The sequence below is a fragment of the Eptatretus burgeri genome, chromosome 1, assembly GCF_056783735.1.
Source record: "Eptatretus burgeri isolate ZD-2024b chromosome 1, Ebu_testis_v1, whole genome shotgun sequence".
Lineage (NCBI taxonomy): Eukaryota > Metazoa > Chordata > Myxini > Myxiniformes > Myxinidae > Eptatretus > Eptatretus burgeri.
In genome coordinates this window covers 82,748,582-82,820,670 of record NC_140961.1, presented here as the reverse complement: position 1 = coordinate 82,820,670, position 72,089 = coordinate 82,748,582, and the positions used below count along the sequence as shown (strand labels likewise).

Sequence of the window (72,089 nt, the reverse complement as noted above, 5' to 3'; positions counted from 1 at the left end):
GAGAGAGAAGAGAGAGAGAGAGAAGAGAGAAGAGAGAAGAGAGAAGAGAGAAGAGAGAAGAGAGAAGAGAGAAGAGAGAAGAGAGAAGAGAGAAGAGAGAAGAGAGAAGAGAGAAGAGAGGAGAGAGGAGAGAGAAGAAGAGAGAGAAGAAGAGAGAGAAGAAGAGAGAGAGAGAAGAGAGAAGAGAAGAGAGAAGAGAGAAGAGAGAAGAGAGAGAAGAAGAGAGAGAGAGAAGAGAGAAGAGAGAAGAGAGAAGAGAGAAGAGAGAAGAGAGAAGAGAGAAGAGAGAGAGAGAGAAGAGAGAGAGAGAGAAGAGAGAGAGAGAGAAGAGAGAAGAGAGAAGAGAGAGAGAGAGAAGAGAGAAGAAGAGAGAGAGAAGAAGAGAGAGAGAGAAGAGAGAAGAAGAGAGAGAGAGAAGAGAGAGAAGAAGAGAGAGAGAGAAGAGAGAGAAGAAGAGAGAGAAGAAGAGAGAAGAAGAGAGAGAGAAGAGAGAGAGAGAGAGAGAGAGAGAGAGAGAGAGAGAGAGAGAGAGAGAGAGAGAGAGAGAGAGAGAAACACCAAAAAAAAAAAACCGAATAAATGTATAGAAACCAGTGAGATTAAAAAAAGATTGGAGGTATTACATAAATAAATCTATTTCGATGCACTGAGCAGGACAACAAAGAAGTAACAAGTCTTTTTAAAATATGTGTGTCAAGAATATTAACATCAATTTCAGGGAGTAGATTTAAATGAGAAAGTGGACATAAATAACAGGAAGATGGAAAAGATTATATTCTTCATGATATTGGTGTTATTGACTTTGATTAAATTTCTACATTTTTTTCATCAATAAATGGAGGAGAGAGTGAAGGCTTTTCTCAAGATTGTTTATGTTTTAAAAATTAAGATTCAAATGTATGTGTTGGAAACTAAAAAGGTTTTCACACTCTGTCTGAATTTTTCTCATAAGTAAATACAATGACAATAATTGATTGTCTCAAATGTAACAATAACACCAATACAAAACATATCTCATATATTAAAAGTAAAAATAATAGGGTGATACAAACAGGGATATGTTCTGTGTGTGGTTCAATAAAGAGTTAATTTATCTCGAAGCATAAAAGTGGGGGAGATATACAAAATATTTTATCAGGAAGTAAATTTACAACAACTGAAATACCAGGGGAATTACATCTACAGGCGTATTCTTTCTGTAGTCCAGGCACAAACTTGGATAAAAGATTAGATGACGCTAACAATCCCAAACCTTGGTCTAAATCGGGTTGATTAAGTGTGTATGAAGGAGAATAGTGATTATGGAAATAGCACGATGTTAGAAGAAAAAAAGAAAACCGAGAGAGAAATGTTGTATAATTTGTCTTTAATACGAAATCCAACATTGAAAGAAAAAGTTGATTGGTTCATCATGAAGAAGATGGATAAGTGCTAAATTAAGACTTGGACTTGGAAATTCAAAAAAGTTATATGCTTTAATGATGTTAAGACTGAAGAGCTTTGAGCTGATGAATTGCATAAACCAATAATCACAAAGTTTAAAAGAAGGAAGGTTTATTCCAAAGGAGTTGATTACATCTGGTCGCTGACTAAATTGACCTTAATAAAGATAAATCAAAATAAAAACCAATTATTGCGCTGTACTCCCAATAAGAAATCCAGACATAACAACACACACACGCACACACGCACACGCACACACACATAAACACACAAACACGGTTATATTATGTACTGGTAATTCACGTTTGTGCTTGGTAATTCTGACAAATGGTTGCTTGTTTGCCATTTGTCCAGAACCACAGACATGGCCTCATAAGCAAGGAATAACTGCGGGTTGTGCGGATTGTCACAGTAACAGTGTGCAAATAGGTCAGGGTGGATTTGGGGCGGGGGGAGTCTGTGTCGCCGAGACAGGCCGCCTATATAAAGAGTGAGAGGTCTGTTCTTGGGGGCGGCATGCATGCGCAGGTCAGTCGACAACGAGTGAGTTGCAGGTCAATTGATGAGTCAGTTCGTGAGTCAGTTGGCAATAGCTGGTTGCGCTTTTGACAGCTTCGTCTATGCGAGGTCAGATGGACGCTTTGTCAGTCCAGTCAGACGGTTGCTTCGTCAGTCCCAGTCAGACTGCTGCTTCATCGGTTCCAGTCAGACGGATGCTTCATCGGTTCCAGTCAGATGGTTGCTTCGTTTTTTTCCACTCAGATGGCTGCTTTGTCGGTTCCAGTCAGACGGTCGCTTCATCAGTTCCAGTCAGACGGATGCTTCATCGGTTCCAGCCAGACAATTGTTTCGTCAGTTCCAGTCAGATGGCCGCTCTATCATTCCAGTCAGAGGGTCGCTTCATCATTCCAGTCAGATGGCTGCTTCATCCTTCCAGTCAGACGGTCACTTCATCGTTCCAGTCAGATGGTTGCTTCGTCGGTTCCAGTCAGATGGTTGCTCTTGGTGTACCTGTTTCTTGAGGGTGACGTCGACTGGCGTTCAACCCTGTTTGCGAGTGGGTACATGGCAAGGCTGGGTGCTGGCAACAGACAAGGTATGCTCACACATTTCAGGACGTTTTGTTTGAAGGACGACTTCTCTTTGGTGAGCAAGAAGGTTTCTTCCCCCCACTCCGAATGATCTGCTGGGTTCCGTTGTCTGTGTTTAGTTGTTAAGTAAGTCAATCCCTGATAAGCATCTGCTCTTTGTTTCTTTTCCTATCACTTTGATTGATTTGACTGATTAATTATTTATTTACTTGCGATCATTTTGATTGATTTGGAATTTATTTATTTTTACCTCACGTAAATAAAAAGTTATTTTATATATTTATTTTCTTAATAATAAATTATTTGTTGACGTTCCAACTCAACTTAAAAATAAGTTGAATGGACGTTGACTGTCTGTGCTTGTCCTTTCCTTACATTGATCCAGCATTGTCTGAACATAGATTGACTGGGCGATAATTACCACATGACTTGACCAATCATAGTCAGGATGCACCAGCGGTTAAAAGCTCGGCCACCCTAAATAAGATCTAATGAAGATAAGAGTGGTGCTTTTCTGAGGGCACGCTCCCCATTCAGGTAACCACGTGACCTCAAGTTAAACGGCATAAATAGACGGTGGACACTGGAACTCGTCGATAACTGGGTGGCGTTCATGGTTTTAAAGCAACCCACCATACCACAAAGTTAATTGTGAGCGATGGCCCCAGGTCCGGCTCTTCCGATGACAAACAGGGATTAAACCCCCTGATTAACAAACTGGTGTCTCAGTACCCATGGCCATAACAATATATATATATATATATATATATATATATAGGTATATCTATATGTATGTATATATATATATATATATATATGTATATATATATATATATAGGTATATATGTATGTATATATATATATATATATATATATATATATATATATATATATATATATATATATATATATATATATATATATATATATATATATAAATATAAGGGTGGTCCGAAAACAGCAAAAAAAATATAAAAATTCAGATGTTGTCTCCACAAGCCTTAAATTATTCCACTATGATTCATTAACGTGCATAAAAAAATGTAAGTTGACCGGAGGTAATTTAGAGGTCGCTCCAGATGACGAGTTTAGTTTCATGAGTTGGTTAAATTAGGGTATGGTCAGGTACGATTACGGATACTTCTGGATGTCCGAGGTGGAAATGGAGTGCATTTTCGAACTCTATGGGGTCGATTTACTCCAAGAAATGACTGCAGCAACATTGAATTCACTACCATTTCGAAAGTATGACTAAAAACATTTTTTTTATTACTGGAGTTAAGTAACTAATCATACTGACGATATTATTAAACCTATCGTGAATTACTTGTCGGTCTAAACATTTCTTAGAGTAAATCAACCCCACCGAGTTCGAAAATGCAGTCCTATTTCACCGAGAAAGTACAGAAGTACACGTAATCGTATCTCACCATACCCTAATTTTTCAATCAATGGAATTACAAACTATTAGAATATTTCGTCTCATTTTCCAAATACCACTATCATCTCCGTCTCTATTGCTGTCTCCACTCCCGCCTGAACTTATTTCTCACCGGCCCAACATCCAGCGTTTTAGATTCAATGATTCACGAAAAATATGTTAGTTATTTATTTAGTTATTATTATATTAAATTAAGGTATGGTGAGATGCGAATCCGTACACTTCTGTACTTCCTAGGTGAAAATTGACTGCATTTTCGAACTCAGTGGGGTCGATTTACTCGAAGAAATGTTTCAACGGACAACAAATTAATTATAGATTAGAAAATATCGAAATGAGTAGGATAAGTTACTCAACTCCAGTAATGATAAATCTTGTTTAGGTCATATTTTCGAAATGGTAGTGAATTCAATGTCAGTGCAGTCATTTATTAGAGTAAATCGACCCCATAGAGTTCGAAAATGCACTCCATTTCCACCTCGGACATCCAGAAGTAAACGTAATCGTACCTGACCTTCCCCTAATTTATTCAAGTCTTGAGACTAAAAGTCGTCATTTGGAGCAACCTCTAAATCACCTCTGATCAAGCTAAAAAAAAAATTAGGCACGTTAGTGGATCATATTAGAATAATTTTAAGCTTGTGGAGCAACATTCTATTTTTTTCGACTTTTTTGGACCAACCAAATATATATATATATATATATATATATATATATATATATATATATATATATATATATATATATATATATATATATATATATATATATATATATATATATATATATATATATATATATATATATATATATATATATATATATATATATATATATATATATATATATATATATATATATATATATATATATATATATATATATATAAAACCTGGTGTTGGCATAGTGGTTATGGTAGCGGCTTGGGATACAAAAGGGTCTGAGTTCAAGCCCCGTTGGCCGCTTGAATTAATACACACCAGGAGGTTGACTCAGCCTGTCATCCTTCCAAGGTCGGCAAAGTGAGTACCAGTGTACTGGGATCGGTGTATGCCCCAAATACAATAGGTGTACCATATCCCTGTGTGTCGTAAGAGGTGACCAGGGTTGCGTCAGGAAGGGCATCCGGCGTAAAACCTGTGCCAAATCATTTTGTGGATCATAACGGATGATCCGCTGTGGCGACCGCCTGACGGGAGCAGCCGAACGAAGAAGAATATATATATATATATATATATATATATATATATATATATATATATATATATATATATATATATATATATATATATATATATATATATATATATATATATATATATATATATATATATATATATATATATATATATATATATATATATCGCCTGGTGTTGGCTTAATGGTTAGGGTGGTGGGCTTAGGAACCGAGTATCCTGAGTTCAAATCCCACTCGGCTGTTGAATTAATACCAGGTGGGGTTGACTCTGCCTGTCATCCTTCCGAGGTCGGCAAAATGAGTGCCAGCATGCTGGTATCCTGTGTCGGAGTGGCGACCCGTCCAGGATTGTGCCCAATAGCCAAGGAGACTGCTTCGGCAGCACCAACGCTCTGCACAGAGTATGGTCCCAGTGGATGGATGGATATATATATATATATATATATATATATATATATATATATATATATATATATATATATATATATATACTTAATCAATCAGATTAAATAAAGAACTCAAGTGCTCTAATCTTAGCCTTCCAACAGATATTTAATAAAAGAAAAATAAAACCTTATAAATTGTGGAGTGATGAGGGCAGAGAGTTCCAAAACAAAACATTTTTGAAATTTCTTAAAGATAATGGTGTTATATTATAAAGCAGCTTTAATGAAGGAAAGGCAGTTGTTATTGAGTGCTTTCATCTCACTTTGAAAGACAGACAAAATAAAAAACAATTGCAGAACTCAGACAACAGAAATGGGTATTGTTAATTCAGGACATTATAGATAATTCAAACAATACTCAACAAAATCAAAACCATCAGAATCATTTACAAAATGAGCATATGAAAAGGAGATTATTCTGAGAAAACCAAAGTTTAAGGTTCACGATATTTTTCGAATTTATCGGTGGAAAATCATTTTGAAAAGGGTTATTCAAAGAGATGGACAAATGAACTTTTAAAAATCATTGATGTAATGGATACAGTCCCATGGATTTACAAATGATATGATATAAATGGAGAATTAATATTTGGTTAATTTTATTCACAAGAATTACAAAAGACAAAACTAAGCAAATAATATCCTTGAAAGCAATTGCTTAGCATTTCACAATCCTTCACTTAAACAACTTTGTGGAGGAAATCAGAGGGCATCTGCTGAGGTACTAAAATAATAAATAAACAATACTCTGCATAATGTGTATAACTGTGGATGCCCTTAGATCTCTGAACCCAAAACACAGAATCCTCAAATAAATAGTTAGTCAAGGCTTAACTTTTGTTGGTGTGTGTGTGAGTGTGTGATAATATAACAGGGAGCATAATCAACCGTAACCCTTACATAAATCCAAAACCCTAACACTCACATGCAAAATCCAAACCCTAACCCAACCCCTACCCATCCCAAAGCCACACATTTAAAATCCCAACCCAAAACCCATCCCTAACCCACACATTTTAAATCCCAGCCCTATCCCATCCCTAACCGTCACATTCAAAATCCCAATCCAAACCCAAGCCAATATTTTATTTTATCTTTTAAATTCTTATTTCAACAATATATATTTTAAAATAAGTTTCTTTTTCCTCTTCTTCCAATTCTGTCTTTCAATGGTTTCAAGTTTGAAGAAGTATAAATGGGGATGAAGAATTGCCCAGCACTTTCTCCCCAGAACTTTCTTGATATTGCTGAAAAATAAATAAAATAAATATATTACTTCTCTAACATTGAATTAAATAATATATAATTTAATTTATTTCTAATTAACTGAACTTACCTCTCATCAAGCATCATCCAACAAAGAACCACATCGATAAGTTGAGAACCCCAGGAGTCTTCTTGGAAGAAACCACATTTAAAGTCTCCAAAATATAACGAACTTTCAAAGTCTCCAAGGTATAACCACATTCCTGTTGAGTTTCCAAGAAAAGTATCATATTCTAAGTTAGCAAACCAAAACCCACATATAAATTGTTCAAAATAAACAAGTTTTTCAAGTCTCCAAGTATAACTCAGTTGCTGATTATTTTCAAAATTTGTGAGGTCTCTGAGGTAGGTTTCATATTTAAAACCACCATGGGGAAGGACTGAACTGGAAATGATGTAATTGTGGGTGGAGCATATAAAAATAAGCATGGCTTCGACAAAGTGTGTGGGGCTTATGGAAATTGGGCGTGGTTTAGATAAGATTGGGTGTGGCTTATGAGACAAATGATATATGGCTCAGGCAGTGCTCAGCCAAGAGCATTAAGAGAGGTTTGACAAAGATACTTAAACGAAGAACCAAGTTCCAACTTATTATTTGTTAATATACTCAATGGTGATGAGTGTTGTGAGAAAATTGAATTATTCCCTAAAATAGAACATGAACAAATATTTGTGGTTCGCTGGTTTGAGTATGGTGAGAAATATGATGATTTTTGGTGAAAAATGAGGGTGGTTAAAAGTTGGGTTTTTGGCGAAAATATCATGAAAAAGGGAGGAAGATTTTAGGAAACTTTGTGGAAGAAAAGTCTTAAAAGTGGGGTCAAAAGGAAGTAAAACAAGGAAAATTGGGAGGATTTGATGTCAATCAATAAATTTCCATAATTTTTCCCATTCACGTTCATGTAATGTCCCAGAAGCCCCATAATCCTACTACTTATGGTGAACCTGATATATAGCACTATATCACAAAAAGATGTAGACGATTCGTATGAAACTTGGTGGACAAATTGGGTGTGTAACCTCAACAAATTCCGTCACTTTTGGTGGAGATTCGATCCGGATCCGACTACTGGAATTTTTAATGTGATTCTTCACCATTGAGAGATGGGGTCAAAATTATATATGGCATGACATTTCAAAAAGGTATCATAAAAAAAATAACTGACCTGAAAGCTGAATACGCACCTGAAATCAAAAAAAAAAATTTAATATAAAAATGCATCATTTTGACCTTGAGTTGACTTTGACCTTAAAAATAGTTGCCATCCCAATTCAGTGATGGACGATGCAATTAGTCTTTAAACTTCAAGTTAATCGGATGAAAATTGATGATTTTTCACATAATAATTGATGATTTTGGAAGTTTTACCTTTGAGTTGACCTTTGATCTTTTGATCTCAAATGTGGTTGGCTTCCCAAATCAGTAATGTACTATGCAATTGCTGTTTAATTTTCAAATCAATCGGATGAAAATTGACGATTTATCAGATAAAAATTGATGATTTTAGAAGTTTGACCTTGAGTTGACCTTTTACCTTTTAACCTCAAAAATAGTTGTTTTCCCAATACATTGATGCAAGATGCAAATCTTCTTCACATTTCAAGTCAATCGGATGAAAAATGTCAATTTTAGAAATAAGACCTCAAGATGAGCTTTGACCTCAAAATCAATATGCTTCTCAGTTGATGAAACTATCTCTACGACTTGGTAAAGTTTCATGACGATTGGTTAGGGATTGTGATCTGTAGGCGATAGACAGACAGACAAACAGACAGACAGAATAACAAAATGACTGACCAATAAACTTGAAAAATCTTCGATTTTGCAAGGAACAAACAGACAAACAAACAGACAGACAGAATGAAAAACGACTCATTCAGTGACAACTTAGTAAAATGGAATGGCACGCGGTGGAGCACATACCTCCGCTAGGTTGAATAGTTCACATTTTGTCGGCCACTGATAGGTCGGATCTGAATCCGGACCTTAACAAAAATGAAACGGCTTGTACTTGTAACCTAACCAACTCTTCCACTTAGTTTTTTCATCTCATCCACAACTTTTTGAGATATCATGCTGGACATAATTGTTGGCCCCATCTCTCAATGGTGAAAAATCACCGAAAAATTATTTTATCCGGATCTGGATTCGGATCTTCACTAAAATTGATTCATTTCGTCTTGTCACAAACCCATCCTGTCCATCAAGTTTCGTCCGAATCCATGCAGAACCTTTTGAGATATTGTGCTAAATATCATTTTTGCCATGTCCCTCAATGGTGAAGAATCACGTAAAAATTATTAGATCCGAATCCACATTCGGATCTTCACCAGAATTTATATGATTCGTCCTTGTCACGAACCCATCCTGTCCACCAAGTTTTGGCTGAATTCATCAATAACCTTTTGAGATATTGTGCTATCTAACATTTTTGCCCAATCTTTAATGTGAAGAATCACTTAAAAAATTCTCAGATCCAGATCCAGATCTAGATTCGGATTTTCACGCAAAATTATGCATTGCTGTCGTTGGCCGCTTTCGGATCTTCACCACCATTTGCAACCTGTCCACCAAGTTTTACTGTGCTTGGATCAATAATTTGGATCTTTTGGTGAAGATCCAAATTCTCAGCTCCGGATCCGGAATCGGATCTTCACAAAAATCGAAATAATTAGTTTATGTCATACACCCAACACATCTTCCAGGTTTCCTCCGAATTCATCCAAAACTTTTTGAGATATCTTGTAATATCGTTGTTAACCACATCTCTCAATGGTGACAAATCACCTTTAAAAATTCTCAGATCCAGATCCGGATTCAGATTTTCAACAAAATTATGCATTGCTGTCCTTGGCCAGTCAACTACACACACACACACACACACACACACACACACACACACACACACACACACACACACACACACACACACACACACACACACACACACACACACACACACACACACACACACACACACACACACACACACACACACACACACACACACACACACACTTCAGAATGATTGCTTGAAAACTGAGGTCAAAAATCGTGTGACAGACATACACACAAACAGATGAAACACCACTCAGTGACACTTGTAAAAATGGGACGACACTCTGTCGGTATCTTAAGGGAGATACTATTCGAAAGGGTTTACGGGGTCTTCATGTGTAAAGGGGTTTATGGGGTTCTACAGAGCCACAATGGGTTTAATGGGACCAAAGAGTTGAAGGGGTATTTCTCAATCCGATTCATCCTTATTACACACCCAACCTGCCCACCAAGTTTCATTCGAATCCATCCACAAAACAACTTTTCGGGAATCCTTCAAAAACTTCCAGATCTGGATTCAGATCTTCACCAAATTGAATTAGTTCTTCCTGGTGGCATTCTCAACCTGTGCACCAAGTTTAATCAGAATCCATCCATCAACTTTTCAGATACTCTCCGATACATGTATAGTTTTGGCCCTTTCTCAAAATAGTGAAGAATCACTTGAAAAATTTTCAGATACGACCAAAATCGAAGCAACTAGTCCTTGCCACACACACAACATGTCCACGAAGTTTCATCCAAATCTGTCCAACATGTTTTGAGATATCATGTAATATCGTTTTTAGCCCCATCTCTCAGTGGTGAAGAATCAGTAAAAAAAATAATTAATTATCGTATCCAGATCGAGATTTGGATCTTCACCAAAATTGAATTGCTTCGTCGTTGTCACATATCCAACATGTCCACCAAGATATGTGTGAATTCATCCATAACCTTTTGAGATATTGAGCTATACATCGTTTCTGGCCCCATCTCTCAATGGTGAAGAATCACTTTTAGAATTCTCAGATCCAGATCCAGACTCGGATTTTTAGCAAAATTAAGCATTGCTGTCCTTGGTGGGTCACCAACATACACAATAAAGTTTCAGAATGATTGCTTGAAAACTGCAGCCAAAAATCGTGTGACATAAACAGACAGACAGACAAATGCAACAGATCAACATTCTTGGCAAAAACAAATTTTTCGCCAAGTAACAAACAGATAGATACAGGAAAAAAAAAACAACCTCCTCCCAGTTTTGGTGGTGGATGTAATGAATGTCCATTTCACATATTTATTCAAAACTCGAAAGAATAGAAGCAGTTTTAACCAAAGCAATGGCTCTTGAAATATAGATTTCCATTTCCTCCCTGCCAAGGATTAAAATCATTAATGCTTGCACAAGATGCATTGATAAACGGGCCATGGCCGGGACCATATTTATTCAAAACTTGAAAGAACAGAAGCAGTTTTAACCAAAGCAATGGCTCTTGAAATACAGATTTTCATTTCCTACCTGCCAAGGATTAAAATCATTCATTCTTGCACAAGATGAATTTATAAACGGGCCGTGGCCGGGAACACAAGCTTGCATGTCTTTCAGTCCATGAGCAACAGCATAAACAGCCAAATATGAATTGTATGAATATCGAAGCTGTGACATGTCTGTGAGAGGGGTTTTAACATTCTCCAGTCGTTCATATCCTGAACATGGCTTTAAGGAATTCACATTTGGATTCAAAGAGCAATTAAAAGTTTTCTCCCAAAATTCATTGACAAAAGGGTTTGACAGTTTTTTAGTCATGAATGTGATTGGAGAAACATTTTCATTTCTTTGTCTGGTCTCATCAGACAATGTTTCACTCGAACGTGCATTCAAACCAATGCCAGTGGAAAAGACTGTTTCACGACATCTGGAATGAGTGCTATTTTGAACAGACTTCAGATTACGAAGTGGATTTAATTGTTTTGGTAATGTGGATTTTGTTAACTGAGTTTTATCAATAGTTTGACACATTGTGTTGTCATCTTCACATTTGTTATTAATTTTTTGCTTTTGTATTTTTGTGAATGTCCCTTGAATACCGTTGATTTGTTTATGTTCTTCTGTCAGCATACTTTTGAAGAGTTCATCATAAATATGTGTATTACCAACAAAGCTGAAAAGAAAATCTTGCAGACCTGGAATATGACCACTTCTTACCCCAAATCCAAGAGAACCATCATATATGTGTGCATATTTTAGAGTTCTCAACAAAGGAGATCCAATGAACACATCACCTGAAAGCAATATTTTTCCAGTAATATTGTGCCTTAAAAAGCTTTCAGAAATAGGGAAAAAATCTTTGTCGTGTAGATATAAGATAAATGTTTTAGAGCTTGTACTTGAAAAAGCATTTCCTTCATAAAAAAACAACGAAACAGAGTTCATTAAGAGTTGAACATATATTCAGACACTTTTCACCGAAATGCACAGATCCCGAAAAAGGCCATCTTTCTCCAATCGCTTATATGAATGTGTTCGATCAGCTTTTTTTTCTCAAATTAAAAAAAAAAATAAAAATAGGTGTAAACCAATTTTGAATCTTTTTTCCAAATCTCGACTGATGGCAGAGCAAAGTGAGCGAATATAAGAGAGTTTCATTTTGTCTGGAGGAGTGGAACACCAACTGAACACAAAACAAGCAGGTGGATGAAAGAATGGGAAAAGAGACCGATTTTCTTTGTGTATATATGTATATATACATATATCATCAGACCAATTGAAAGCCTTTGTCCCTGAGAAGGGGTCAGCTTTTTGCAGGCTCCAATCATGGTACCCTTTCTTTTGGCAATGTTTTTATGGCTGAATGCTCTTCCGGTCGCCGACCTTCGGAAGGATGACAGACTGAGTCAACCAACCTGATGCAAACTCAGCAGCCAGCGGGGCTCGAACCTAGGACCCTGAGGATCCCAAGCCACCGCCTTAACCACTAAGCCACACCAGGCTCATATACTTATATGTACCTGAAAGCAAGGAGTTGAATATGGGGATGGTAAACAAAAGAAGATAAAAGATCATGATGAAATTCAATCCTGAGAAATCTCATACACTGTCTCTCGAAAAGGACCATTTGTAAAACCCTGCTATCCACTTTCTCAGCAATGCTCTTGCAGAATTTCAGTCATTCTAAAATTTTGGCTTCAATTTCAGCGATGATTCTTATTCGTCAAACCTCACCTCTAATTTGGCCTCCAAAGGCCATCACTGACTGGACATCCTTCGTCGTATGAAGTCCTTTCTTGGTACAGCTGAATTGCTATCCACTTACAAAGGCTTCATCCATGGCTTTATCGAGTACTGGGCTGGCTCCCCTGTTTCAGGTATTGCTCAGCTTGAAACCATGGAAATGAAGGGCTATAATATCATTGAAATATTCTGTGATTAAGCTGTCTTTGAGGCTATTATTTTACTATCACAAACAGGTTGGTGTTATCTCTGTCTTCTCCCACCTCCTCTCTGGTCTTGCCCCCTCTGCTATTTCCACGCTCTGCTCACTGTCCCAATTCACCACAGAGTTTGATATCAAAACTGTGATGCAGGCAGATGAAATCTCCCACTTATAATTAAGAGCTGGGTGGAAGTCTTTGATGAAGTTGATGAATCGTTCAATTAAGAATCTGTTACCGGAGGTTAATCCAATCCAATCATCGATGTCGCGTCCAAAGAAATCTGGTTTCGGCTCATCACATTGAGAAAAATATCTGCACTTCAATGAACTCGACAAAGAGATTTGCGAAATTTGAAGCAATTTTTGTACCCATAGCCACTGAGTAAGCTAAGCTTAGTGGCTGCTGAATTCTCTGTAAAGTGAATGGCAAGCTAGTGTCACTTGGGTGAGCTTTACTCAGGTAGTAGAACTCAATTTCAAGAATTTGGCACAGAAGTCAGTTTCGCTTCAACACCGTTTTGGTGCAGATTGATGATTTCTAATCTGGCAGCATTGCATCATCCCTTCTGCAGGGCAAGGTTGCAAAGCAACATGATGATACAACCAACATTGAGATTAAGGTGGTGAGGTTGCATCCCAGATGGTTTGAGTGAATTGTTGAATTCCATAGGATTGATGAATTCTCTGCTTCCTCAGAATTGCCACACTTAAATGAATCTGCACTGAGGCAAGTGACTTTTTCACCTGGCAACATCTGCATAACTTCTTCATTCATGGCCAGACAGTTGTCGGTTTTAGGAGACAGGATAACACAAGTTCTTCTGTCCTTGCTGGTTGTATGAACGAAAATGGTACTTGCTGCACAATAAATGCAGTAGGTACTTCCATAACATCTCTTACAGGTGGCTGGAGATCAGCTGCAAGGATTCCACTGCCAAGATGAAGCAGCCATCTTGAAAAGTTTTCCTGGTCTCGAAGATTGCGCAAGTTTCGAGTGAGCACCAAATAATGAAAATGAACGTTTGACGCATCTGTCAATAATGACGGCTGAGAGGGATCGTGATTCAATTGGTAGGACTTGTCTGAAATCCCTGCCAAACAGAATGGCTTTGTCTCCAAAAGGCTGTTTGAGTGTCATAACATCTTGCAAACATCTGTATTTGGCATAAAGTGCATGGGTGGGTATCATGGACACTTCATCAATGATGAAGAGCATCTGGATATGCAGGATGTCAGCCAGATGTGAAGTGGAAGAAATGTTGCAAGAACTGCTTTCTACTACCGACACTGGAAGCTTGAACAAACTGTGCCCTGTTTTCCTCCTGGTCAAGCACACAGCTGCAATTCAGTCCAGGCTGCAGCTGAAACCTGATGGCCATTGTGATGGTGGTGTCTCATCAGCATGTTGAGGAGGAATGTCTTCCCTGCACCTCCAGGCGCAACAACATAAAACCATCGAGCTTGTGGTGGGTCTACTCTGACAATACTGTGTACGATGCCAAGTACAGAATCCGCCAACTGTCGTCATCTGTTATTCATTTGAACAAAGTCAGCAGGCTCTTCTTGAGATACTTCTGTAATGACTAAGTCTTGTTATTGGGGCTGTGGAAGACCAAATATTACATAGCTTGTTCCATTTTCCATGTCATGTAAAATATGACTCCAAGTCCTCAGCTCTCCCCACTCCAGGTCCCTCGAAAACCCCAAGGCCTCAATCTCGTCCACTCAACTCCAAATCCTCCCCTTCCCCTTCTCAACCCCATGTCCTCAACCTCACCCTCTCGCTCCAAATCCTGAGGCATCAATCCACTCCCCACTCCAAGTCTTTAAACCCCTTCCCATCCATCATAATCACCTGTCTAACTCACAATCCCTCGAGATATGCAGAAAATATATGTGAAAATATCTGACCTGAAAGTCTGTTCTTCCTTATGCACATACATATATACACATTGTTAAAAATAAAAAAACTTTCATGAAGACGTGGGCTTAAGCCCTGCTGAAGAGGATGCCAATCCCTTCCACACTTCAAGCCTTCTTCAGATTCTTTGAAAATGACACCAAGGAAAACAATCTCACCAACAAAACTCTACTCCTTGTAGACAATGTCCCTGCCCATCTTACACAGATGCAAGACTGGTGCAATAATCCAATACATTTTGACACCGCTCAAACCACCCTCCATGCAGAAAATAATCTCGTCGTCCTGGCACACAGACACAGTCATCCAAGCCTGAGGATATGACCTGCATATGACAGGAAGCTGTGGCTTGAGGTATCTCTTTAGTGCTCGTGGGTTTTCCGAGTCATACAGTCGGAGCTTCATTTGTTGAAAACTTTTAGCAATCGAATGCACAGCAGATGCAGCGATTCCATGTATATTTGCAAATTGCGTTGTTCTTTCACCACGCGAATGGCTTTTAAACATGTCTAACCGCACCGCCAAAGTTATACTCCTTCACTGCTTCTTGATATGAGCTGTGCTTGGTGGAGTACTCGCCGCGGGTCTCTTCGCACTCGTTATGCACAATGTGGGGTTTAACAGCTAGACCTCTCAGCTCGGTTTATAAAGAAATAAACGATGCAAATTGCATACGTACCCTTTACACAATGCCCACTATCGTTCGTGGACTGATCATCCTCCACCAAGAGACCCGTCACCCATGGTGTGTTGCAGAGGGATACTGCACATGTGCAGTTGAGTGAAAACCATCTCTGTTACTTAGCCATAAGTAACTTGTGCACGCGGTTTCAACATTTTTCTTCTGATAGCATTTTGCAAAAATCTAATATTCTTAATTGAGAATCTAAAAAAGTAAAAAGTGACTTCAGACAAATTTCTTATGACACAGGTTTGATCTCTGTTGAGAGAATACCACATTCATATTTGATCACTGCAGAACTTATCAGACAGCTATCTTTATTCCTGAAGCTCATTTTCATAAGGCCTGTGACACCGATGCTCAAAATACTTTAACTATGGCTTTGCTAATTTTAAAATGAAGGGAAAATGCAGGGTTTATTCTAACGTGCAGTTGTAAATCCAGATTTGTGCAGTTGTCAATTTGTTCTTTGTTTGAATTTGCATGGCTCGGGTGTCATAAACTAGGAAGGAACCACAATAGACGTCACTGATAGTCTGTTAGCTGACCAAAACTTTTTTTTTAATTAACCTTACAATATAATGCAATCATACATATTACATAAATCATAATATATGACATAGACTACCAAATTTCACATTACAAATTATATCTTAAACAGTGAGGATTATCAAACGTATTTACAGTAGATGTGAAACCACATGTGGTTGCTCATAGTCACACAAAGAACAAAATCATAAACCTGAGCCTGAGGTTGACTATGACTAATATTAGAACCAAGTTTCAGGTAAGTCCAACTCGCTAGCTGTCTTTGGCATGAGTAAGATTAAACAAAATCTGTAGAACTTAACGAAAATGAACATTTGAACCTGTCCAAGTCAGCAAAACTGAAAGAAGTTAGAATTTCTTGACCTTCTTCTTAGGTGGTTCCTCCACCTCGTCAGGCTCGTCATCCTCTACTTTGTGTTCTGCTTCTGTGAAAACTCCCTTGAAGTGGACTTGAAACTTTGCTTTGTCATGGCTTTTGTTTCTGCGTGCCTTTGATGACAGCCAAATCATAACCGCCTCCCTTGCATCAAATGCTTCTTATGGTGGCATGTTGTAATGTATGTACAAATACAGATTTTCCGTCTCCACTAACATTCTTGATCTTTCACATGTTTTCAGAGCATTGCTGCTACTTATAAGACACTCAACATCTGCTGAATGAGGCTTGGCAGCCACAACTCTGCTTAATGCCTTCACCAGATTTGGAAAAAGTTCTTTAGACACCAGATACTTGACCAGCTTGTTGAGTGTAATTAATTAATGTGTGTGTAATTAATTAGATATCGTTTTCTTGCAAAATAGCCATATATGGCAGATTGACAGATGGCCTCACGCCCCTTATATCCATCTCACACCCCCCAGTTTGGGAACCACTGGTTTAGGTCGTTCGGGCCTCGCATCAGGGGCGTATTTAACGTAGGTGCAGTCGGTGCAAACACCGACGGGCCCCTCAACATGCGGGCCCCCAATAATGAGCTAAGGCAAAAAATCTATAGGTAATAAATTACCAATTTTCATCCCAGAATTAGGCCATGAAACTGGTCAAGACACCCCTCAGAATGCACCACAGAGCATCTAGAAATCAAAAATTTTCTGGGGGAGACCCCCCAGAGCCACCCAGTGGGAGGGAATACCCCTCCCACACCCTCCCACGCTCCGCGCGCCTTGCCCCTCCGGCCCTCGGCGCTGCTACGCACCACGATGGCTGAGCCTTCATGCTCGGCTGCTTCGCAGCCTCCATTTTTTCCCGCCCCTGCTTCGCATCAGAGTTTGTGCAGTTGTAAATTTTCCTTAGAATAAATCCTGGGAAAATGTATAAGGAGTGCATTGCGATTGTCAATATGACAGTTCTGAAGCGTTTTTGGCTTCTCAGAGCAGTGAGAATCATAATAGAGCTTTAAGATTTTTCATCAGAATGAAATTGTGGGTCGATGGAGTCAAGCCAGGTATCCAACCAAACGGTGGGGAAGGATTGTTACAGAAACACACACACACACAAACACACACAAACAAGCGTATCATTATACAAGATACCACATATGATGTGACAAAAACAACTTCTGTGTCACAAAACTTTACAATACAGTCCAGCAAGGTAAAAGATCGCCCCGTGGGGGACTGATGGTTATTTCTCCAACAGGGAACATGAAGACTTGGTATAAGGGGGAAGGGGCAATGACCCCCCCCTTCCTAAAGTGGTACGGTGATGGGGAGTACAACTTTAGCGAACAGCATGGTCCTTTTGTATCATGAAGAGTTTGGTCTGAATGTGGCTGTCGGTTTCTGAGAATATTTGAAAAGAAATTACCTGAATTTGTGGTTGAACCCCCCTTTTCATCCTCTTCGAGGGGGCGGATCGAGATGGGGAGCACAACCCCATGAGACCTCACTGTTATGATGTCTTGGACCAAATTCGGTCCATATCGGTCCTGCAGTTGTGGAGAATAAGATGTTTTAGTGAGGATGATGGATTCAGGGAGGGGGCCTGTCCTCCCCTTTGCAGGAAAGATTCGCCATGGGGAGCACAACTTAAAGTTACGGCATGGTCATGATACCGCTTGGCCAGTTTGGTCTGGATCAAGTTGTTGGTTTCTGAGAAGAAGATTTTTGAATGAAATACAGAACTTTGGGGCAAAACTCCACATTTACCCCCTTAAAATGGGTGGATCCGGATTGGGAGCAAAACCCCATGAGTCCTGAGTGTCCTGATGCATTCAACTAAAATTGGTCCATATCACTCATGTAGTTGTGGAGAAGATGTTTTAGTCTAAATGGGGGATTCAAGGAGGGGTGAGTGGCCCCATTTCTGGGGAGATACAGCCATGAGGAGTAGAAATTAATCTTCGGGCACAGCCCCGACGCCTCAATGCAGGTTCGGTGTGGATCTATCTTGCAGTTTCTGAAAAGAACATTTTTTTTAAAAAAAACATATTTGGGACAAAACCCCGTTCTCCCCCTTTATAGGGGACGAATCGGGATGGGAAGCACAACCCCATGACACTTTGCTGTCCAGATGCATCGGCCCCAATTTGGTCCATATCGATGGAGTAATTTGTGAGGAGAAGATGTTTTAGTGAACTGTTAACAGAGGTATGTACCATTCGAGTTTTGTGAGATGCCAAACAGTTTGCAGGAAGCATCATGAAATACGTATTTCTGTACATATGTTCAGATCGCCGGACAGCGGAACCCACTCTCTGAGCTTAATTCAGAGAAATAACCGAAAATGGCTGCAGTATCTTAAAAATAATTTTCAGGTTTGCATTGTGCCCCAGAAAACATATCACTTTGTGGAAATATCAGCATTTTATATCGCTCACCTCAGGTGGTCTGAGATGGGCACTCACATGCTAAGGATAGGAGTGTCAATGCGAGTTCCTTATGATGAACCTGTTGTATAGCATATGATCTTTACCACAAATCGACTTCATGATACTTCCTGCTTTCGAGATTATTCCATTATCTGAATGAAGTTGATCATTTTGGAGTGCAGTTTAATGATTCCAAACCCTTACGTTTTAGGGAACTGAGGAAATTCAAAGAACAAGTTGCAATATTTTTCTTACAAATGCATGATAGAATCATACAAATAACTTTAAAAAAATGTTACTTCATCGAATTGGCTTATCCGTTAGAGGAAATTAAAAATATCCTGTGATACATTTGAACATTTTGGCTCACCGATTTCATCAAGCCGATCTTCAGTGTAATGTTTCTCCAAAATCTCCCGGAAAGCAAAGCAAACACCAGCTTGCTCAGACAAGACTTGAAACTGTGCTTCTGCACTCCGACCAAATTCATCATCTATGGCAAGTGTACCGACATATTCCCAACCAAAATAGCCCACTACACGCGCCATGGCAGTGACTTGATGAAGATCACTTGGCATTGTGCGAATGAGGAAGGGAAATCGTTTCTTATCACTCAGACACTTGCAAGCAGCACCATAAGTAACCTGGAATGGAATTTCTTACAATCATATTACAAAAGTAGTTGCTCAAGAGATGTTTTCTATTAACCAAAAAAATGTCAACCAAAAATTTATTTCATTTTACCAGTGGAATAGCAAACACTTCGTGAAGCTCACTCAAAAATTTTGCCACTTCTGACGTGGTTGGACCAATAATAACATTAAGTTTGCACAAATCCTGGGATTTTCTCCTTGAAAAAATGTTCCCAACAAATTTTAAAGATCCTTCCAATACCTTGGGAATGGCAAAACATGAATCATATATGATGTAACCAAGTGTGATATTTGGAAGAATATAATCATTCTGATTGATCTCGTGAATGGCATAAACCATAATCAAGGCCCAGCGTAAAGTCCTACCAAGTATTCTGAAAAATGGAAAGTATAAAAGACTTTTTCTTTTATTTCCAATGTCAATGCTCTTAAAAGAGCAAACACACAAAATGTATAACAAGGGGAGCAGGAGACAGGACGGGTGGGAAAGAGAAGCACAAAGCACTGGGGAACGAAGACAGGAGAAATGTGGAAGGGAGAGGGATGGGGTTGCGTACAAGGGGTAAACAAGATGGACACTACAGGGACTTTCAAGAAGTAAAGCAGGGAATTTGAAGGAGGAGTGTTTGGGGTGGATTAGCAGTGGTAGAAAAGACTGTGGTTTTAGATGGGGAAGAAAAGAGATGGTGGTGAACAACTGTTTTGAAGACCTGGAGGGAAGAGTGGCATTGACGAGAGTGTGGGAGTTTATTCCGAAGGCGGGGATTTGAATCTCGACCAAGAGATAAGCTTTCATCCTATTGTTTCATCCACATGGTAAGGCATCAAGACGAGTACTATTGTTTAACTCTCGACCAAGAGATAAGCTTTCATCCTGTTGTTTCATGTACACGGTAAGACATCAAGACGAGTGCTATCCATCAGATGGCCATTAAACCACTGGACTCATCTGACGGAATTGGATGTTGGTGGACATTTGAGATCCAGTGGTGTTAGTTCTGGTTCAAAATTGAAGGCCATATGGCTCTGGTTCAAGATGCCAGGGGTAAGTCGATTTTATTAAATCAATATTTAAATTTTGTAGCTTCTCTTGACCAATTATTTTGGACCAAGCTTACTGCAAATGAGAATAATGGAACAGATTTTCAATCACAATATTATTCAGTGCAATTTAACCAAATTATGTGAGGGAGAGGTATTTGACTCAACAATTTTTGGAGGAATTGTATGGTCGGAGTACCAGAAAATTTACCTGTTATGAAAAATATTAACTTACAATTCATCAACCAACATTGAAATTTCTGACGCACAGACCAACTCTTCAGGAAATAAATTATTTGTGTTTTCCTTTGTTTTTTTTACAACATTGGAAAGAAATTGTGATGAAGCTTCATTTAAGAAAGTATTTATAAATAAAATAAAGAAACGAAGTCAAAATTGCACTTTGACATGTATTACAGAGATTCGCTAATTAATAACCGTGCAAGCCCCACCCACCATCCTTCCCAAACTACACACACACACACACACACACACACACACACACACACACACACACACACACACACACACACACACACACACACACACACACACACACACACACACACACACACACACACACACTTCGGTGAATGTCCTGAAAATAGCGCTCAGAACAAAACTCTGAGAACAACAAAGTTGAATAGATTGCTCCATGAACTGTGATCCCTTAAGGCCCGGTCACACCTTGACGTTTTAGCCAGCGATGGCAACGTATTAAAATGAATGTAAAACGCTGGCTTACGTTGAACTTTTGATGTTTTTTTTTAAAGATTCTGACGTATTCATTGCGACTTGCTCTTATGTATAACGCATTAGTAACGGACACAGAACGTTTCGTTGTGTTATAGATAACTTATATCAACGAATGCTGAACCTGTTGTCGGCCTACACAACCGATGCCCAACGATAGTCTACCTTAGGCATAGCGCATTGCACGCATCGCCGACGATGTCGTGACGTAGCCTATTAAAAGGCTGACGCACAACAATTCGAATCATAACTGCCGTAGAAATGGAAGTGACAACATCGCGGTCACACCTTGGCGATCTTGCCAGCGTATGCCGACATAAGAAAAATGTGTCCTATAACGTTGGGGCACGTCAAATACGGTATGAGTAAGTTTGGTATACGTGAGTAGAATGCTAAAGTACGCTATCATACGTCGTAGTAAGTAGAGTACGTCAAGAAATTTTAAACATGTTCAAAATTTTTGGACGTACTCGGCGTATGACAAACGTTCCGCATGCGATGGGGATAAGTTTTACACACGATATGTGGACGCTTACACACGTCCACAAATGCTACTTATAAGCTACTCATAAGTCGAAACACGTCTTTTTTACGCGAAACTTATTTCTAACTTATGTTTGACGTGCTTTGAACCAATTCTTTACGTAGTCCCAACACACATCGACGTATGTAGATGTATTCCAATGACGTCTTCCGGTCGACAAAAAAAAATGAACGTGTTTCTAGCTTGCAACTGCCATATAAAGACGTGTTCCCAGCGGTTTTGGGAATTGGTATATAAAAATGCTGCTCATAAAAGGGGAACCCAACAGTGTTTTCGAGTCCTTTTTGAGTCGATGTCCATGTCAGCAGTAACAGTATCAGTATCAGTATTAGTAGTAGTTTGTTCATGTTGGCAGTAGTAGGTGAGTGTGAGGGGGAGGGTATGGGTTATGATGGATCGTCCTTGCGTCCGCGTGTCCACGGGTAGGAGACATCTTTTCACCATTGTTCGAAGTTCTTCGCGGCTAATTTTTTATGGGGCTTTTTCAACAATGAGCTATAGCTTGTTTTTACGATTTAGGTCTATTCATAACGGGTTGGACAAATGCACAATGAACTAATAATGTGCATAGAGCACTTTGATTACTTATAGATACGATATACCAACGAATAATTATCGTGAAGCCGGCGTTCACAAACTATGCCCAACGATAGCCTAACTGATCCATATCGTGCGGCAGTTTATCTTTGCCGGTGACGTGGAGTTTGCTATTCATAGGCTGCCACTCAACGATTTAAATGGCTGCATCTCCACTATTGAAAGTAGATGCTTGCGCTCAACAATTGGATTTTTTTTACCCTCAACGACTTTTAAACGGTACCACTCAGCTATTTTCATTGTTTACAATGAACGATTTAAATTGCTGTCACTCGCCTTTGTTTTTTGGCGCTGGGGTTTTGAAATTTGAAGCGTTTCTTCTGAACGTGTTAAAATGCTCAAACTCGACTATTTTAAATAGACGCTGACGATGGACAATTGGAATCATAGCCAAGCTAGACATCGAAGTGTGAACATCCTCGTCATGCCGAAGAAAAGTTTGAAGAATGCTGCAAATAAGTGTCCTGGCCGTGGCCGTGGACGCTGACGCAAAGACGATCCATTATACAATCGTCTTTCAGCCTATGAGTAACTTAAAAGTAACGTCTGTCGATGTGTGGCAACGATAGCGTAACGTGCCAACAACACGTTAATCATAGGTTAGAAATAAGTTTCGGGTACGCTAAACATTACCTCGGCGTGTCTCAACTTATGATTAACTTACAAGTAGCATGTGTTGACGTCTGTCAACGATCGCAGACCGTGCATACAACTTGTGGCCAGCGTAGCGGAACGTGTGAGTCATACGCCGGCATACGTCGTGAAATTCCAAGCATGAAAAAATTTGAGAACAACCAAAAAGTACAACGTTTAAAGCCAGCGTACAACGACGTATGGCAGTGTTTTTCAGCGTGCTCTCAATGTTATCAAAACTTACCCATAACGTATTCAACGTGTGCCAGCGTTTTAGAAAAAATATTCAAAAATCGGCATACGTTGGCTAAAACATCAAGGTGTCACCGGGCCTTTACCAAAATGAAGGGAGATGCTTTGAGTCCTGGGAAGACTTCATTCCATCTCCTCAAACCCACAAATGGAGATAACAAACAACGACATACACACACACACACACACACACACACACACACACACACACACACACACACACACACACACACACACACACACACACACACACACACACACACACACACACACACACACACATCACTTCAGAATTGCAATGAAAGAAAATTTATTCCAATATTGAACCAGTTGATTTCATCATTGATCTGCCTTTCAACTTATTGAAGTTGATCGTGTGTTTACATTTCTCACCATGTCAAACAGGATTTCAAATTCTCACCCCTGATCATTGGACCAATATTGACCCCTATGACCATTAGGTTGGCATCCCAAAGTGTGCAATTATCACACTCACTCAAATTAGAATCCATGCCTGCCAATGAACGCAGAATTGGGGACAGTTTAAAAGGAATGTAAAATTATAAATTGAGAATAGGAAGAGAAGGTTTGTTGAGTGTGGAGATTATAATAGGAAGAGAAGGTTTGTTGAGTTTGGCAGTTGTATGAGAAAAGAGTGAAAAGCTTTGGAAGAGACAAAATAATGGGAGGGAAAGGAAAGTGCATACATCACAAATAAATGGATTCAAAGGAGTTACAAAATTATATACATATACTTGTGTTTTTTGTTGGAAGTAAAACTTAGGAACTTACTTATTGCATGATTGTAAGGCTGGTGGTGGTTTCCTCAACAAATGATGAGCAGCTGTAAAAATGTGCATTGGATAAATACCGCCAAGCAAAAGATCTCCATCAAGAGAAATTGTTTTTATCTCATTTGCCTTTTCAGTTTGACAAGAAGCTTCACAGAACCAACACAAAGTTGAAAAGCTGAGCAAAAACATTACAGTGGTTTTGGTAAAGCTTGCTTGAAATATAAACTGTTCATTTGTCCAACCCAACTCTGCAAATTTTTTTTACAGACATTACAATTTTTAATGTTGTTTGATTGTTGTTAATTTTATGATGGTAAAAGTTTTAATTTCAGAGATCATTTCATACAAAGATGCACACACCATCCAAATATTGAAACACTTCCAAACAAACCTTCCAAATATTGCAAAACAGAGAAACAAACCTTCCAAATGATGAACCATTTTCTGAGTTCCAAAGCAAAGTTCCACTGAATGAAGATTTTCTGTTTTAAGCCCCATCATGCAATGATGCACTTTTAACTGCTCTGTCTCTGCTGTAATTTATATCTGTAATTTGTCTTCTTGAGGCACAAAGGAGTGATTATGTTACAACATCTTGTATTATTTGACCAGGAATAATGAGCACTCATAAATATTTAATGAAGTTCGATGTTAAAGTAGTTTATCTCTGTGACATTATTTCATAAATACAGCATTATTTTCTTCAATTATATTCCCATAACAGATCAATAAAAAAGACAAAAATGCTTTCATTGTCAGTTGTATGGAAATGAGAGTTCTGGAACAACCCAATTTAACATATAAGTCAATGAGGAACAGGGAAAAACGATTTGACAATCCCCCAAAAATCGTTATGGATTTGGACAACAACCTAGGGGGAGAGCATATTGTACATGGACATGTATGTGACCTGAGGATCAGTTATTTAATTAGTCTTTGTGGAGCTCGTCCTTGGTACCTTGTTTAAGGGCTGTTCAGGACGAGGTGGGGTGTGGGGGATGCTTTGGCTCGGCTGTGTTTTCCCAGTGTAATGTCTCCCCCTCCCCTCCGTTACTTTCCATCTTTCCTCCTTCACACCATCATTCTGTTCAATCCCTCTGTTACTTTCAATCTTTCCTCCTTCACATCATCGGTCCATTACCCCACCCACCTTCAACAAACATCATTTCAATCTTCCCTCCTTTACTCCATCGGCCAGTTTCAACAGTCCACCAATAATCCCCTTCACCGAGGTGAGTGGGGGGAGTGGCGAGGACTTTACCAAGCGTTCGCTCAGAATGGCGTGACATTTTCCAAAAAAAAAAAAAAATAAAAAAATAAAAAAAAAAAAGAGAGAGAAAGAGAGAGAAAGAGAGAGAAAGAGAGAGAAAGAGAGAGAAAGAGAGAGAAAGAGAGAGAAAGAGAGAGAAAGAGAGAGAAAGAGAGAGAAAGAGAGAGAAAGAGAGAGAAAGAGAGAGAAAGAGAGAGAAAGAGAAAGAGAGAGAGAGAGAGAGAGAGAGAGAGAGAGAGAGAAAGAGAGAGAAAGAGAGAGAAAGAGAGAGAGAGAGAGACCTCATCAATGGGGGCCTGAGGAAGAAGAAGTTGACACAGAGGAGGGTGAGTCAAATATCTCGCTCGCATATCTGGTTTATTGGAGATAACTCACCTATTGGGTCTGAGCACCAGAAGCTGAGGCAGAGGAAGGCGAGTCACATATCTAGCTCGCATATCTGGGATGCTGGAGAGGACTCACCTTCTGGGTCTAGGCACCATGGGAGGTGGCTGCATGTCCCATCAGGCCACATCACCAATACCCATCTTCTCCATCCATTTTCCTCCATTCTCTTGCATATTTGGACTGTGTGAGGTGAGGGACAAAAGAAAAGACTGCTTTTCTTATCTTTATACTTCACTTTTATTGTATTATTTTCAAGTTCTTCTTGTTTTATTCTTTTCCCCTGAGTGAATGATGGCCAAGTCTTTTGTGCAACTAAAATTGAATAACAAGAATATGTGTTGTGGTATAATATGGTTAATGGGAGCCCATTTCCTTCTTTTCCAAAAGGTTGCAGCCAGCTGAGAAAAGGTACAGCACCTTCAGTTGAGAGATGCTGGCGGTTTACCTCGCACTCCGCTATTTTTGTCACACGCTTGAGGCTCCGCAGTTTTGTGTTTACACTAACCAATAGCCATGAACACATGCTTTCCAGGCAAAACCTGATCGCTATTCACCAAGAGAGGTCAGACACCTTGACTATGTTTCTCAATTTGCCACCGATATACATCATGTGAGCGGAGAATCGTGTAGCTGATGCTCTCTCATGGCACAACATCAGCACCCTTGACACAACAACATCCATTGATTTCAACAAGCTTGCCAATGTGCAGCAGGTGGATGAGGAAAATTAAAATCTCTGATCCAACTCCACATCACTTAAGTTCAGTGAATTACCTCTCCCTATCTCTGAAGGCACTAGTGTTTGTGACTTATACACCAGCACTTCTCGTCCATATTTTCCTGCCGATTTCAAACGGGCTGTACATGATGCTCTGCTCAATCTATCTCACCAGGGTATGAGAGCAACGCACCACCTTGTGTCTCAATGTTTTGTCTGGTGTGACATGAACTATGATATGAGAAACTGGCACAGAGCCTGTTTACGGTGTAATGAGTGAAAATACATTGTTGCATGACAACACCATTTTGTACCTTTCTGTCTCCTGATGCCAATTTTAATCACGTGCCATTGACTTAGTTGATCCCCTTCCACCATCTGGCAGGAATGCATACAGTATCTACTTATGTGCATTGACCATTTTACTAGGTGGTCGAAAGCAATTCTAATTCCTGACATAGTGGTGAAGACCATAGCCAAAGCTTTCATTTCCAGATGGATTGCATTGTTTGTTGCCCCATCTATTATGACAACGAACACAGGACAACAGTTTGAGTCCACATTTTTCAAAATGCTGAATGAGTTGACACAGACTCAAGGCTGCGTACATGGATACAGTCTGCAGCAGAACAAACTCCAGCTACATCGACTCACACCGTTCCTGTGAGCCGACACCAAGAACACCGAGTTCAGCCAAATCAACATCTGCATCAATTGCTTTGCCACCGCCAACTCCATCAGATGTGCGGACAACTCATTCCGGCAGACATGTCCTTTGGCCTAATAAATTTGTGCAGGCATTCAATTCGAGCTGATATCTCCATCATTATCGATTGTCTCTCTTTATTCATTGATCTCGGGGGGAGCAAGTGTAGTGACTCATTAACTTTTCTTTTTTGAACACAAACAATCTTGCTAATATGTGTGGTAAAGCAAATGTGTGAACACCAGCAGCCAATCAATGGAGTTTTTTTTTTCCATTGAGCCAATAGGCGTAGAAGAAGACACTGGAAGGTTCACTTCACTGGAGCTCATCACCACGACACTTAGAAGCTCATGCGCTTTTCCTTTCAAGAATTTCCTTATTCACAAGTCACTCAGCACATCAATATGTAATGGTGACATTTTTCTACATCATCAAGGCAATTGAGTGAAGTGGATTTTGTTTGTTTGATGAACAATCACAATGAAAACGAATGACTCCACTCTCCTGCTTACCTTCGTCAATGCCATTTTAAAGCCATGGTGGCTCGACACCAAGGGACCTTTCTTCTTCACTAACTACTGGAGAGACAACAGAGGATTTATTTGTCAATCAAACTTCATTTACAACATGCCATTGTGTTTTAAATGTGAAAGATTTATTTTGTTCGAGTTTAAACACCATCATCATCACCAGCACACAAAAATGAATTATCACAACAGCTTGTATTTAAAAAAAAAACTCATTCATTTAACTTTAACCTCACACGACAGTGGTTCTACACATCCAATTTACCTGCTATCACACACGTTGATGCTCCAACAATTATTGGGTCTGGCACTCAATCTTCCCATTTGTGCCTTTTCACAATATCGTAGTTGGGAAGTGTGGCTCCATGTGCAAGTCAACAAACAACTCAAAATTCTACATCCCGTGATGCTGATGTCACCCTCTCAGTTCCTTCTCACAAGCGAGTCAGCTATGGTGCCATTTGAATTGAGGGAAGGGATGTAAGGGGAGCATACACCAGAGAGATTAACAAGGTGTCACCAGGTTTCAAGGAAGGAAGAAGGGAGATACATTTGTAAGTTCAATCATGAGGTTGGACAGATGTTTTCTGGCTCTCCTGAGAGTGGAAACAGAATTGTTGCTAGCTTTGTGGAATGATCTGAGATCGACTTTGGTTGGGTTTGCGATCCAGGAAGAGAAAGCACATTGTTTCAGAGCAACTGCCTAATGACAGGATTCAGTGTAACATGGGTAGAAAGAAGGGAAGGATAAATTAATTCAAGATGGGATGGGTCTGTGCAGAAGAGAGAACAGGTTTCTGCAGAACAATTCCTTGGCTGAGTTGACATCAAGGGTGGTAGATATAGGACACCAATGCTGAAGTGAGATGGTTGCTTGCAGATCCTGCCAATCTGCCTGAGTGAACAGCCAGACGAGCTGGCACTAAGGCAGCTGTCCGAGAATAGCCAGAGAGATGTTGACTCACAAGCATATCATCAGATGAACCAAGTGGAGCAAAAGAAGAGCAAGAGACATTTGCGGGGAAGTTTGTCATCACAAAGTCCAGAAGGGAGGATTTGCCATTTGGAGAAATCCGGATTAAGATGGAAGGTTCACACATTGAGTCAGTTCCTTGGAGTCACAGAAGTCCTTTGCTGAGTGTATAGCTAGTGAGAGAGGAACCAACACTCAGTCGATTTGCATGGTGACAATTGAAATTGCCACATAGGAAGAAGAGAGTTGGGATGAATGGTTAAAAGCTGGTCCATTTTGTCTGAGAGAGATGGAGATGGAGTCTTCATTGCCTGGAGGATGGAATAACACAGACAAACAAGGGGTCAGAGGAGAGGAGAAGTCACAGCCAAAGTTACTCCTGGAGTTGTGGTTTGAAATTAGTACAAGGGCAGTGAGAATTTGAGTTGTTGATGTAAAGTGCAACTTTGCTTCCAGGGCAGGCTGCAGGCCTATCAAATCGGAGGAGACAATAGCCAGAGATGGACCCTAAGGAGTCAGCGACATCCGATGGGAGGAAGGATTATATTAAACAGATGATGCCCATTTTGTCAACAGTTGCCCAGATTGTGAGATCTGTCAGGTTGGAGTGGAGGCCTTGGATGTTTGATCGTTTGGGGGGGGGGGGTGGGAGGCGTCAAGACAAGGGTGCAGCTGATAGCGGGTGGGACAGGGGAAGCCAAGAGAGTGTGGCATTTAGCAGAGATGTGAGGGGGTGGGACAGAGGGGAAGCCGAGAGGGGGAGCCGAAGAGGGAGGTGGATGAGGGGGAAGTTGAGGGGTAACCTGGGAGGGGACAGGGACGAGTGGGAGGGTTTGAGAGGGGAGGCATTGAGGGAGTTTGGTGAGGGTGAAGCTTTAAGGGCATGGGGTGGGGCAAGCATTGAGTTGGTGGGACGGGGGCAAGCTTTGAGGAGTTGCTGAGAGGGGGGATTCAGAGAGAGGGGATATTAAGTGGAGGGATGCTGAAGATTGGGACACATAGAAGGGGTGTGGTTGCAAAGACGCAGGCTTGTATGAGATGTGGGTGAGGTCACTTACACGGAGTGGTTTTGACACTAAAATAACATGAATGGGATTTGATTGTTCAACGGAGACAACCTCTGCAAAATGGACTTCACAAGACTCCCAAATTTAACTTTTTGAGATAAAAATCATGGGATGGGTGGAAGGAATTTTTGTTGAAGGCACGGGGAAAGATCGTGCTGTGGGAAACGGATGAGGGTTGACGGATGACCAAGTGCTTCGGTGAGAGACAGGTTTGCAAAATATTTATTGTGATGAAGAGGAGGAGGAAGAGATTATGATGTCGAAAAACATGTGGAGTATTCAGGGCAGGGAAATAAGGAAAGTGGAGCATTTTAATATGTTTGAAAAAGCTAATAAATGAAGATGGAAGAAGCATTTCCTTCAATGAAGACTCAGTTTGGAGGTATAGAAAAAAGGGAGAGATAAATGAAGTGGTGCAGAAAGTACAAGTGTTAGGCAGAATGAGATCATATTTTGGAGTGAAAAATAATTGTTTTGGTTGTTATATTTTTATATATGAAGCAAGGATGGCCATTAAAAAAAACGTTATAAAGAGGCAGGAAGACAAAATAATGGTGGGAAAAATAGAGAAATAGAATGAGAAACAACCTCAAAGCAGAGAATATTTTGCTCGCAGCAATCTGAACAATTAACGCATTCAAAATACAACGCTACCGTCTTCGCAATTCCTTTCAAATCACTTTGTGATTCCGTTTTTTTTTGTCTTACGATTTATGCAGCAATCTAAAGCTCAAGGAGGAACTTGTGCAGATTTTTAAAGCAATTTTTTTTTGAGAAAACATCAGTGCACATTATATTAAGAACAAAATATGGAGTGGTTTGATGGTGGAATTGGTAATATTGTTTCACCTGTGGGTAATACACTTATGTCTGAAGAGAAACCTCACCAAGCCAGCTTTTCAGTACCATAAAGTCTGTTTGCCTGTATAAATGTCACAATGGTGCCTCAATAATCTTTAGCAGATTGTGGGGCACCAATCAAGAGCACAACGATAAAATGCAATGGACAACAAACAACAAAAGGAACTTCAACCTCAGCTATGTGCTAAAATGCCAGACAGGCCGCACAATATGATGCTCATGTTTCAACTGTTATACCAGTTTTATTTAAATGGTGATGAGACATATATTCAAATCCAGCAACAACATACGTTTTTCATGTTGATTACATCAAAATATATCAAGTTCGGCTATATTTTTTTCATACATTTCAAATTCCATCATCATTAATTTCAAGCTTTACAAATGTCACAACCCATCTGAAGAATCTCTGAAAGAAATACTGTGTGCCGGAACCAATTTTGTGCATTTTGGTAAATTTTAGAATTCCAACAATTATTGAATGGGAGAGAAACAGCGTTTGAGAGAAATGTTGATCACAATGGATGCATTGTTTTCATTATGAGGTGTTTCATCTTTGATTTACAAGAGATCTCAGTGCTCCGCAGCAAAACAGTCGGAACCCTCATGGGGTGTTCATGAGCTTTTGTGGGTTCTATTTCGGGAGAGGAAAGGATTTTGTTGCTAAGACATTGAGCACCATCTGGCAAAGCTATTCAAAATGGGAATTACTTCGAACTCCATCGAGACCTGTATAACTTGATATGTGATGCACTGCATCCACACGATGTCGAAAATTTCTTTTAACTCTTCTGCACTTCTCTGAAATTGCAGGAATCTCCTAAACCACAATAATCATCGTCTCTCAAAATACAGTTTGTCGAAATTTACACTGAATATCTGGTATGAATGAGAATATACACACAAAGATTTACTTAAAAGGAAATTTGAAACAGGAAAAGGCATGTTGGCTCATCATGCGTGTTCTCAAACATGACGTGGCATTCATTCAACATATTAATTTATTGACACAATTTCATTATGGGTGAGGGAGAGGGTGGAGTACAGACAGGCTAAATCTACTCTTTCTTTCTCATTCCAAATTGGTGGGGTAGGGCTTCGTGCCAAATTGTTGGTAAGCCTCTTTTCAGAAAAATGGATAATCGACATTTTATTTGAATATATATAGTACTGTGCAAATGTTTGGGGTATTCCAATGATATTCATAATTGAGGGTAAATTCATCAAATTATCTGTCATAACAGTTGCATGTGTTTACTATTTTAAATGTTGTTGTTGTTGTTGTTGTTTCATAAGCAGCCTGTGGCTGCTTGTTGCATAATTTTTTCTGGAAGCACAGCCATGCCACTGATGCATTGATCCCATTACCAGTAAGCTGTTACTCATTTTTCCAACCTTAGAAGGATAACAGTCAGAGTGAATCCACCTGGTGTTATTTAAATAGCATAACAGCACAGGCTCAAACTCAAGACCCGAAGATCACCAGCCTCCTTAACCATTAAGCAAACACCAGGCATTATTAATGTACATGAAACAAACTGCTTCAGTAAATAACAAGAACAGTGTCATTTTATAGTGCCAGTCAATTATTTTGTGTGGTCCACCCTTTGCCTTCTTGAGTGCCATCATTACTTTACCCTGGAATGTGTATGACTTCATTCCTGTGTATGACTGAAATACTCTTGCAGGAATGTTCTTCCAAATATCTTGTTGAACATTCCACAGTTCTGTAAGATTAGTTGGGTCCGTCTTGTTCTTCTCTGTTTCCAGGTAATTCCATATGGCCTCAATGGGACACATGTCCGGACTCCTGGGTGGTTATTCTAACAGTTTGAGCACACCAACCTTAACCTTGTTCTCCAAATACTGTTTTACTGTCATATAAGTGTGTTTTGGATCATTACCTTGTTGGAAAATGAATCCTCTTTCAATGATATGATTTCCACTTGAAACTGCTTGGTGCTATAGTATCTGCTTATTCTTCTCTTTTGTTAGTGTCCCATTGATTTTATCCAGTATACCTGCGGTATAAGCTGATATATGCAATCCCTGACCGTCACAGAGCCTCCCTCATGTTTAACAATAGGCCGCAAACATTTTGTGTCATAACGTTCTACAGGTCTTCGGCACATGAAATTGTGTCAATCAGATCGAAAAAAAAAATCATCATCATTATATTACAGCCCTTTCCAAGCTTGCATGTGTAAGCCATGGTTTAACGAATGGCTGCTTTCCATGCAACATGATCCATTGCTAACCATCCCGTTTGGCCTTTAACTCGAAGATTGTCTCTCAGCACACATCCCATGTTTTCCTCGGACGGCCTCCATCTATCCTTCCATTCACATTCATATTTATACACCTCTTCACACAGCTGCACACATCCATCCTTTCCACGTGTCGGAACCATCTCAACAGACTTCTACACATAACCTCACCAATGCTTTCTACACCAAACCTATCTCTTAATTCCACATTTGGTTTCCTATCCTTCAGTGTCACATCATAAATCCACATCACCATTCTCATTTAATTTTGTCCACACCTCCGTTCATCCTTCTTTTTTGATCACCTATGTTTCACTGCAATACAACATCACACTTCGAACACAAGGTGCATAGTTTTCCCTTTAATTGGAGAGAAGTCCGTTTTGACGTCAACAGGGGTAACAACTCCATAAATTTCCTCCAGCCACTTCTAATTCTTCCAATCACTGCTGCCTCCACACCACCATCTGGCACATATCACCAAGGTAACATAATTTATCTTCACAATCCGGGATATATTGTTGTAGTGCTGGGTTCGGGGGCGAGGAACGACTGCCAGATGGAGCAGTTGGGCCATCTCCCCTCCGAACACCCGGAATTGAACATCGTCACTCCGGATAACTCTAAAGTCGACGGGTCGCTTAATGGACCGTGGACGCCAATATTTCGACCACGCGGTAAGGGTCTTTTTGTCTGATTCCAATTTACCTAATTAGCCGCATGGTCTAGCTACCGGGGAAGCCACACCCTCGGCCGGCTTTGTCCGAACTGAGTCGCTGTTACTGACTCGGATCCGGTGTAACAGAGCGGGAATTACCAAAGGCGCGCCGGCGCAAATAACAATTTACGGCACAATCGGCCTCCCTCATTCTCAAGCCTGAACCATGCTAGGTCAATGAAAGAAAACACAGACAACGAACTGGAACATTTAACAGTTATTTATTTACAATAGGCAATAAGGAGGGAAACACAGGGTAGACTTAATCACGAATATAAATGCAGGCAAATGTACAATGGCAATCACTTAACAGTTTTACTTAGAAGACTGGCCACAGACGGACACACACACACCCAAAAAGAAATGGCGCCAACTGGCCTTTATTTGGACCCTCCATCCATGGGGGATAGGCAAGCTGGGGGTTAGAGTTTGGTTGAGTACCTGGCCGCCTCGTGCGGTTTTACCGACTCACACTTGTGGAGCTCGGAGTCCGTGGAAGGGAACGGGGATCCCCAGCTCGAGCGATCCAACACAACCCACCACGGTGGGACTCGAACCCACAAACCAGAATCCAATGAGCGCATCCAGGATCCTACGAACGACCCGGCCAGCCACGAACGATGACCGACGACCAGGAGAGCCCAGCAGACCAGAAGCAAGGAACGACCTCCAAGGAACCAAGGAACCCCCAACTCATCGCCTGGATACAGCTCGCGATCCTTCTTATCCCTCCCCCGTACGAGGTGAAGGGATCCACTCTCGGGTAACTCGCCTCCGGATTGGACGGGGCGTTTTCGGGTGTTGTGGTGGCCAGCCGTGATTGGAGGAGGGGCGTGTTGGCGTCTCGGTGCTCCTCCCCGAGACAGGCTCTTTTGCCTTCCCCAGCGTCGACAGGGGAGACATTCTTCTTTGATTGGGCGGAGTCAGAGCTGAGGCGATCTCACCCCCGATTGGACAAGAGGAACATTCCATCTTGCTGGGGTGGAGTCGGCCCTGAAGCGTTGGAAACTCCATCCATGTTCGTGGCCTTGAACACGTGCATAATGGAGCTGAAGGAGTGGAGGGGATTGATGTAGAAAACTAACGAGAAAGAAACTCGCAGTGCAAACATGAAATTAGACATAGACATAGGGGAGAGATTCGAACTATCCACATATACTTAACGAAATAACTAAGCTTTGGGTCAACTGTATGTGTGAATGGGAATGGTTTCCAGATTCGTAACAATATCCCCATAAACTTAGCTTTCACTCCAACTGGAGCCACTTGTTTACCTGTGCAAACAGAACATTTGAAGACAAGAACCACATGCAATCTACCGCTGATGCCACTACACCTCTTGTGCACACAGCAGTTGCAGGATTTACACAGAATTGAATTGCTACCTACACCTTTTGTACAGACAGCACAGGGCCACCTCCCTCTTTTTTCCACACTTCCTTCTCCCACAACACGAATCAGTACTTTTGTTTTCCCTGTATGCACTTTCAGTCCTCTGACCTCCATACCCTCCTTCCATACTGTATATTTGCAAGTACCTCTTCCACACTGTCAGCACCAGCTCATCAACATACAGGAGTTCCTAAGGTGAGCCTCCTCTAAATTCCTGTGACATAACCTCAAGAACCATAATGAACAGGATTGGGCCCAAGACAAACCACTGATGAACACCCACTTTCATTTCAAAATCCTCACTCTGCATTTCATTTTCCCTCACATAAGTTTTTGAAGCATCATACATTGCCATGACTACCCTAAATAACCAATCCTCCACAAGTAAGTTTTTCATGGACCATTGCACCACTTCCTGAGACACCCGATCAAACGCCTTCTTCAAATCCACAAATATTGTTACGGGGCCGGGTATCGGTGGCGAGCACGACCGCTAGAGGGAGCAGTAGAGTCGGCTCCACATAACACACCAGAATTGAGGTCAGCCTTTTGGATAAATCCGAAAGGCACTGGTCCCTTACGCTTACTGGACCATGAATCACCAATAATTCAACTGCGTGGGGTAGGGTCAATTGCCAAACTTCAACATACCTAATCACCCACGCGGACAAAGCTACCGGGGAATTCACACCCTCGACGGACCTCGAGCGGAACGAGCCATGACCGAGCCGAACCGTGCGTAACCCGAGCGGAGATTACCAAGGCCCGTCGGACCAAATGAACAATTTACAGCCTCGCTATTTCTCAATACACACTGTGCCAAGCCAATGTAAGAAACACAGAAACGAGCTGGAACATTAAATAAACGGGATATTTATTTATAATGGGGCAGTGGAGCACGCAAGAAGGCAGAGTTAACCGCATACTGAAGGAATAACAATTTATGTACAAGCACTTATCCAGGTTTACTTAGTAGACTGGCACCACAAACCCACACACACCTACACCCAAAAAGAAACGGACCCGTCAGGTCTATATTGGAGGCCTCCAGCTCAAGGAAAGGCGAGCTGGAGGTCAGAGCCTATTCTTGGACCTTTCCGCCTCATGTGTCTTTGACGATTCAGTGTGGCAGGACTCGAACCCTCCACACAATGCCGCTCCAAGCCCAGGCAGGCGATCCTCGCGGGATAGGCTCGCAGGCACACAGGCCACAAGAGAAGACGCTCTGTTGGCGGGACCCCAGGAAGGCGACGACTGGCTTCAGAAAACCACCAGACGTCCGAAGACCGAAGACCAGAAGACAATTCTTCCGAAGACAGAAGACAGATGACAAATCCTTTTTGAAGCCCAGAAGACAACCACTCCTCTGAAGACCAGAAGACAACCACTCTCAACTCTCTGTTTGGCCCACGCACGCTTCTCTTATCCCACGCTCGCACTCCCTCATTGGGCAGAGAGGGCAAGCTCTATGCCCATATTTGGAGCCAAGCCAGAATGAAACACTTGTGCCCATATTTGGGGCGAAGCCAGAGCGCAACGCTTGTGCCCATATTTGGGGTGAAGCCAGAGCGCAACGCTTCTGCCAATATCTGGGGCAAAACCGCACACCAACGTCCAGAGAAACCCTGCCGAGCACACTGGACTGCGCCCACGTACGTGCTGACACGCACGCGTGCAATGGTGCCGATGGATGATGGTGGGAGGAAGCAAGGGCAGGTGTCGTTGTTGTTGTTGGTAATATAAATCCGAACTATCAAAATAAATCACAGCGCACAGACAACTCATCACCCATTAAACAGAGGACGGAACCCTAACTAGAAACACATACTTACAGATATCACTGATCTATAGGACCTGGCTGTTGTGTGCAGTAAGCTTCCAAATTCGCAACAATATAATGTACAGTTGTTCATTCTTCCCCAGATATTTTTTTCTGTCATTGCCAAACCACAAAAATTGCCTCCAAAGTGCCCATTCCTGGCACAAAACCAAATTGCATTTCATGTATGTTAACACTCTGTCGTATTAATTTATCCGTGATGCTCTCTCCCACTTTCATTCCATGGTCCAGCAGCTTAAGACCACTAGAGTTGCTCTGAACTCATGCATAACACTTCTCTTGATTAAAAAAAATTCAAACTTCGATAAATCAGACCAGAGTATCCGATTCTATTGTTTCATCACCCAATATTGGGCCTTGCAAATTTCAGTCTTTTCACCCTTTGTGGTCAATTCTGTGGTCTCAGCAGTGATTATTTTGCTGCAACTCTGCCATGGAGATCTGCTGCAATCAGCCTTCTGCACACATCGCTCGACGTAATGTTAATATTACGACGTAATATTAATAATAACACTTGCCTATCAAGCAAATGGACAAGCTGATGAAAACTAATTTTCACATATTCACTAACTTGCAACATTTATTGTGGTAACTTGAAAATCACATTTATGTAACTGGTGTTGATTACAGTCATTCGCCACTTAACTGAGGGGTTACGTTCTGAGAAACGCGTCGTGAAGCGACGTCGTCGTTGTGCGAACATCTTTTCTTTTTTTTTTCGTTTTCGAACATCGTAGTTACACAAAACTAGACACTTCGGCTATATGGTATAGCCTATTGCTCCTCGGATACAAACCTGTACAGCATGTTACTGTACTGAATACTGTCGGCAATTGTAACACACATTCCAAGAGAGACTGAAGACACGTAAGTTTTACCTTTGTGCTGTTCATGACGGCCATCGGTGTTGTTCGCAGCATCATCTCCTCTCGCATCGATGATAGAAAGATGAATAAATAGCGTTTGGATTTTATAAATACGTAATCATTGCATCGATGTTATAATTTATGAATGACGAAACGAGCTCCTGTCAATTGTGATATATATTTTCGGAACAGTGCGATTGTTTTAACAACATGAAAAGCTTCACTAAAAATAAATGTGTTTTAATTTCGACTGTAACAACGATTTATTCGCGGAATTCTTCAATTCAAAGGTAATTTACTTGCTTGAAGGTAAACGTGGAAACATTGGTTCAGTTTGAAAGCCGATTTCCTTGAATCCCGATTTAGCACGACCCTGATTTTTTCTCGATGACATTTTATGGACCTCAACAATCGCATTTTAACAGGGCCACACTGTCGTTTATTATCATTATGAAGTATTATGTACAGTACAGCGTACATAATTGTATGTGCTATTTTTATACGACTGGCAGCGCTACGTCGGCTTCATCACTCGGCGATAGGAATTTTTCAGCTACATTTTTTTTCTTTTTTTTCAGAGCTGGCAGATCTGTCGTATATGCGATCGATCCGTCGTTGCCCGGAATGTCGTTAAGCGGCGCATGACTGTACTTGAATTTTTTTCATTATTTATTCTACAAAAACGAACAAACTGTTTCCTGCATATTTTATGTCGTGGATCGATATTACGAGCACATGATAACACAATATCGTATTAGCTGCCTGGGTTAGCCCAGTTGGCTGGTGTGAATTGCAGCGGGTAGTGTCAACAGCAGCCATAACAGCGAGTTGATTCGACTGTTCTTGGTCACATTATGGGTCTTTCCACTCCAATACCACACCAGTTGGGCATTCGATCAACTCAATGCATCATGTTCTCTGTCCCGTACGCTCCATCTCTAATTAATGGCAGAGCGAGTGACAGTGAGGTGTATGGCACAGCCCAGATACACTGCTTTGGTTGCCGTTCCCAATTAACAACTAATTGTAATGACAATCACCATAGTTCAAGTTCACCCCAAGATTCGGAATATTTAATAATGGAACATGGGGGAAGGAAATAAAAGAGGTATATATATATATATATATATATATATATATATATATATATATATATATATATATATATATATATATATATATATATATATATATATATATATGTGTGTATATTGATGCGGTCACGGGTACTGAGACACCAGCTTGTCACTCAGGGGATTTAAGCCCCGGTTGTCCTCGGTAGAGCCGGGCCTGGGGCCACCACTCACAATTAACGTTGTGGTATGGTGGGTTGTTCGAGAAACACGAATGCCACCCAGTTAACTACGACTTCCACGGTCCACCGTCTAATTATGCCATTTAACTAGAGGTCACGTGGTTACCTGAGCGGGGAGCGTGCCATTGGCAGAGCACCAATGTTATCTCGATTAGATTTAATTAGGGCAGCCGAGCGCTTTAACCGCTGATGCGTGCCGACTATTTTTGGTCAAATCTGTGGTAATTACCTCCCAGTTTATCTCAGTTCAGACAATGCCAGACCAATGGAAGGAAAGGACAAACACGGACAGGTTGGAAATCGACAAATAATTTATTAATAATAAAATAAATAAATAAAATAACTTTTTATTTTCTGTTATAAATACATAATAAATTTCAAAGCAAAATCAAGCAAAATGCCAAGAAAGAGACAAAGAGAAAATGCCAATCAGGGGGTTGAATTACTTACAGCTAAACACAGACAAGGCTACCCAACAGATAATTTTTTTTGGGGGGGGGGGGAAGAATCGTCTCGCTCACTGGAGAGTAGTCATCCGTGAAGTGAAAACGTCCTGAAATGCGAGCATGCATGTCACGTCCGTCGCCAGCACCCAGCCTTGCCGTGCATCCTCTCGCGAACAGCCTTGAATGCCAGTTGACGTCTGGGAGGGCACCGAGATCGTCTGTCATGGGTTTAGACCCTGGTGCTGCGACACGGGCAGCTTAAACTGGTGACACTTCTTTCACTTCACGAAACTGGTGACGTGCAATGACCCACACGGTCCGACGGTGACTGACCCACGCCTCACTTGTTGTTGACTGACCAGTGCCTCACTCGCCGTCGCACTGCTCACACACACGCACACGCGCACCACATGCTCGCTTGCTCAAGCACTGGGAAGGACGAAGTGTCTCATTGTTGGCGCTGGTCAGACACCCACACATGCACCATGCACTCAATTTATTCTCCTCTTTTCTGTGCTTACACCCGCTTCTTGCTCGCTTCTCACGCTTACTTCTCTTGCTTTCTTTTAGGCTCGCTTTCCCTCTTGCTTTCTTCTCCTCCTTTTCCTCTCTGGCTTGCGTTCTCTTCCTTTTCCTCTCTGCTCTTACTTCTCTCTCGCCTCTTTTCCTCTCACTTCTCTCACCCTTTTCCTCTCACTCCTCTCCCCTCAGAACGGACCTCCAATTTGTTTTATATCTGTGTGCCATTTCAGCAGGCGCAGTCCACCCCAAGCTCACCCCGCCCCACTTGTGCATGGTTCCCATGATGAACCGTTCGCTCTCAAATAAGTCGGGTATCGGCACTCGCGAAAGAATGTTGCTGAGGAAAAATATGGGCGCACGTCAGAGCAGTACTTCTGAAAGGTATATTTGGATTTTGTGATTATAATGAGGTTCTACATGGACGAAAAATTATATTTCATGTCAAAGGAATGATAATGAAAATAGGTTGCTTTTTGGGGTGGTAATCCTTTTGGTGATCAGAATAAATTTGTTATTGATGAAATGAGTTGATTTGTAAGTGAATTGACTCTTAATCTTAAATCAGGAGAGATGTTGAATAGAAGACTTAACTCAAGGAAACCAATAAATGCATCATAACTTAAAAGAAGATGTCAACATGTTAAACTCAACCAAACCACAAACAAGTGGATTTTGGGTGTTCTGGAAGGAAAGCCACGATACTTTTGGCTCATTTTAAAGAATCAGATGCAGATACTGCTGCTGACAAGAAAAATGCATTGATCGATAATGCCAGGGTGAATCAACTTCAGGTTTCTCTGGATGAAACATTTTATACACGAGACAGGTTGGAAATTGATTGGGATAAAAATGATTCTGCCAAAGCTTGCAAGGCTTACCAAAAGGTGTTTGAAAGCAATGGTAATGAAGAACCCATTTTGGATATGGTAGCATTTTAAAAACTTTAAACAATCTAAGCGATTGAACTTAGCACTCAAATTGAAACTATAAAGTCTAATCGAGTGGATTGTTCCGCATACATTGAAAGAAGAGAAAGTGAAAAAGGTGATTCATATTGTTTGTTTTGGTAAGAAACAGAATTACAGATTAATACAGATAATGGCTTTATGGTTAGTCTCACATAATTTTTCATAAATAAATGAGTGTTAAAGTGCTAACTGTCAAAAATGTTCATCAAATCAATCTTGATAAACTATCATCTTTTTTTTATTTTTTTTTTTTTTTTTTTTTTTTTGTATACCTTGGTCGAGGCTCGTATGAGAGCTAACACACAACTCACAGCAAGGAGGCATGAGACAAGAGGGGTGGGAGTGGAAGGGACAAAACATTGGGGAACAGACAGGTGAACTGTGGAAGGGAGAGGGATGGGGATGGGACGGGGAACATGGCGAGGAGAAGATGGACATTACAGGGACTTTCAGGAAGGAAAGCAGGAGAATTGAAGGAAGTGGGCATGGGTGGATTATCGGGGGTAGAAAAGATCGAGGATTTGGATGGGGGAAGATAAGAGGTGGTGGTGAACAGCTGTTTTGAAAGCCTGGAGGGAAGAATGGGAAAGAATAGAGTGAGGAAGTTTATTCCAAAGGCGGGAAAAAGAGGAATGAAAGAGTGAAGATGAGCAGTGATTCGTGATTTTGGTAGTTTTACCAGAAGGGGGTTGTTGGCGGACCTTGAGCGCCCTGTGGAAATGTGGTTGGGACAAATCGCAGAGAGAGCAGGGGGGCAAGGCTGGAGAGGAGTCGGTAGAAGACAGAAAGACCACCGACCAACCTGCGGTGATTGAGTGAGAGGCCCAAAGACTCAGCTTCATTGCGGGAGATGCCAATGATCTTAAAAGCCCTGGTTTCGACAGCGTGAAGTCGAGAAAGGTGGGAGGCAGGAGCACCAGCCCAGAGGGGAGAGCAGTACTCCATCAGGCTACGGACAAAAGCTTTGTAAGTAGTCAGGAGCTCAAGAGGGCCGAGGAAGGACTTTGCACGACGGAGGATTCCCAGTCGGCGACTGGCTTTTGAGGCAAGGTTGGAAATGTGACTTTCCCAGGAAAGGTCATGGCAGATAGTGAGACCCAGAAGCTTGAAAGAAAAGACTTCTTCCAGAGGATTGTTGAGAAAGTGGATGGGGGGTTTTGTAAACGGTCCTTTCGAAGAGACATAGTGAGAGTGTGAGATTTGTGTGGATTGAAAGACATGTTCCACGTGTTGGACCAGTTTGTGATTTTATCCAGATCTGCAGTGAGCGAAGAAGCTGCTGCTTGCCGGTCTGAGGGATGACAGATGGTACGGCAGAGGGTGGAGTCATCGGCAAAGAGAAATAGAGGATTTTCCAGAGAGTCCGAGAGATCATTGATGAAAACCAGAAAAAGAACAGGGCCCAGAACGCTACCTTGAGGAACTCCAGCCTGCACAGGAAGAGGGGATGAAAGAACTCCATTTAGGGCCACACGTTGACTGCGACAGGAGAGGAAGTCTGCGAGCCATGAGTGGAGATGGCCTTGAATACCATGGGAAGAGAGTTTGGTGAGTAGGGCAGGGTGCCAGACTGTGTCAAAAGCACGTGATATGTCCAGGGATACGGCTCGGATTTCCTGTCTGGCATTGAGGACCTCCATCCATTGATGGGAGAGCAGTAGCAGCATATCCAGGGTAGAGTGACCTGGTCTGAAACCAAATTGATGATTGGAAATCAAGCCATTGGAGAAGAGGAAGGATTTCATGTCTGAAGCAATGATGGATTCCATAACCTTGCTGATGATTGGGAGAAGGCTGATTGGTCTGTAGTTACAGGGATCTGTTTTTGCACCTTTTTTATGCAGGGCAGTGATGTTAGCAGATTTCCAAGCAGATGGCAGATGACCTTGGGAAAATGAGAGGGTGAATAGAACAGAGAGAGGGTGAGCAAGAGCAGAAGAGCAGGCTTTGAGGACACGTGGGCTGATGCCGTCTGGATCTTGTAAAAATCAAAATCCTTGTTTGATTAAAATAATACAATTCAGAGAAAAGGAGGTGTAAGAATTGATGTATTGCACACAAGAGAACAGTTGAAAATGTTTTATGATACTGGCTCACTTAAAATTAAAATGTTAAAAAAAAGTTGAAGAGATGTTCAATAAGATTGATGAGTTGAGGATTTCTCCCATTTCTTATTCTTTTATTTTCTGGTTTAAGTGCAGCGAGAGCATTGATGGTTGGTATTTCAGCAGCGTTAAAAACTGCTAATGGAAGGAAGGCTCAAATACAGGCTCAAGAAGAGTCGGAAAGACGTAACAAAGAGTTGGAGAAACAATTTTTTGGAAATGATGTTATTGTAGATTTTGCTGGAAAACTTGAAAGCCTACCTGATAAAGCAAGATTGTTAGTTTGAGATATGCTTTGTTCCATCACTCAAACTGGGGTAAAATTAACGAAAAGGGGTATTATATCTTTCTCATAAATAAATGAGCATTGATGGGTGATTTAAAGAATTTGGAAAGAATACAACATCAAATATATAACTTGCCAAAAATTGTAAAAAATAAAAAATGGATGATGTGATTATTTGTATGAGAGACTAATTAACAAATATGTCTAAATATACAAAGAATATTATTATGAATTTTGAAGATAACAATGGAAATGGTTCTCATTGGGTTGTATTTATAATAATCAGGAAATATTATTTTGATAGTAATGCTGTTCCACCACCTGATTAAGTAATGAAATTCTTACAGTTTGGTGTTTATCAAATATTTCAAGTCTAATAATTAAATTCCAAGTGTTGTGGTCAATAATGTTCGTATGTGTTATTTCAACTCAACAACAACAAAAAACAATTGATGGTATTTTTAATCAAATGTAAATGACATGTTTGAAAAGATAGTTCTTCCTATGATGCATCTGAAGAACTGGATATTGATTTATCAAATTATTACACAAAGGCACTATTACACATAGTTCAGCAAAAAATATTAATATGAAAAATGCTTATAAATTAATAAATTATCCAAGCCCGACTGATGCAAATGACGATGAGATTAAGTGATTTATCACAATATATATATCATTAAATAAAACAGCACGTTTTGTTAAACAAGTAAAATTTACAACCACAACACCTTTTCTTATTAAATTAAATTATCTGCTTCGTATTGAATTTTATCAAGAAGGAAGTATAGTTAATATGAGAATAGAGAAATGGAGGTATAATATGTGTGATTTAGGATATAATTGGTCTTTTTCATTAAACCTGGAAGACCTACACAATTTTAATCAGTCTCGTAAAGAAGAATATTGCCCTCTTGGTAAGAACCAGGAGATATGTGGAAGCCCAATTAGCAAACAACAAATATACGATTTTGGGAATAGGAAATTATATGATGCTGAAGTAAAAGTATATATGACAAAGAAGGAAGGAAATTGGATAATTATACACAGCCAAGGAAAACAAACTGATTTAACAACATGGAACATGGGGTGGTATTACGAGTCATCATATTATTCTATCATATATTTCTGATGCATAAATGACAGCAAGAAGGCTTCAAGAAAATTATAGTTTTTGCATTCAAGGATACCTAAAAGAAAATGGTGTTAGATTTTACATTCCTGATGAATTGGAACATAGACACAGGCATTTTTCAATTAAGAACTGGCCTTATTCTGATGTTAAAACCCCAAAAATACAGATTTGATTAAAATATTAAATAAAAATGAACTTGTAAAGGTGATGAAACATAAAACTCTTAGAAATCATCAACAAATCTTATTGGTTTCCTATTATGAGAAAAATAATTATGGATACAAGAGTATCACATAATCCAGATGAATATATGTATGATATTCTAATGGGTGAAAGTGGTTCAAGGATAGTAAGGGATGAGGAAAGAGTTGAAGAAACTGAGGCAAGAGAGAAGGAGGAGAGGGAGAAGAGAGAGAAGTGGGAGAGGGAGAAGAGAGAGAAGTAGGAGATGGAGAGGGAGGAAAGAGAGAGAATGAATAAATATAAAAATATGGAAACCAGTGAGATTATTAAAAGATCTAAGGTATTACAGAAAATAAATCCATCTCAACGCACTGAGGAGGAAAACAAAGAATTGACAAGTCTATTCGAAATATATGCGTGGAGTATTAACATTGATTTCATTGAGAAGATTTAAACGAAAAGGAAAAGATTATTGGAAGAGAAAGAAGGAAAAGATAATATTATTGTTGATGTTGGTGTAATTGACTTTGATTAAAGTTTTACATTTTTTTCTTAAATAAATGGAGGAGAGAATGAAGTCATTTCTAAGGATTCTTTATGTTTCAAAAATCAAGATTCAAATGTGCATGTTGGAAACTAAAAAGTTTTTCACACTCTAGGAATTTTTCACATAAAGAAATTAGTTATATTCTCAAATGTAAAAAGAAAACCAAGAGTAAAAATATCTCGTATGTTAAAAGTAAAAATAATAGGGTTATACAAAAAGGCACATGTTTGGTGTGGGGCTCAAAAAAGAGTAAATTCATCAACAAAAACAAACGAGGGGGAGATATGCAAAAGTTTTTATCAGGAAGTAAATTTACACAACTGGATGACCAGGGGAATTACATCGACCAGGGTATTCTTTCTGTGGTCCAGGAACAAACTTGAATAAAAGATTAGATGAGGCTGACAATTCGAAACCGTGAAGCAAACCTATCGATAGGGTTGATGAAGTGTGCATGAGACACGATATTGATTATGGAAATAGCAAGACATTGGAAGAAAAACACGAAGCGGATAGAGAAATATTGAATAATTTATCTTTAATACAAAATCCAACCTGGCGAGAAAAAGTTGATAGGTTCATTGTGAAGAAGATGATCAATGCTAAATTGAAACTTGGGCTTGGAAATTCAAAAATCTTATAGGCTCTCATGATATCATTAAGATTGAAGAGCAATTAGCTGATGAATTACATAAACCAATAATCACAAAGTTTAAGAGAAGGAAGATTTATTCCAAGGAAGTTGATTATATCTGGTCCGCTGATTTGATTAACTCAATAATGATAAGGGGTACAAAGATGCTTTAACTGTTATTGATTTGAGGAATGATATGCATGGGTTGTCTCTTTGAAAAACAAAACAGGTAATACTCTTATGTTAGCCTTTCAACAGATATTTAATAAAAGCAAGAGAAAGCCAAAGAAATTGTGGACTGATGAGGGTACAGAGTTCTACAACAAGACATTTAAGAGTTTTCTTTAAAATATCAGCATTACATTACACAGCACCTTTAATGAAGGAAAAGCGGTTGTTATTGAGCAATTCAATCGCACTTTAAAAAAGAGACTATATAAAAAGTTCACTCAACTCGGTTTTCAACAATGGTTATCTTTAATTCAGGACATTGTAGATAAGTACAACGACACGATTCACAACTCAACGAAGACGAAGCCATCAGAAACATTTACAAAATTAGAATATAAAAAACAGATTAATGTCATAAAGCCTAAGTTCAAAGTTGGTGATATGGTAAGAATATACAGGTGGAAATCTAATTTTGAAAAGGTTATTCTAAGTGATGGAAAAATTAACTTTTTTAAATTGTTGATGTCATCGGCACAGTTCCTTAGACTTACAGATTATGTGATTTAGAGGGGAAAGATTTTAGGTTCATTTTATTTACAGGAATTACAAAAGATCAAACAAAGCAGATAATACTCATGGGAGCAATAGTTTTTCACACTCCTCTGCATATACACCTGTGTGGAGTATAGTCGGGGGTATCTGCCGAGTTATTAAATTAAAAATAATAACAAATAAACAAGACTATGTATAATATGTGTATGGGTAAAGGGGACGTTCTTAGATCTGTGAACCCCAAACACAGAATCCTCAACTGAATAGTCAGTCAAGGGTTAACTTTTGTTTGTTGGTGTATGCACACAGAGAGACACAGAGAGACACAGAGAGACACAGAGAGACACAGAGAGACACAGAGAGACACAGAGAGACACAGAGAGACACAGAGAGAGAGAGAGAGAGAGAGAGAGAGAGAGAGAGAGAGAGAGAGAGAGAGAGAGAGACACACAGAGAGAGAGAGAGACACAGAGAGAGAGAGAGAGACACAGAGAGAGAGAGACACAGAGAGAGAGAGAGACACAGAGAGAGAGAGACAGAGACAGAGACAGAGACAGACAGAGAGAGAGAGAGAGAGAGAGAGAGAGAGAGAGAGAGAGAGAGAGAGAGAGAGAGAGAGAGAGAGAGAGAGAGAGAGAGAGAGAGAGAGAGAGAGAGAGAGACAGAGAGACACAGAGAGAGAGAGAGAGAGAGAGAGAGAGAGAGAGAGAGAGAGAGAGAGAGAGAGAGAGAGAGAGAGAGAGAGAGAGACAGAGACAGAGAGAGAGACAGAGACAGAGACAGAGACAGAGACAGAGACAGAGACAGAGACAGAGACAGAGACAGAGACAGAGACAGAGACAGAGACAGAGACAGAGACAGAGACAGAGACAGAGACAGAGAGAGAGAGACAGAGACAGAGACAGAGACAGAGACAGAGAGAGAGACAGAGAGAGACAGAGACAGAGACAGAGACAGAGACAGAGACAGAGACAGAGACAGAGACAGAGACAGAGACAGAGACAGAGACAGAGACAGAGACAGAGAGAGAGAGAGACAGAGAGAGACAGAGAGAGACAGAGAGAGATATCGAGAGATATCGAGATCATAATTAAGCTTCACCCTAACCCACCCAAACCCTCACATTCAAAACCCCAACCCAACCCTCTCCCAACAATATATATATACATATATATATATATATATATATATATATATATATATATATATATATATATATATATATATATATATATTAATACGTATTTCAACATAATATTTTTTTAATGTTTTTTTTTCTTCTCTTCTTCAAATTCTGTCTTTTTAAATTTTCAGGTTTGTTGAAGTAGAAAGGGGAAGTAAGAACTTTCCAGCACTTTCTTCCCAGAACTTTCTTGATATTGCTCTCATCAAGCACCATCCAACAAAGAACCACATTGATAGGTTTCGATCCCCAACAGTCTTCTTGGTAGAAACCACATTTCAAGTCTCCAAAATAAACCCAACTTTCCAAGTCTCTAAGGTATAACCACATTCCTGATGAGTTTCTAAGCTATGTATCACATTGTGAGTTATCAAGCCAGAACCCACATTTCGAGTCTCCAAAATAAAACCAGCTTACAAAGTATCCAAGGGATTACTCTTTTCCTGATTTTTTTTCAAAATTTGTGAGTCTCCAAGGTAGGTTCCATATTTAGAACCATCTTGGCAGAACCCTTTTCCCGAGTCTCCAAGGTAGTTATTTAAACCGTCAAGGCAGAACTCCTTTACTGATTCTTTTCAAAATTTGTGAGGTCTCCAATGAAGGTTTCATATTTAAAACCACCAAGGATAACTCATTTACTGATTAAAAAAAAAAATGTGTCTCCGATGTAAAACTTATGTTCTGGCTCATCAAGGTATAACTTGTTCAGTGGGTATTGCCTTGATAACTCACAATGAGTACCATCGATGTAAAACTCTTTTTCAGGATTTTGTGGGTCTCCAAGGTATAACTCTTTGGCTGGGTCATCAAGGTAGAGCTCGTTCTGTGGGTCTTGGTCGCTCACAAGGTCTTCAACAAAACCAACAATTTCACCCCAAGTTGTGGCAAAGCAGTATTTTCATTTTGCATCTCAGACACAATTTCCAGTGAGAGAAAATAATAATGTATTAATTTAATGCAAGATTATTATATGTATAAATTAATCTGTAAATATTAAACGAAAATCTTACCTCAACAGTAAGAGGTTTGAATCCAGTTCACCAACTTGAAGGTTTGGTTCCATACAAGTAGTAGAACTCCAAGGAACTCCAAAGTTATCCCACTCAAGCTCAGCACAGCAGTCCATTCTCAGTAAAAGTAAAAATATGTTTAAATTCAGTCTGGGTTTCAAGACTTTATGTAAGAATGACTGGGTGTGGTTTCCTTTGGAAATTATCTGGACAAGTATTGTGAGTCAGAGCTTAAGTCCAGTGTGACCACTCCTCATTTTCATAAATGCCAAGGTGAGCCAATGAAAATAGCCAAGAATTCACAAGGTTTCGGAAAAGCGATGACAATATAAAACCTATACGCCAAGAAAACCTATAGAAAACCAAGACGTCAAGGTGAAAAACGAATGGCCAAGATCTTGTGAAAAAAGCCAAGGAGTGGTCACACTGAGCTTAACTGGAAATGATGTAAGAGTAGGTGGTCCTTACAAAAGTGGGTGGGGCTTAGGGAAAGTGGGCATGGTGAAGGAAAAGTGGGTGTGGCTTATGGAGAAGTGGGTGTAGCTTAGGAAAAGTTGGCGTGGCCTAGGGGGAGTGGGCAGGGCTTGTGAAAATGTGAGCGGGTCGTGTGTAAAAAAAGGGCGTGGTTTATGAAAAATGATATGTGGATCAGGAGGTAGTCAGACAAGAGCATTAAGAGAACTTTATAATTTCATCTCTGCTCAACAAAGTTAATTAAACCAGGAACCAAGTTTCAAGTTATTATTTGTGAATATACTCAATGGAAATGAATGTTACAAGAAAATTAAGTTATTCCCGAAAGTATAACATGAAAAAATATTTGTTAGTTCGCTCTTTGAGTATAATGAAAATATGAAAGGACTGTGATTATGTTGGGAGGAAGAAGTGTTTTAATCAGTCACTCCAATTTTTCATTTGCTTGTATGGGAGGGGGAGGATGTGAGTCTCCCATTTTGAGGTTTTGGGGCTTGGGTCAAATAGTTTTTCCCTTTTCCCATTCATTTGAATAGGCGTCCCAGAGGCAAGACATCATCTACTCACATATATAAATATTATATAACACACGTGTGAATACCTCAGGAGATATCGGAGTATATCGTATTGTCAATAAATAAATAAATCCTAACTCTCCTATATTAATTTCAGTCAGACGTATGAATAATTAATTACCTGTGGTATTCTCTGATGACTGAGCCTGGTGTTGGTTTAGTGGTTTGCGTGGCTGGCTTGGGATCCTAGGGTCTTGAGTTCGAGTCCCGTTGGCCACTGAATTAACACCAGGGGGTTGACTCAGCCTGTTATCCTTCCGAAGTCGGCGAAATGAGTCCCAGTGTACTGGTCCTGGTGTATGCCCCAGTGAGAATAAGTGTACCATATCCCTGTGTGTTGTAAGAGGTGACAAGGGTTGGCATCAGGAAGGGCATCCAGCCATGAAAATTGCCTCAAGAAGGGAACCATGATTTCATGGAGCCCGCAATAAAGCTAATACCTACTCAGGAGGGAAAAATGGCTGTAAAAAGGCAGTTTTTTTTAGTCTGATGACTGTTTGGATCAAGAGACAATACATGTGCACTTTCTTCGTGATTGACACTGTAAAAGCAGCAAACACAGAGTTCAAGAGAATAAAGTGTGTTTTTGACAACAGGCAGTTTCATTTAACATCATCGTATTTTATTTTGTATAATACCTTTCACGTAAACCTTCAAAGAACGTTGAAACAGTGGGTAAATTCTGTGATGTCCATCTTAGAGGGATGTTATTAATACATATATTGAGGTCATTGTGAAAGTCTTGACGAATGAACTGAAATTATAAAATATAAATGTAGACACGGTGAATTAGCATGCATGATGGGAAGAGTTGTGACGTTGGAAAAATTTATATTTATAGCCCTCAGATCAAAGGGACGTACGCGGCCATAAATGTGACAGAAGACGTGACAGAAGACACAGGACGGAATAGCCAATTATATAACAGCGCGATGTCGCCGCGCTGTTATAACCACTTCTGTCACCAAAAAAAGAGGAAGAAATCACCTCCACAAGACGTTTTAAAAACACTTCTGGTGAAAAAAAATGAAGAACGAGAGTTACAACGCTGCGTCTCAACCACTAACGGAACAGGAAGATTATCACTTCCTGCTCAGAAAATCAACTTCCGGCGTCACACAGAAAACGATTCAGCACAAAAAAAGTCGCTCTTGGCATTAACCCTTCCACAATTCAACCGGCAATCACCGCCCACAATCCACCCGGCAATTTCCGCCCACAATACAACCGGCAATCTCCGCCCACAATACAACCGGCTATCTCCGCCCACAATTCACCCGGCAATCTCCGTCCACAATACACCCGGCGGCGTGACAGAAGACCCAGGACAGAATAGCCAATTATATAACAGCGCGATGTCACCGCACTGTAATTATGTCAGGACCTCACTCAGAGCTTTCTATTCCTTGTGGACATAACAATCCACCTCATCTATGAGTGAGTTTGAAATGCTGTAATAATAAGGGGAATGAATATATACATACCTGCCAACCCCACCGATTTGCGTGGTAGCCGACCGATTTTCTATAGCTCCCAACGCCTACCGATTTTATTAGTCAGACATACCGCATTTGGAAATTATTATTGAAAAAAAAAGTTGTGTTTTTTATTCAGTTTTGTGTTCGTTTCTCACTGCCAAGATCGTATTACACGCGGCTGCTTCACCATTCTACAAAACTCGTGCCTGACCTTGGTTTCTTATCTCGTCAGCGATTGGTTATTGCTTCCAAACTAAGCATGACCAATCAAATAGGACGACAGGAAACAGCTGGCATTCATTTCCAGACAACGCGCCATTGGCATTTTCCATTCATGATCAAAGACTGCAGTGAACAGAGAGGACTCATTGCTTCAGTGCACAACAACAACGCAAACACCAGAAAAGAAAAAACCACCCCCACGCTGTGTCAACGAGTTTAAACCAAGTTGGACAACAGAGTTCAAGTGTATCAAGGCTTCGCGTAAGGTAAACTGTAAATATGTTATGAAATCAGAGTGGCCAGTCATTTCATTCATAAAGATGTATCAGTGAGTTTATGTAAACTCTTGTGTACACGTATGGGCACATACATGTGGAGCTTGGACAGTCAGTAATTTATGGAAACGTGACCGATGATCATGATGTCTTAGAAAAGTAAAGATTGGTGAGTAAATCAACCATGTTAAGTTTTCTCTTTTTCACTCTAAAAATATGTTGATATATTTCAGCTAACTGTGGTCTCAAAATGCAGGAGATTGCACCATTTTGCTTCATTTTTTTGAAAAATTTCCGGGAGGGGGGCATGCCCCCGGACCACCTGGGTACACGTGCGATGCCAGCCTACCGCTTTTCCTTCAAAAAAGGTTGGCAGGTATGTAACTAATCATATACAATCATACTGAAGACCAATCACTGCACCACAGTTCCAAGAAGGAAGCCGGACTTAACTGCACACACACATACACACATACATACACACATTACACACACAAACATGCATATACTTACACACACACACACACACACACACACACACACACACACACACACACACACACACACACTTTTGAGGAATTAATTTGTTGAGGAATTAATCATATACAAAGTTTTCATGAACAGTTTAATCGTGTATGAAACTTACCAACGTTATGGGTCGTTTTTTCTTCATCAGATGAAAGATGGTCATGAAGAAAGTTGTCTTTCATCTCCGTTAGGTCAAAGTGTTTCAATTTGGAGAAATGCGGCTTTGATAATGCAAATTGCATTTGAGGAAGTGAAACACAGTCTGACATTATTTTGGGAAAATACTGGGTGTGGTTGAAAAGCAGAAAAACGAACTATGCGTTAAGTCTCAGAAAATTACCCAAGTTTTGGAGGTTGTTGTTTGCCAGAAATGACGTGCTCAGCCAAGAGCTTTAAGAGAGCTATGTCATTTTTCATCTCTGCTCAACAAGGAAACTTAAACCAAGAACCAGGTTTAGGTAATACTCGATGGTAATGAGTGTTAAAATAAAATTAAGTTATTTCCAAAAATAAAATGTAAACAAGTATTTATAGGATCTCAATTTGACTTCTCAGTTTGGTTAAAGAAATGATCACATGAAAAGAAGGCGAAGCTCCAGGCCCTGGCAGGGGAGTAGTGTCAAAAGGCAGATGCTTGATGAAGTAATGTGTTCCAGTTAGAAAAGGAGAAATATGAGTAAGCGTAAGCGAGCGAATATTGCAACTTTGAGAAAATTTGGTTTCCGATCTTCATGGAGTGCTGCAATATTGGTGTTCAAATCCTGGAACTCAGGTGATAGCAGAGACACATGAACATCATCTCTTATGGAGAGGACATTCCAGGCACCCACCCAAAGGGACCACCTCAGGTTAATCTGAGGAGACCACCGTCTTGTGGAGGACACCTCAGCACCACCCAGAGACACACCTCTGCAATCCAATACAAGAAGGTTACTGCATGATTTTCCTTCTATCATCAAAGTATGGGGGTCCTGAAGGCTTTGCCCCAATCCAGTCATCTGGTGAGCTGCCCTGCAAAAGGCAGCTGCACAGGAGATACTCCAATGGAGTGGATTTTCAGTTTTGTTTGCACTTTTTATGTGTTTTGTGGAATGAAGTGTTTTATAGTGGCCAATGTGCAAATCCTGTCACCAACTTCCTATTAAAAGGAAACCCAACTGCAGGAGGACAAGACCACAGATGCAGTTGGGCACCAGATATGAATGGCTGATGACTCACAAGGAGCTCCTCCACCCTTTGACAGATTTTGTTTTTAATATAGCTGGGTGTCCAGAGCCATACTATACATCCTCCTCACCAGGAAACCTTGTGGGGGAGTCGATTTAGTCACCCACAACACGACCATGAAATAGGTTCCAATAGTATTACATGGTACCTGCAGCAAGTTACAGATCTGATCTAACCTGACCTGACAATAACATTGCCATTTTAGGCATTGCCCTTCATTTCTTGAGATGCATGGTCAATGACGGTGGCCTGAATGAAATGGAGTGTGTCATATCTGCACAGATGGGTACTGAGTGGGTTGCACCTTCAGTGGGAAAAGGATGGTGTCAATTCAGTGAAGGTAGTAAGAATGTAAACAACTATCATGACATCTGCCAACCACTCTTTCCATGCCCCATCTTATGCATCAGATTTCATGCTTCCCCAAAATTTTACCACTGGCAAATGATTTTGTACATATCTCGATGAGAAAACGCACGTCATTATCCCACCAGTTTTACCTGGCATCAAAGCAGCCAATATTAACAAAAGAGGTCAAAGCACCTCCCCCATCTCCCCTCACTCCCCAAAACGGAACTATGCCATATTACCAGTGAACACTCTCATATTGTTATTGATAAAGGTTGATCAATGGAAGTTGTTTAACAATAGATTACTTATATTTCTGTGAATCACTTTTGTTGGACTTTGAAGAGAAGGATCTGCCATTCCAAAGAGTTTGGACATCAATCTTTTTTTTTTAAGCATGAGAGGTGTCGTGTGCAGAACTGAGTGTGTTGGATAAGCCAAGCATGTGGTCAAGCATGGCATAACCATGATAATCTCCTTATCTACTTCCTTTATATTTTTGTTTGTCAAGTTGTGGAGTGTGTCACCTTTTTAATATTAATTTTTGAAGTGTTTTAAAAGATGCTTGGATCATTGATGTGACTGTACATGTAATGTGAATTAAGTAATGAAGAGAAAACATAAGTGCATATAATGTATAATTTATTTCTTGGATACCTCAAAGAATGCTTGATTTAATGTTGAATATGTGGATAAATAATCAAAGATAGAGCCCAATATCTCTCAACAGAAGATGCTCCCTTGAGAGCTTGTCACAGTTGGAATTGCACCTTTGTGAATGACACAATCATCTCTGTAACCTCTGCTTTGGCCCCAAGTTGTGCCATCAGTTGCTCCCTACTTATCACTTCTTTATGTACAGTAATTTCAGAATGAATAAGCATATACATTGCAAAGACATGCACACAAGCACCCACACATAATTACATTGCATTTTTTTTTAAAACAATGTTGTAGCATTTTGGGAAGAAAATGCAGCCAAGAAAGCCATATGCAAGTGCCTCGACAGCAAAGATTTCTGTAGCAACAGCGAACTTTCCTTGTGTGCTCCCATAAGCAGGTATAAAGGCAAGAAATACAATAAAACAGAAGAGTATGTTGTATGTGATTAATTTTGGCTCAGAACCCATTGTAGGCATTTTACCAGCAACATAAGCCAAGTAAAAACAAACTCCTGTCAGAACTCCCAAGAAGAGCAGGGGCAGCACAAGCCATCTGGAGGAGTTCCTCAGGCATTCCAAAAGGACAGTACCAGCACGAGCATGAAGATTCTGCACAGGTTTCGATTTCCCAAGAAATACCAAAATGACACACAAGGCAATCTGGATACATGAGCAAAGGCCCAACACCGCCAGTGGCTGCCTCAACCACAGATGTGATTTCAGGAAAGGGGGCATTGCTGTGGAAAAGGAATATTAGTTAACAGGAAATAAATTTCCACTCATGATAAAAATGAAAATGATGCAAAACAATAAAATGAAATACATAGTAATAGCAAACCATCATTTGTGGTGAAAAGGAGTAGAATGTTGTTTAAAACACACGCCATGGCAAGTGTTAAGCAGAAAATCACTATTTCCTCCCGACACTGACAGGACACTTCTGTTGGTTTCCCAACAAAGGCCCAACTTGTGGCAAAACAACCTGTTAGTGTGAATAATAGGACAACACTTATTAGAAGTTCATTTCTTTTCAGAGCTGATGATTTTTGTTTTGTTATAACCACAGCAGCAAGGATTTCCACAATAACACCAATTAATGACAGAGTGAGCAATACGATTGCAAGAGGATCGGATATTGCCAAGAACTCTTCAGGCATTTGAATGCAACCATCATGAAAATGATTTGACCAGAAACCATCTGGACATCGATGACATTGCGAAGAATCTAAAAGGTAAATATTGTAATATTTGTCAGTGTGGGGGGCAATAGTTTGTGCCCATTCCCGATTGATTTTTTAACATCTTATCATGTATTTCTTGGTGTACATGACTGAGGCTCATTGAAGAGTAAGAAATGAATGGAAGGGAGCAAAATAGGTAGGGGGAAATACAAACTGCAGAGTCCAAGTGAGAGTGAGATCAGGGGGAGAAGAAGGACACATGGGGTTGTACAAGCTGCACACAAGCTGAATGAAACACAGCAAGAAGAGGTAAGCAAATGCGGGGATGAAACAGAAAAGGAACACATCAACCAACAACTAACAAACAAAAATAGAGGAGAGAGAGGGGGATAAAGAAAATAAAAAAACCTGGAATAAACGAGTGCTTGGGAATGGGGTAATTTCTGGAAGAAGAACATCATGAGTATGGATGGTGGATGGCCTGAGGTAGTGGTGAACAGCTGTCTTGAAGCCTTAGAAGGAATAATGAGATTGAAGTTCAGGCCATTGGAGAAAAAAAAATGATTTCATGTCAACTGCAATGATAAATTCCACGTCCTTGCTTATAATTGGAAGCAAGCTATTCGGTCTGTAGTTAAGAGGATCCATCCTTGCACGATGTTATGTGTATTGCAGTGATATTAGCTAACTTCCAGGCAGATGGAAACCGACCCAGAGAGAATGATTGATTGAACAGAGAAGAAAAAGGATGAGCAAGAGCAGCAGTGCAGGAATTCAGGAAATGTGCACTGATGCCGTTTGGGCCTGTTGCAGAAATGGAGTCGAGGTTTGTGAGATAACTCTCCACCTTCACAAGATTTAGTGGCAAGAAGCAGATGGTTACGAGGGGGTAGGGTAGGTGTAGGGAGTGATGGGTTGGGGACACACTATTTGGAAGGAAACGCAGTATTGTGGAATTCTGACTTCTCACAAATGAGTCAGATGTGGTGCCGACGATTAAAAGTGTTTTTATAAGGTGATTATCCCTGCGATTATGGTGCGAGATTTGTGCTATTAGAGAGTGTTAGGGTAAGGTGTCTTGTCTTTTATTTTTCTTTGTGCCAGGGTGGGCTGGCCAGCATAGGGGTGGAGCAATTTGCTTTCCCCCATTACAAAAGGGAATGAACTGTTGATCCTCTGAATAGACACATGCCACCCCAAGCAGGGTGGAGATTGGTGGAAGTTCAGGATGTAGTCGGTGGTTGATTGGAAAGAAAGCTTTGTGATTGGCAGAGCTATTCCAGCTCTGTGATAGGCAGAGCCTGAAGAGACATTAGAGATTTGAGTCAAGAAGAGAGGTGGCAGTGGAAAGTTTTATTGCAACAATTTGGAGGAAGAAGAAAAGGAGACAGATGCTTTTTCACAAAGTCTGGTGTGCCAATTCTGCCTCGCATGCTTCCTTTTCCAGACATGCTTTCAAAACCTCCAGTTTCTTGCAGAACTGATATTTATACTTTGGCATTATCTATAACTCTGCCTGGGTATCATAAGTGATCGTGTGTGTTTTGTAGTGAGGGGGAAATGATGGCTTATTTCATGAGTAAGCCTGGTGTTGGCTTTGTATTTAGGGTGGCGGCTTGGGATCCTAGGGTCCTGAGTTCAAGCCCCATTGGCTGCTGAATTTAAAAAAAAAATACACCAGGAGGTTGACTCAGCCTATCAGCCTTCTGATGTCGGCAAAATGAGCACTAGTGTACTGGTAAGGGGGACATTTTGGATAAGGGGGACAGTGTACTGGTAAGGGGGACATTTTGGATAAGGGGGACAGTGTACTGGTAAGGGGGACACTGCATCAGCGTCATATCCGCGTCCCAACCAATGATGCAACCAGCAGCCACAGGCTGCACTCGATAGAGGTTTCATAAGTCTTTTTTTGTGTGCATTATATTTTCTTGCATCACTGTCCTTTCACATAATAAATAAATTATTTTTTCCTGAAGGAAACGTGTACTTCATGCCTGTCGCCGTTTTCTCAAACAAGCAATCAAGTTCATTTAGGGGTCCTTGGTGGTTAAATTCTTGCAATTTAGTTTTGATCAGCCGTGGGAGATTAACTCCACTTGTTCCCAGCATATGGCCATTACTCCAGGTGGTGTGTTAAAAAGGCTTGATAAAGGCCATCTTTGTGCTTCTCACAGGGGTGTCCCTCAACAGAGTGAGCATTATCTTTCATTCCATCTTATGTCCTTCAGGCGGCAATATTATACGGAGTTTTAAAGAAGGAAACATCATTAACATCAATAAAAACAAACCCTTTGGGACATAGTTTTGGAGAAGTAATCATTTCAAAAACAAAATTACATAAACATGTGTATATTGTTATAGCCTGGGGTTTAGGGCTCGCCATGAATGAGGGTGGCGGGGGAGAGGTAGTTGGGGGTCATACCAATATATACCGGTGTATCGGTATTATCTAAAAAAAGAAAAAAAAATCTTGCTTTTTTAACACAGGTTCCAAAAATATGCAATGGTCCAATTGTCCATTACCTATTCAAATAGGATGTACAGATCATTGACACATGGTAATTTTTAAAAGTACTCCCACATGAGGAATTCCCATATTTTTCATTTCCAAAGTTTTACCATATTTTAAAATGTATTTTCAAAGTATTTCCCCCCATGATGAAAACGGTAATTTTTCTTCCACCTTTAAATGCTATTTCAATTTATTTTGTTTCAAAGCGAGATCAGTATTGGTGGTTGGCACAGGTCATGTGATCCATCACTGTCGTCATACCACAATAGCTATCATGAGACACTGTGCGGGTATGATTATACCCGCATCGCTTCTCACCCGTGTCGCCATTGCAGATCACTGAATTGGCACAGGATTTCAAAGGCACACCCAATTCATATAAATAACCAATTGCTTTAAAAAAAAATGCCACGAGGGCAAAGAAAAACACGATTGCTTGTATGGTGCTCAGATGCTGAAGGTTAAAAGTCAGAACCTATTGTACTTACATCCTGGTACATCTTGACATCATACGTTCCACTGTTCCAGGTGTAGCCGAGTCCATCAGAGCTTTTTGTAAATCATGTAGTCCAAGTACGGTATTTAAAGATTATGAACACCTTTCTTCGATTTTTTCATTGTTGGTATCACAGCTCGGTATATCTACTGATTTTTTTTTTTTCATTCAGATTTTTTTTTAGTATTATGTGAGTATTTAAATTTCCACCCTATGAGCAGGAAGCAGTTGTTGTTTATCTCACACGATGATGGCAATTGATGCACCAATGATCGGGTTTTAATGGTGAGTTTTGTAGGAAATATTTTAAGAAAATAAAGAAAATCATTTAATTTTTCACGTACAATTTCACGATGATTTGCACACGCTGAGGGATCCTCTGTATATTATAGCCGACAGGTAATGAGTTCATGGCGTAATTAATTCGGGTCATTGTACTGAGGCAACTGAGCTAAATTAGATAATTACAAGCCAGTAGGCGACATGGGTGGTCGCGATATAATTGCATACTTGTCATACAGTTTTTGATGGATCGGGCTGAAATTTTTTGACAAAGAGGTTGATTATAGTGCGCATAAAAGCACCAAAGCCGATTTTTGATTTTCGATTTTTTTTTTTGGGGGGGGGGATTTTTCAAAAAATTCAAAGTCCCGTTGCTAAAGGCCCAGTCACACCTTGACGTTTTAGCCAGCAATGGCAACGTATCAAAATGTATGCAAAACGCTGGCTTACGCTGAACTTTTGATGTTTTTTTTTTAAAGATTCAGACGTATTCATAACGAGTTGGTCGTATGCATAACATATTAGTAACGGACACAGAACGTTTCGTTGTCTTATAGATAACTTATACCAATGAATGCTTAGCCTGTTGTCGGCGTTCACAACCTATACCCAATGATAGTCTAACTTATGCATAGCGCGCTGCACGTATCGCCGACGATCACGTGGCGTAGCCTATTAAAAGGCTGCCGCACAATGATTCAAATCATAACCGCCGTAGAAATGGAAGTGTCAACATCGCAGTCACACCTTGGCGATCTTGCCAGCGTATGCCGACCTCTGAAAAATGCGTCTGAAACGCTGGCGCACGTCGAATACGGTATGGGTAAGTTTGGTATACGTGAATAGAATGCTAAAGTACGCTACCATACGTCTTGAAATTTTAAACATGTTAAATTTTTTTACGGCATACTTGCCGTCTGCCTCACACGTTCTACATGCGATGGGAATAAGTTGTACGCACGATATGCGATCGTTGGCACACGTCGACAAAAGTTACTTGTAAGTTACTCATAAGTCGAAACACGTTGAGGTAATGGTTAGCGTCAGTGTTCCAGACTCCCTGTTTTTTTTTTGTTTGTTTTTTTTTTTCTTCGGTATGACGGTGATGTTGACACTTCGATTTCTAGTGCGGTTATAATATAATATAATTAATAGGCTTCCGCTCAACGATTTATATCATAACCGCACTTGAAATCGAAGTGTCAACATCACCATCATACCGAAGAAAAAAAACAAAAAAAAACCAGGGAGTCTGGAACACTGACGCTAACCATTACCTTGACGTGTTTCGACTTACGAGTAACTTTCAAGTAACGTGTGTGGACTTGAGTCAACGATCGCGTAACGTGCCTACAACACGTTACTCATAGGTTAGAAATAAGTTTCGGGTACGCAAAACATTACCTCGACGTGTTTCAACTTATGATTAACTTACAAGTAACGTGTGTCGACGTGTGTCAACGATCGCATAACGTGCCTGCAACTTATGGCCAGCATTATGCGGAACATGTGAGTCATACGCTGGCATAAGTCGTAAAAATTCAAGCATGCTAAAATTTGAGGACAACCGCAAAGTACAACGATGAAAGCCAGCGTACTACGACGTATGGCAGTGTTTTTCAGCGTGCTCTCAATGTTACCAAAACTTACCCATAACGTATTCGACGTGTGCCAGCGTTTTAGACAATTTTTTTCAAAAATTGGCATAAGCTGGCTAAAACGTCAAGGTGTGACTGGGTCTTAAGCAACGGTGGCATCCATAGCAACGGTGCTCAAAAGCATACAACGAGATCCTGGTATGAACCTTGCAGTCAAGTTTCATCAAAATCGGTTAACTTCTCTGACCTCCAGAGCTGTCCATTACATACATACAGACAGATGGAAAACCTGAGAATAACGGTCGTCTAGCGACTACCCAACGATTCTTGACATGGTGGTGGTGGGGGATTCAGGTGAGGGCAGTTTCTCATGAGAATTATGAGGATTGAAAGTTAAAAAGGACACGATCGTGATGATTAAGGAGTTCGAGAGTTACTTTTTGGAAGTGAGGGCCTGGCGATGGATGGGAAGCTTGAGTTAAAGAAGGGTTGAAAGATGGATTGATTGACGGAGGCCGGAGGGATTAAAGAGGGATTGAAAGATGGATTGTTCTACGAAAGGACAAAAGTTGTAGAATCGAGACACGGGGGACTGGGGACATTACTCAGGGAATGAAACATGCTAAACTCAATGCCATTTCCCTCCCCCATCCCTCAAACAAACGGGCGGGAACGGGAAGTCTATTCTACTTGCAAATTGAAGACGTATCTTATTTTGGGAACCAGAACGAATTCATAGTTCATACTGGTTCTTGCTTTCATACCGGTATCACTTCCATTCCAGGATCACTTCCATTCTGGTATCGCTTCCAAACTATTCTCATCGTTCCTTCTTCCGATCTCCTCCTTCCATGGTATGATCTGATGGGCCCTGTTTTGTAAAATTCAAAGTAAAATTATCTAAGTTAGATAGAAATGGTGATAACTGCTCTTTTGTCTTTTTACTTTTTTCCCACATTGTATGTCTTTTGCTGCACTTCCCACACAAATTACTGTATGTCACTGTTGTATGAATGCCTGTAAAGAAACCCCTCTTTTAAATGTACCTCTTGATTTTCCTCACCCTTGTAAATAAACACTTGTTGTATGAATGCCTGTAAAGAAACCCCTGTAAAAAAATGTATCAAATTATTTTACCTCACCCTTCTAAATAAACCCTTGTTATTTGTTCCTCTAAATCTGCTTGGAGCATGTTTTCATTCATTAGTCTGGTATAGTGTGCACTTACTGTTAGCCTACGACACTGTACACACTGATAAGCTCCACAACATTAGCTGCTACATACTTAGCAGCTCTGTTCTGATACACCTGATTTCAAAAAATATGACAATTACGTATTTATCGTGTGAGCCCCTATTAATATTGCCTTGTCACCGGAAGAGTAACGCGCACAGTAGCAAGAACCCTGCCAGGTTTGGTGTTATCATTTGGGTTCCTGGTTGACTCGGAACCCGCCGGACTGCAGAGTTTTCTGCGGCTGTTGGACGTGATTTCAGGAAACTGAGAAGTCCCCAACATGGCGAAACGTGAACCCCAAATATGTAACAATCTATACCAATAAATATCATTGTGTCAGTGTGTCCCCTATATAACTCCAAAATAATGAAACCTATCAGCTTGAAACTTTGCACGCATACTAAGAGATGTCCAAGGGGGTGGATGAGTTTAAATTGGGTGTTTGGGTTAAATAAAACTCTCCTTTTTGAGATAATCAACGGCCTTGTTTAATTATATCCTATATCAGGCGCATCCTCGACTACCTCGCTATCCATGGGGTCTTAAGGCGCATATTAGGTTTCCTCGCTGGGGTCTGAGGCTGCCATATTTTTGAGCCTGTTCAAACATGCCTTGACTTGCAGCAGGCCACAACATTTTATTCGTGACAAAGTATTTTTTTTCACTTTCCTAACTTATATCATCAAATGTTACTTCCAAAAAAACTTGTGTCATCTATCAGCTCATCATACCGAAAAATTGCTGGATACATTGCAATGCTTATAAACGCCAGGAAACGCCAGTGTTCATGTTTTATTTCATTTTCGCACACGTCATAAACTCGAGAACTCTTAAACGTAGCCAAATTACAAAATTTAAGCTCCAGAATTGAACATTGCAGCAGTTGTGACTGCTAGAAAAAAAGTGCCATTTGTCCAAGTCAAAAATATTTCACATTTTGGGTGTCTCCATGAGGTGTGTGTTTTGTGCGACAGTTCGGTGATTGCTATCATTTGCCAAGCCACCTGTTCCTTATCAACCATTTAATTGGAGTGCTTTCTTGAGTGCTTAAGCCACTTGCCGATCGCCCTTCAGTTGATAGTTGTACAGTTCATGTCTCGATCAGGATGAATAGTCGGCAGTTGCTTCAAGGTAGAGGTTCATGATATTCTAAATTGGTTCTTTCATATGACTCAGTGTGCTTTACAAAGGTTAAATGATTTCTCTTTGCGAGTTACATTTGATAACACAATTTCTGAGCCGTTTGCCATATTAATGTGTTTTCTAAATTGCAGAACCAATTTTTTTCCACCATTCACACGACGATTGGCATCACATCTCTTTGAGACGTTTATAATGCAATGTTGTTTTTAAAAAAATGTTTTTGGAAATTACCGCTAAACAATGGTGAAAGTTACTCAAGGTTTTTGGGTTGTATACAGTATGTACTGTAGTCAGTAATCACAGTGATTCCAATTAGCCGATTTCCGAAAAAAATTCCAATATTGGCCAAGCGTATGTGTGTGTGGTTGTGGATGTTGTTGTTCATAAAGCAGAACATATTCTCTCTGCTTACTCCCTCCTCTACCTCTCTCTCTTTGTCACATCCTCGCTCTAACCCCTTCCGAATACAGTGCAGCACCCTCCTCCCACACACACATATCTATCTATCTATCTATCTCTCTCTCTCTCTCTCTCTCTCTCTCTCTCTCTCTCTCTCTCTCTCTCTCTCTCTCTCTCTCTCTCTCTCTCTCTCTCTCTTTCTCTCTCTCTCTCAGACATTACTTTGATTCCATCTTCACTGTTATTCTATGCAGAATCATTTTGGTGAGACAGTATGAATTGTAATTAATGCTCCACCACACCTGATGTTGTCTCCCCCCTCTTCCCCCCACCCCATCTCTCTCTCCCACCTCTTACTATTCCCGTCAGCGAATTGACAGGTGGTAATTGCTAGTACACATAAAATCACTGTGTGCAGAGGTTAGCACTTGACACATTCTCTTTTGTCAAAGTTTACAGTGTATGAAAATGTCGAAACAATGTCACACAAAAGCATATCGCTGTGAACTGCATTCACTCGCAGGTTATCAAAAAATGCATTTTCTCATATATTTCCTGGACTTTACATTTTCCACGTTTTTCTTTCTGACACTATTGCTGGGGAGAATGTGGTTTATGTTATCAAATGTCTTAATACATTTCCTATTTTTAACTGCAGATTGTCAGCTATATGTCACAAACAAATACATCCATGCTTACAAAATATATTGATTATTAAATCGCTGAATGAAGTTAATATATTCACCAGGAATCTATTACTGCAGTACAACATTTCATGTTAGACTTATTTGCTCTGCATGTTCAGCTGTTAATTTTCCAATGTGTATTTACAAGCTGATGTAATGTCAAATGCTTCACCCAGGTGAATAGTATTCAAACTTTTCCCTCGTCAGGACGAGTGTCTCCAGACCAGTTCCAGATGAGAAAATCTGAATTTCTGTAAAATTACTGCCAATGTTGAGCACCAAATGGCATTTAAAATTTGTATTGACTGTTTATCATGTTATGTACCTTTCATACAACTCGTTGTGGACATCATATATAAGCAAGTTAAAAATTAAAATGCAAGCATAGAGATGCACCTACCAGTGATATTTGAAAATTCTCCATCAATGCAAGGAATGCAGTCAAAACAGCAAATTGCTTCTCCTTGACGGCCCATCTTTCGTGTACCAGGAATACATGGGTCACTGCAAACTGATCGAGGAACCTGTCATTAATGATAGATTAAAAGTGATTGAAGATAATTTGTTGTCGTTCTCAAACATGCACATTTACAACACAGACAGTTTCAAATACAAAGTGTCACTTTGTAATATTATAGAGATACTTGTGAAACAAGTGAAATAGACATAAAATGTCAGAGCCCCCATTGTTTTAATAATTTTGTTGTATGGAGTTAAAGGGCCAGCCCATAATTATATCCAACAAAAATGGCTGCCAGTTTAGCAGTCGGCCATCTTTGATCAGATCGCAAAATAAAGTGAAATGCACATGCATTACATAATGTATTATGTTTGTGCCAAGTTTGAGCAAAATTAGACCATTAATGTCTGAGAAATTGTTGGAGACACATTTAAATAACAAAATGGATGAGAGTCAGCCACTTTGGATCAGATCTCGAAAAAAACATGAAGTTCATATGTAAGCCATCATTCTTTAACTGTGTGCCAAGTTTGAACAACATCGGTAAATGCATGTCCGAGAAATGGTTGAGGACGTGCTGAACATTGGTTTTTTTCAACGAAAATGCCGCCAGTCGGCCATCTTGGATCTGACCTCAAAAAACAATTGACAGGCATGTGTAAGTCATCATTATTTATCTGTGTGCCAAGTTTGAACAAGATCAGTAAATGCCTGTCAAATAAAATTTTGTGGACGTGTTCTACACCAGGGTATTTACAACTTTGATTGCATGGCAAAACAAAATGATGTGCAAATGTATGCCATCATGTGCTGTCTTTTTGCCAAGTATGAATAAAATTGGGCCATACATTTCCATGATATGGTTGCAGACGTACGCACACACACACACACACACACACACACACACACACACACACACACACACACACGGACAAAAAAAAATCGAGACCAAATCCATAAGCCGCCAGTTTGGACTAAGTCCAGCAGGGCTAATAATGTAATTTCTAATCTACTGAAGGAAATTATCAGTGTCAAGGCCCAGTCACACCTTGACGTTTTAGCCAGCGATGGTAACGTATTAAAATTTATGTAAAACGCTGGCTTACGTTGAACTTTTGATGTTTTTTTTTAAAGATTCGGACGTATTCATAGCGACTTGGTCTTATGTATAACGCATTAGTAACGGACACAGAACGTTTCGTTGTGTTATAGATAACTTATACCAACGAATGCTGAACCTGTTGTCGGCCGACACAACCTATGCCCAACGATAGTCTAACTTAGGCATAGCGCGTTGCACGCATCGCCGACGATGTCGTGACGTAGCCTATTAAAAGGCTGATGCACAACGATTCGAATCATAACTGCCGTAGAAATGGAAGTGTCAACATCGCAGTCACACCTTGGCGATGTTGCCAGCATATGCCGACCAAAGAAAAATGTGTCTAAAACGTTGGCGCACGTCAAATACGGTATGAGTAAGTTTGGTATACGTGAGTAGAACGCTAAAGTACGCTATCATACGTCGTAATAAGTAGAGTACGTCAAGAAATTTTAAACATGTTCAAAATTTTACGATGTACTTGGCGTATGACACATGTTCCGCATGCGATGGGGATAAGTTGTACACACGATATGCGGACGCTTACACACATCCACAAAGGCTACTTATAAGCTACTCATAAGTCGAAACATGTCGCGGTAATGTCTTTTTACGCGAAACTTATTTCTAACTTGTGTTTGACGTACTTTGAACCAATTATTTATGTAGTCCCAACACACATTGACGTATGTAGACGTATTCCAATGACGTCTTCCGGTCGACAAAAAAAAATAAATGAACGTGTTTCTAACTTACAACTGCCATATAAAGACGTGTTCCCAGCGATTTTGGGAATTGGTATATAAAAATGGTGTTCATAAAAGGGTACCCAACAGTGTTTTCGAGTCCTTTTTGAGTCGATGTCCATGTCAGCAGTAACAGTATCAGTATCAGTATCAGTATTCGTATTAGTAGTAGTTTGTTCATGTTGGCAGTAGTGGGGGAGGGTGTGGGTTATGATGGATCCTCCTTGCGTCCGCGTGTCCACGGGTAGGAGACATCTTTGCACCATTGTTCGAAGTTCTTCGCGGCTAAGTTTTTTATGGGGCTTTTTCAACAATGAGCTATGGCTTGTTTTTACGATTTAGGTCTATTCATAACGGGTTGGACAAATACACAATGAACTAATAATGTGCATAGAGCGCTTCGATAACTTACAGATACGGTATACCAACGAATAATTATCGTGTAGCCGGCGTTCACAAACTATGCCCAACGATAGCCCAACTTATCCATATCGTGCGGCAGTTTATCTTTGCCGGTGACGTGGGGTTTGCTATTCATAGGCTGCCACTCAACGATTTAAATGGCTGCATCTCCACTATTGAAAGTAGACGCTTGCGCTCAACAATTAGATTTTTTTTTTACACTCAACGACTTTTAAATGGTACCACTCAGCTATTTTCATTGTTTACAATGAATGATTTAAATTGCTGTCACTCGCCTTTGTTTTTTGACGCTGGCGCTCGGAAATTTTAATCGTTTCTATTGAACGTGCTAAATTGCTCAAACTCCACTATTGAAAGTAGACGCTTGCGGTCAACAATTGGATTTTTTTACACTCAACGACTTTTAAACGGTACCACTCAACTATTTTCATTGTTTACAATGAACGATTTAAATTGCTGTCACTCGCCTTTGTTTTTTGACGCTGGGGTTTGGAAATTTGAAGCGTTTCTTCTGAACGTGTTAATACGCTCAAACTCGACTATTTTAAATAGACGCTGCTGATGGATAATTGGAATCAGCCAAGCCAGACATTGAAGTGTGAACATCCTCGTCATGCCGAAGAAAGGTTTGAAGAATGCTGCAAATAAGTGTCCTGGCCGTGGCCGTGGACGCTGACGCAAGGACGATCCATTATACCGACGTCTTTCAGCCTATGAGTAACTTAAAAGTAACGTCTGTCGACGTGTGGCAACGATCGCGTAACGTGCCAACAACACGTTAATCATAGGTTAGAAATAAGTTTCGGGTACGCTAAACATTACCTCGGCGTGTCTCAACTTATGATTAACTTACAAGTAGCATGTGTTGACGTCTGTCAACGATCACAGACCGTGCATACAACTTGTGGCCAGCGTAGCGGAACGTGTGAGTCATACGCCGGCATACGTCGTGAAATTTCAAGCATGCAAAAATTTGAGTACAACCGAAAAGTACAACGTTTAAAGCCAGCATACAACGACGTATGGCAGTGTTTTTCAGTGTTCTCTCAATGTTATCAAAACTTACCCATAACGTATTCAACGTGTGCCAGCGTTTTAGAAAAAAAATTCAAAAATCGGCATACGTTGGCTAAAACATCAAGGTGTGACTTGGCCTTTAGCACTTGAATCCACTTGAATCCAGAATGGAAGGATTCTAAAATAATTCTGGTCAATGTATATTAAAAGAGATGAATGTTGATGAATTTACAAAATATTTTCGCAGGTAACTTCTATGGTAATAAATACTGAATATAAAGAAATTCAAACAGAATAAATATAAATGTGTGTCATGTTGGTGACACAAAAGTTTCATACAGAATATTCCCAATAATTCAGTTTCCAAGTTTTTTCCATTTTTTTTCAATGGAGCCACATGTTGGATTGAACACCATAATAACGTATTTGTTTGAGATTACTCTTCATGTTTCAATTTTCAATTTTTCTACTTCATGTTTCAATTTTCAATTTTTTAACTTCATGTTTTCTTTCACGAGTTTTAAATTGTACTTGAACATAATGGTGGTAATTGAGAAGAAAATTATTCTTACCTGATTTGATCCGCCGTTCCATTTCATTTTAGTTTCATTCACATAAAGCTTTTCACCAGGAAGAGTTGAACGGTATGAACCAACAGTTTTGAAATCCATCACTCCATTGCTCTCAAGTTGCCAACTTATGAGATCGTAGATTGCAGGTGGATCTCCATTCTCATCAAAACTTATCATTTCACCAATATTATTTATGAAGTGGACTCTTTTCAGGTAAAAGAGTAACTGAGTGAAAAAGGTTATTTTCTTTGTGCAATAATTTCATCAGCGAGCATATATGGAATCAAAATCAGCAAATATGAAATCAAATCAAAATCAGCAAATATTGAATCAAATCAAAATCAGCATGTTGCTGCGTCCACTTTCCACCGCTACTCCAGATGCCCCTGTCTAGCCATCCCCCAAGCAGATGTCTGACTCATCACCATCTCCTTGAGATGCTGATCAACCTGCTGCAACCACGAAGCAAGTGGTTGGCCCATTGGCCTCCACCTCTCACAAGGATCCCTAGCTGAGATAATCTGGTGAGCAGGATCAGCATCAGGAAAACGAGCCACATGTCCATACAACCGCAGCTGATGCTCACGGACTATGCAGTTAACAAATCTCATTTGAGTCTCTCTCAGCAACCACTCATTGGACACAAAGTCAGACCAGTGATAGCCAAGGATTCACCGAAGAGACCTGGAACCAAAGGAATTAAGTCTCTCTCTCAGGTTCCTGATCAAAGTCCAAGTCTCACAACTGTAGACCAAGACAGGAAGCACCAAGAACCTGAAGACTCAGACCTTCATCCTTCTGCACAAGTACTGGCATGCCACACTCCATGATCCAGTGAATCAATGACATCCCAGGCCTGACCCAGACATCTATTGACCTCTGGCTCACAGCCAGCAGAGACATGAATATCACTGCCAATGAAAGGAAATCTCTCCGTGAGCTCAACATCCTCACCACAAACAGTTACAGACAAGATAGGAGCATCCAATATATCATTGAAAGCCTGGAACTTCTTTTTGAGCCAAAAGCCCATAATACCAGCAGCTCCGACTCCTCCTTCAGCACATCAAAGGACGCCAAAAGGATATCTAGAATCTCCGCAAAGATGCCTGCATCATCTGCGAAATCAAGGTCAGAGAACTTGACATTCCCAAACGATGCACCACAGCTTGATCTCTCTGACATCCTCCCCAGAATCCAGTCCATACAAGCACTGAAAAGTGTGGGGGGCAGTCCCCATCCCTGATATACTCTGGTCACAACTGGAAATAAGTCAGAGATGGTATCACCCCACCTCACAGCACTCTCAGTTCCAGAGTGTAGTTCAGACATCAGATTGATCAGGTTTGGTGGTACCCCACGAAGACCAAGAATCCTCCAGAGGGTATCCTGATTCGCTGAATCGAATGCTTTGCAGCAATCAACATCGGCTGCCAGCAGCCCCTGCCAAACTCTCATCTGTGTTCTTTGAGGACCCGAGAGCAAGCATATGGTCAATCGTTGACCTTTTTTGTTTAAAACCTGACTGCTCTGGGCACCAGGGCTCAAGCAGATGGAGGCGAACCCTATCAATAATTATCCGAGGGAAGACCTTGCCTCTTGCCTGTAAATGAGAGTGGCGTCATCCCTCGGTAGTTGTAGTCGTCCTGGCGATCACCATTCCCTTTCCAGAGAGGGACAACAAGGCCCCTCATCCAGTCAGTTGGCATGGTGTCTGTGTTCCAGGCGGAGCACAGAACTGCATGTAACGACACAAGTACAGCATTTCCACCAGCTTTGAGAAGTAAAGCAGGGGTGCAACAGATCCCAGCAGCTTTACCCCATTTTAACCGGTTCAACGCAGCCTGTGTTTCCTCAAACAAAGGTGGATCACAGTTGATATGAGGGTGTGATTGATTCCACAAACGAAGGTGGATCACCTGGACTTGAGGACCTCTGGGACCCAAGAGAACCAGGGAATACAAATGACTCAAGGACATAAAAGACCTGACAGACCCAAAAGACACAACTGGACTATCACAGACCCATGGAAATTCTGTGTCATGTAAAATGTGACTTCAGGTCTCAACCCCCGCCCCACCCCACACCCACAAACAATACCATGTCTTTAACCCAGTACTGGATTAAGCCTCGGCTGGCCCTAAGGCACATTTTGAAATTTTAGAGAATGGCTTGAAAATTTTAAATTAAATCTCGGGCTCATGGAAATGGACCCCAGACAAAAGATGAACTGATTCAAGAACAAAATATTTAATACAAAAAAAGACAAATATTTAATGTGAAAATAATTTTTGGCCCGAATTTTGGCTGGCCCTAAGGCACATGCCTTGTCTGCCTAATGGTTAATCCAGCACTGCTTTAACCCCTCCACCACCACACCCAAACTCTGTGCTCCCCTCTCCCTTTCCTCAAATCCTCAGACCCCTCGATCCTAACTCTGTCCCCTTTCTGCCCACCCTCCCACAAGCCAACTCTCACTCCTCCCTCTTTCTTCTTGAAGTCCTCAACTGCCCCAAACCCCAAGTACTCAATCCCCCATCCAACCCCATGTCCATCCCCCCTCTTCCCAACATCTCAATATCCCTCTTCAATTCCATGCATCTTCACCCCCAACTCACTGTCCTTCCCTCCCAATTTCTTCCTGCTCTTTACATTATGCAAATATGCAAAGGGAACTTTGGTGCATGAGAATGCCATTCGGCCTATCATGCCTGTGTTGTTCCTGTTCCCATGTGTTAAGAACAAAATTAAAAGTAAATAAACATGGAATGTTAAATTCACAATCATTTCCCCCTTTCTTCCATTATCTTAACAATAATTCACAGGCCAGTGTTTGTGTGTTTTCTGGTTTGTCACGCGACTTATCCTCCAATTGTGTGCCACTTCCATCCAGACTTGCCTCATAGGATCAGCATGATCCCAGTTGGTGTGGAGAGGTGTTTTTATCTTTGACATTGGTCTTGTGGGGGAGGGAGGGGAGAGGGATGTACGTATCGTCAAGTGCAGTCTACAGCTGGGAGAGGATATTACAAGTCTCCACCATTTACAGTGCAGTATTCCTGTCCCCACATTTTCCAGTGTAGTGACGTGTTTTGGAATTATTTGCAGAAGGTATGTTTTTGCTTCATGCACATAACTTCATGTTTGTTTTGCCAACACAGTACTGTAGTTGACGTACCACAATGCCCAAATAAAGGCATGCGTCAGAAGAACGTGTTGCATGCTTGGAACAAGAACAAGGAACATGCTTGGAACATGAAAACACACATCAACAACCACTTAACCCGCCTTGACAAGACACCCACCAACAGCACTCCGCAAAAAAAAAAACACAATTACCCATCAATGCTCAAACTCGCAAAAAGTAATGTCAAGATCCCCATACCCCTCTATCTCAATAACTTCCAGGTACCCATCTAATTCTAA

The 72,089-nt window shown here is 40.4% G+C and overlaps 2 protein-coding genes and 1 long non-coding RNA gene across 3 annotated transcripts in view; 1 reads left to right on the top strand and 2 right to left on the bottom strand.

Moving 5' to 3' along the window:
- LOC147034857 (extracellular calcium-sensing receptor-like) overlaps positions 1 to 24,927 on the bottom strand; it is a 78,600-nt gene extending 53,673 nt beyond the window's left edge. The window contains exons 1-5 of the mRNA XM_085890363.1: positions 24,792 to 24,927; positions 24,368 to 24,617; positions 19,847 to 20,129; positions 19,473 to 19,746; positions 11,226 to 12,109 (exon numbers count right to left, since the gene is read on the bottom strand). Coding sequence (XP_085746489.1) covers positions 11,226 to 12,109; positions 19,473 to 19,746; positions 19,847 to 20,129; positions 24,368 to 24,617; positions 24,792 to 24,870 — 1,770 coding nt within the window. The 5' untranslated portion in view covers positions 24,871 to 24,927. The remainder of the gene's footprint in view (positions 1 to 11,225; positions 12,110 to 19,472; positions 19,747 to 19,846; positions 20,130 to 24,367; positions 24,618 to 24,791) is intronic.
- Positions 24,928 to 51,789: 26,862 nt separating this feature from the next.
- On the top strand, positions 51,790 to 65,545 carry LOC147034856 (uncharacterized). Its single transcript, XR_015060554.1, has 4 exons — positions 51,790 to 52,033; positions 52,299 to 52,418; positions 55,874 to 56,039; positions 64,027 to 65,545. It is a non-coding gene; the product is annotated as an uncharacterized LOC147034856 (long non-coding RNA).
- Positions 54,800 to 68,885, bottom strand: LOC147034855 (extracellular calcium-sensing receptor-like). Its single transcript, XM_085890371.1, has 4 exons — positions 68,664 to 68,885; positions 64,744 to 64,867; positions 55,646 to 56,032; positions 54,800 to 55,544 (listed from the first exon to the last, which is right to left on the bottom strand). The coding sequence occupies exons 1-4, from the start codon at positions 68,838 to 68,840 to the stop codon at positions 55,069 to 55,071; spliced, it is 1,164 nt and encodes a 387-aa protein (XP_085746497.1). The 5' UTR covers positions 68,841 to 68,885; the 3' UTR covers positions 54,800 to 55,068.
- Positions 68,886 to 72,089: the final 3,204 nt, after the last annotated feature.

What these genes read in the sequence shown, in the direction of transcription:
- LOC147034855 (XM_085890371.1), bottom strand. Translation starts at nt 68,840, where the DNA reads ATGATAAGTTTTGATGAGAATGGAGATCCACCTGCAATCTACGATCTC. An exon ending in GGAACGGCGGATCAAATCAG is followed by an intron (nt 64,868 to 68,663) that starts GTAAGAATAATT and finishes CATTAATGACAG; the next exon opens with GTTCCTCGATCAGTTTGCAG. An exon ending in AGAATTTTCAAATATCACTG is followed by an intron (nt 56,033 to 64,743) that starts GTAGGTGCATCT and finishes TTTACCTTTTAG; the next exon opens with ATTCTTCGCAATGTCATCGA.